Source organism: Suncus etruscus, chromosome 11 (genome assembly GCF_024139225.1).
Source record: "Suncus etruscus isolate mSunEtr1 chromosome 11, mSunEtr1.pri.cur, whole genome shotgun sequence".
Classification (NCBI taxonomy): domain Eukaryota; kingdom Metazoa; phylum Chordata; class Mammalia; order Eulipotyphla; family Soricidae; genus Suncus; species Suncus etruscus.
The window spans coordinates 88,438,583-88,510,671 of NC_064858.1; the positions used below are offsets into that span (position 1 = coordinate 88,438,583).

At 37.6% G+C, this 72,089-nt stretch overlaps 1 protein-coding gene and 1 non-coding gene across 2 annotated transcripts; one reads left to right on the forward strand and one right to left on the reverse strand.

Annotated features, from left to right (window-relative positions):
- The first annotated feature begins 5,645 nt into the window (after positions 1 to 5,645).
- On the forward strand, positions 5,646 to 5,750 carry LOC126023663 (U6 spliceosomal RNA). Its single transcript, XR_007500764.1, has one exon. It is a non-coding gene; the product is annotated as a U6 spliceosomal RNA (small nuclear RNA).
- A 340-nt stretch (positions 5,751 to 6,090) lies between these two features.
- Positions 6,091 to 52,270, reverse strand: LRIG3 (leucine rich repeats and immunoglobulin like domains 3). Its single transcript, XM_049783056.1, has 19 exons — positions 52,066 to 52,270; positions 44,923 to 44,994; positions 44,645 to 44,719; positions 25,190 to 25,321; positions 23,871 to 24,014; positions 22,716 to 22,859; positions 22,272 to 22,415; positions 21,703 to 21,846; positions 20,702 to 20,782; positions 19,879 to 19,950; positions 17,381 to 17,452; positions 16,775 to 16,938; positions 14,416 to 14,736; positions 13,075 to 13,356; positions 11,247 to 11,699; positions 9,867 to 10,025; positions 8,128 to 8,271; positions 7,703 to 7,978; positions 6,091 to 6,475 (listed from the first exon to the last, which is right to left on the reverse strand). The coding sequence occupies exons 1-19, from the start codon at positions 52,245 to 52,247 to the stop codon at positions 6,231 to 6,233; spliced, it is 3,306 nt and encodes a 1,101-aa protein (XP_049639013.1). The 5' UTR covers positions 52,248 to 52,270; the 3' UTR covers positions 6,091 to 6,230.
- Positions 52,271 to 72,089: the final 19,819 nt, after the last annotated feature.

The following is a 72,089-nucleotide window of genomic DNA, read 5'->3' on the forward strand; positions in this document are numbered from 1 at the left end:
TGATCGGTGATTGTGCCCTACCCTAGCGTGTGACCTGGCATTCTGCTCCCACCGTAGGGTGGTACCTGATTCTGCTCCCACCATTGGGTGGTACCTGATTCTGGGAGATAAAAGCAAGGGTCTGTGGAAGGCAAGGGGCTTTTTCGCTGGAACTGATGCTGAGGTTTTGGGCTTCAGTCTTGTCCACTGAATGAAGCTAATATTTTCACAAGCCTGTCTGCTAGCTGTTTACCCGCCGCTTCACCTCAGGACCACCGGCTGAACAGGGTGGCAGACGCATGCTCCAGCTGGAGGGAAAAGACCTCATCCTCCATCCCTCTATCAGTCAACCCCATCAAGGGCTGATTTGCAACAAAAGGTTTACTGAACCAAAAATTAGAAAATAAGCACAGGAAAAACAAACAATAAATTCTTACCAAATTTTACCTCTGAATTATACAGATGTGAAAATAAAGCATTAGGGGGGCTGGAGAGATAGCATGAAGGTAAGGCATTGGCCTTTCATGCAGAAGGTCACCGGTTCGAATCCCGGTGTCCCATATGGTCCCTAGTGCCTGCCAGGAGCAATTTCTGAGCATGGAGCCAGGAATAACCCCTGAGCACTGACGGGTGTGACCCATAAACCACAACAACAACAACAAAAAAAAAAAAAAAAAGAAAAGAAAAAAAAAGCATTAGGGCTGAATAGGCACTGAAATAGATACTGCATGTTGAAAAGTTGGGAGTATGAGCAAAGAAGGGAACTCAGTTAAAGGGGGAAATGAACTTCAGTGTGTGAAAGTCTTTACAATGATATAAACAGAATTACAAATTTAGTTAACAAAGGTTTTGAACTAGAAAAGTGGCCAATTGAATTTATTTTATAAAAATAATTGTTTAACTGAAATTGTGTGAAATAAAGAGGATAAAAAGAACTTCTGCAAGAGAAATGGGCAAGGGAATGAACTTGATTGTGGCCATAATAACAGAAGCGTAAGCATGGTGATACTAATGACTAAATAAAAGACTCCCAGAACTTGAATTGATTTGGGTTGTAGTTGAAGAAAACAATCATCAAGTCCCAGGACATACTGAAGAGCATGTACGTCAGGGTGGTTTTCTCAACATGAAGAGACAAAATTAGTGCCAAGTCACAGGGCTCTACTAAGTGCTAACATTAAACACACACATTGTATTTGTAACCTACTTTCTGTGCCACTGGTAATTAGGATGAGAAATGTATTTTTTATATTCTGCAAACAAAATACGCAACTACTTGGATGAGGGTGACTTGAGTATTGGAAGGAGACACATCCTTCAGTGTCCACTAACCATGTGGTACTGGGCATTGAACCTGGAGCTCCAGTTTATAAAGCTATGCTCTAGTTCTTCAAGCTATCTCTATAGTCTTGCAGATATTTTTTAATGTTTAACATCTTTCAGGTTGTTGGTACCAAATTTCAAGTTGGAGTTGTAGATATTGTTAAAAATAAAGTGATACTCCAAGATATAAGTCAAATAATCATCTTGGGAAGGCACTGAAAATCAGGTTCAAAACTAAGAAAAAAAATTATTGAAAACCAGAAATTAATCATGAAAGATTTATGAGAAAATAATCAAAGAAACACTTTATTGTTTTGCCTTTTTCTTTCAAGTATTGTCTCAGGTGGTGATGCCTTTTACTTTCTACAATGAGCATATTCAAGTGCCAATAGTGTTCTCAAAGTGATTGTTTCTAGTTTGCATAATTGTGTTATTTATATGTGAGTATACATAAAGCATAATTTTATGAAAAACTATACTCTTAAAAATGTTAAATATAGTTCTAAAAACACAACTCCTTTCATGTAGTATTTGAAAATCTACTTCCCAGGTTAGTGAACAGAAGCTCAAAACAAAAGGTACCCACGAGGTTCCCACTGAAAGGTTTGAGATAGCAAATAATTTCAGCACTCTGGTAATCTATCTCCCTAAAATAGCAATCCTGCCTTTTATTAATCAGTGCCATTACAATTGAGGCTGCTACAAATTCCTGCTCTCAGGATTGGCTAAGAAATGAATAAGTCTAAATTTACAGAGCTGAAATACACAGTTTAACGACGGTATACATCAAGTCTAGAATGATAGAACAGTGGGTAAGACACTTGCGTTGAAGGCAGCTTACTCAGTCTCCACCCTCCCGCCCTCCAGGAACAATTCTGAGTAAAGAGTCAGAGTAACTGGAACACCATCAGATGTGGATGTCTCACAAAAAAAAGAACTGTGTATATCAATATCATAAATGTTAATACTATTTTACATTATATATAATTATATATAATTATAAAATTATATATATAATTGTAATTAGTTTTGACTAATTACGCTACAATACTTAAAATTTAACAAAACTTAAAATGGAGCACAAAAATTTAAATAAAAACATGAATAGTAATTATGTTTGCTTATAATCAATATGAGAGACTATGGAGTTCAATGACACTAGAGAAGAATGGAAAAAGAACTTGATTTTTATCAATACTAAGAATCTGGGGCCGGAGAGATTGCACAGCAGCGTTTGCCTTGCAAGCAGACAATCCAAGACCTAAGGTGGTTGGTTTGAATCCCGGCGTCCCATATGGTCCCGTGCCTGTCAGGAGCTATTTCTGAGCAGATAGCCAGGAGTAACCCCTGAGCACCGCTGGGTGTGGCCCCAAAACCAAAAACCAAACAAACAAGAATCTGATAAAAATTCAATCTATAATAGACATTTTAATCTCGATAATCAATCCATTAAAATGAAAATAATAAGATGCTTCCCACTAAGATAGTATTTCTTTAAAAATATATCCAGAATATTTCAGAATTTTGGTAATTCCGAAACTCTGAAACTTATTCGGAGTGGGCAAACTCTCCTATTAAAAGAAAATGCCAACTAAAAAACCCTCTGTGTCATTTTAGGTCAAGTCTGAAACCTCTCAAGACTATTTCAATACTCTCTTATTATACATTAGATTAAGAAATGCCTCGTGGAAGAGATAAGTTCTAGTAACTGGATATTTCTTGAGTACTGAAATTATTCATGAAGAAACTGTACCCCTCTTTGAAGACTAATAGTTTTTTTGGCAGGACATTGTGTTATTCAATGTGTTAACAGAATGCTGTCTTAAAAAATAGCAAGTCTAAGTTATCCCATTACACATGTCCAGTCACTACAGATTCCAGAGAGGGGACTTGCAGAAACAGAGGAGGCATTTTGCAATCACATTTGCTTGGTTGTTATTCTCTGAAAAGGGCCAATGTAGAATACCTATTGTAATATGGATTATATGTATATTAAATCAACAAGACTAAAATGCTTAAATCACTTTCCTTTTTTTTTTTAAGTTACTAATCTTAAAATCCGTGAGTCATTTGGCTTTACTCTGAGAAATCTTTTGGTTTCTTTCTACAGGACCACTATGCTAATAAATTGTAAATTTCCTTTGCAATCTATTTTTTAATAAAATACTGCATTACCTTTTACAATTATCTTTTAAAAAGATGACTATAGGGGCTGGAGAAATAGTACAATAGGTATGGTGCTTGCCTTACCATTTGGCCAATCCTGCTACCACACATTTTACCAAGAATCTTTTGGGAGTGATCATGAGCACAGAGCCAGGATTAAACCTTCCATAGTGGTCCCCAAAAGAATGACTATAGTTACTAGCTATCTTATAAATATTAAGATAAAATTAAAGAAAACAAAACTTTCACAAACATGTAAAATACATTGTTCTTCAGTCTATCAGAACGCAATAAAAGATTAAACAGATTTTAATGCATACTTCCTCATAAATAACCCCAGAACTTTGATGTTTTCTACATTTTTCTTTAACATGTTATTTTAGAATGTCTTAATATCTACTCAATTCATTGAAATTCAATAGTCTCAAAATGATGTTTTTTGCAAATGTCAGAGAAACTGACTCCATCTTTTCCAGACATCCAAGATTATATATAATCCATGATTTTCAGCACAGAAACAGAATTAAAGGAAAATCATATTGCTGTAGAATAAATCTCATTTTTTAATTTTAGAAGTTAATGATTTAAACCTTTTTTTTATTAAGTCTAGAAAAATGAAATCCTTTAAAAGAACTTTATAATAACTGAATAGTTTCCTATCGATGTTGGCATCACATCTGGCAATAATGAAGACAAATTAACAATAAGATCTTTAAAATCTGGCAATTTGATAAAGCCAAAGCATATGAAATCACTTCTCAGCACTTAGTCACTGGTGGTCTTGGTCTAATGAAGGATCAACTTCCTGTCTTGGACTCTGGTGTCTAAATTAGAGGAGGAAAATATTACTGCAATCTGGGTTCCAGGCTTCTGGCTCACAAACAACAAAGCTTTACACTCACTAAGCAGGAAAACTTAACTTCCAAAAATACCCTCTTGGAAGAATCTGCTCTTCTATTAACTTTCAATTTAGTTCAAAGAACTGACAATGGCAAAAATTCACACCTTCAATGATTAATATATTTTAAAACTTAATGTGTCATATTAACTCCTTTTGTGCCACTTACCTTGGAGAAGGAACTTTTTTTTTTAACAAAACAGGACTTAACAAAGAAGAATCCCACTTTCACCAATTGAATTAATCTGAATATAATTAGTTCATTTAATTGCTTTAATATATGTCACCTAATTTTGTCAATGACTCTGCCTTTTGTGGGTCTAATATGCCAGGTATAGAATGACATTTTGATCTGTTTAAATACAGGGGTCTCAAATTCAATTTACCGGGGGGCCGCAGGAGGCAAAGTCGGGGTGATCCTTGAGTGCGAAGTCAGTAGTAAGCCTTGAACATTGGGGGAGTTTGACCCAAACAACTAAAACAAAACAAGATTCCTCTAGGGCAGGGCCACAAAATGTTGTACGGAGGGCAGTTTGTGGCCCGCGGGCTGTGAGTTTGAGACCCCTGTTTTAAAATAAGGATTTTAAATAGTTCTACATGTTTTACAGATTTAATACTGTTTTGAATAAAGCTTTGATGACCAAATTAGGACAATATTTTGATTTGTAAAGAATAAAGCAGAATATATAGAATATATATATATATATATATATATATATATATATATATATATATATATATATGTATGTAACTGTTCACTCAAGAGAAAATAAATACGAATAGCAAACAATTCTATTAGGATCACATTATATATAACATGAAACAGTAGATGGAAATCCACTTCTGTTATAGCCATTATGACTATAAAAATGTTCAATAAACTGTTCTCTTGTTATAATTAAAAGGATGGTGAATGTGAAACTATTTGGAAAAGCATAAGGCATTCGACCACATAAGGCATTATGGTAATTAAGGAAATATGGTTTGAACAGTGATTTTAAGCAATGGTGGTTTTACTATATCACACCAGATGACTATTACAACAAATCTTTTTTGTTTGTAGCATTAGAGTTAAATGTTTGGTACATTTAATGTATCTCAAATCTTTGTAGCTCCTTTTTCACTTACAATGAGCTTTCACATAATCAGATTTGAATCTGAATTACACTAACACTGAGAGGTAGACAAAATGGCTTTTTTTGGGGCGGTACATATTCTATTGTGTTAATAGAATTGTAATAATTCTAAGTCATAATGAAGTAATAAAATAAAGCTTGTAGTGGTCGCTTTGGCAGTACAAATATTAAAATTGGAATGATAGAGAAGATTAGCATGGCCCCTGTGCAAGGGTGTCACGCAAATTCGTGAAGTGTTCTATATTTCTAACTTGAAATAAAGTGTCAGAAGTCAAAAAAAAATAAAGCTTTTAATGGTTTGAAAAAAGATATTGTCATTGGCACATAATATCACAATGACACATTATTAATGTGCGTAATAAAATGAGAAAATATCTTTTTAGCAAAAGTAAAATACAGATTTTAAAATGCTTTAGTACCCATTTCAATGAAAAGAAATCTGACATTATAAAAATACATAAAATAGTCATGGATTTATATAATTAATTTGCATACCTCTTTTCATGAAACACACAAGTTATAAAATAGTTTTAAAGGTACTCTTATATGAAAGTTAATTCCAGTATAAAACTTTTATAACGTTTGTAATTTTAGTCCATCTATATAAATAAGGTATTTTATTACATTTGAAATTCATAACTCCATTTTAAATCATAGTATTCTTTCTCTTTTAAATAAAAGTCCACTTGAGGTAGTATGTTTAAAACTTTTCTTTGGTTCCATTCAGTCTATGTGTCCAAGTCATAAGACTGAAAATTTGGAGTCCTGTGGTTTTCTAAAGTCTGTTTATAGGCACATGTGTGATTTTCTTGCTGAAATTCTGTCCTTTCTTTCCTATCTTCCTCTGATTCTGAGTCCAAGTCTGGAGAAGAACAAGCTTTCAAGTGAAAAGCTCTAGGCTGACCATCTGCTGGCTGTCCAAAGCTTGAAAGGGCATCCATGTATGGTCTCCTCAGAGGCTTTCCAAATGTTCCTGAAAGAAAGAAACACCATGAGCACTGTACAGACAAGAAAATTAACTAAATGCATTTCAAGTGTAAAGAACACCAGAGAATTTTGAATTTTTTTCTATAAGTGTAGTTTACAGTACTCAACTGAGAATAGATATGGCATTATGATGAGTAATTTTGGAATAGAGGATCTGTGACTTAAATTGATTTATCACTTGATTAAGTCATGGATTTAATTCCCTCATTAAGTATATCCATTTTCTCACTTCTCATGACCAACAGAATAATAACCATTGAGCAATGAAGCTACAAAATACAAGTGTTCTCAAATTCAAGCTTTTAGTACCTGAGAGTCTACCAAAATTCAGTGGGAAGGGCACTAATATAATAACTACTAGTTATCAGTGGCTAAATTCACAAAATTGCACTCAATATCTTTCAAAACCATCAATTTTCAGTGGTAAATTTAAAGTAGCATATATAAAGTTGATTTTTCATGATGCATACCTCCCATCTAACCCTTTCTTCTTTAGTTTCAGAACACTCAACTGGCTCAAATTCTTGCCTCAGTCAAATGAAAGGTATTTTCTTTTGTAAAAAGGGAATAGCAGTATTTATTTTGTTATATTGTGACAATACAAAATTTATTAAAGGTCAGGAAAAACTGTTTTAAAGGTCTTATATTTTTGTAAAATGAGACCAGGTCATGGCTTTTATCTGTATGTCTCCATTTTGTCAAAAGATAAGTTCTGGCATCTCATTGTCACCAGGTACAAAATGAGTCTCAGTGCCAGTCTGTGTCTACAAACAATATGGGCCAAAGGCAGGTCAGCTAGGCTGATGAGCCAGGTAAAAGGCATCTATTCTTTGACTGCGAGTCAAAGCCACCAGACATCCCAAACCACAATCATGCAGTGCACATGACTCCACCCCAAAGGCAGCTATAGCCCAAAACCACTTTTTCCACATGGCTGACAAACTGAACTCCTCAGCCTCTCCAAATTCTTGTCTTCTCGATGATGCCACCCACAGTGTTACCCAGAAAGCTCCTGAGGCTTAGTTATGGATTAAATACATAATCAAGTAAATTCCCCCACATCTGACTTTGCTTTTAGAAATATGTATACTAATAGGTCATGATAGTTTTTTAAAATATTTTTTCAACAGTTTTGCATTTAAAGCTCTCACTGCTCTTATATATGCAACTTGGAATATAAGTCCCAAGTCAAAGTATCAAATTATTAACTTACCCATAAAAGAATTATTCGGAGTAATTGAAGTTAATTCCGGATTTGGACTAAAATCTAAAGAGGACTTATTTAGACACAAATTTTTCATTCCAGGTCCTTCATTTTGAGAGTGAGTAGAACTGATCAGCTTCCGGACATGTGAAGGCCATCCTATTTCACTAACACTCTGTTCGCAGGATTCTTCTGAAGGATGAAGGCATGGATAACACTCCTTTTTCTTTATGTAACTAGATTCGTAGTGATCCATTAAAGATGTCCTTGGGTCAGAACTGCAACCTTTAACATTTTGGGACAATATCAGAAGACAAAGTTAACATTTCTACCAGTTGTTCAAGGAATCAGAAAAGATGTTAAGAAAAGGTACTACATATTTAATATATATATATATATATATATATATATAGTTAAGAAAAGGTATTATATACCTGTATGGTAGGTGTCAAAGGGATCTGGGGTACAGACACTTCCCTTGAGATATACAGGGCCTGGGGATCCCAAAAAGGGACAAAGAAATGGATCCACAGCAGCTTCCACATCTGCTTCACTACTGTTGTCGATATGGCATGTTCCTTTAAAACAAACATCTGAGTCACTGTACTATTCAACATTCCCTGCACTTTTGGCATTCGCTACTTTATAAATGCAAATTTTAGACAGAACACATTTTTTTTTTTTTTTTTTTTTTTTTGGTTTTTGAGCCACACCCGGCAGTGCTCAGGGGTTACTCCTGGCTGTCTGCTCAGAAATAGCTCCTGGCAGGCACGGGGGACCATATGGGACACCGGGATTCGAACCAACCACCTTTGGTCCTGGATCGGCTGCTTGCAAGGCAAACGCCGCTGTGCTATCTCTCTGGGCCCAGATAGAACAACATTTAGAGAAAAGAAACATACAGAAATTTATAGAAGGGTTTTCATAAAAACTATTGAGATCTAGGAATCAGTAACTGAATAAATTATTTTAACATCTAACTAAAAGAGAAGTATTTCATTAACCATTGAATGGTACCCTTGTTGTCAGGTCCAGGTTTCACCAGTGTATCACTATTGTGGCCGAAGCAGTTATGTCCAAGTCACCTACTACCATTTGTGCTGATTGCCTCCCATCCTCCAGACCAGGAATTTATTTAAACAAGACTTCTTAATACCCAGCTTAAATATAAATTAAGCCAAAAAGGAAATTACTATCATAATGCCATTAGGTGAACAAAAACAACTCAGAAGCTAACCTATGTTTGTTGTGGACAGAGAGGTGAGGACAAGAGAAACCTTGAAGCTTAGAGATGCTTGGTGGAGCGCCTCGTACTTGGGAATCCAGATGGAGCAGAGAGAGGTAGTAGAGGCAGGTCTCAGAGATAAGAGACCTTGCAGAATGGAACTCAGTATTGCTGGAGCCTTGATAGCTACTCTAAAAGTTCATTAATCAACTCCAGGGAATTCAGTCACTAGGATACTCTAGTTCTATTGCTTTAGGCATCTCTTCAGTTATCCCAGTTAAATTTCAAAACACTTGGGCCTCTGCTTTTTTACAGCCAAGTTAGATTAACAAGAATACCCTTTTTAATGTGAAGGTATTCCTTTCTATATCACAGCCATGCCAAGTGCACTATAACTGTTTAATTTTTGTCTCACCAAGAGAATATTCTTCACTCCCAACTATGGAGTCTGGTACAAAGCAGATAGTCAATAAATGCTCTTAAACAGTTTTGAGAGTAAGGTCAACAGTTTCTTTTTTTGAGTTGCTACCATATGCCAAGCACCATGTAGTTTCTTTCTATTATTATCTTATTTAATTTTCACAACTAGCTAACAAGAAAATGTTATAATTTCCCAAGAATACGAAGTGTTAGTAGTAGGTCTTGAATCCATCCTGTGCTCTCATAGAATGTGGTCTCATTTGGCATCAAAGAACATCTATGATAGTTATGTCATCTGTGGGAATTACACTTTCCTATAACCTATTAATATTCTTTGAGTACCCAAAACAAAGATTTTCCTAGTATTTAGGAGGGCATGATCTAATTTAATTTCACAGTTTTGCTAGTGATCTTGGGTCAGGTTCTAAATATGTTTAGAGTATCCAATTCTAAGGAAAAAAAAATACCCAAGCCTTCTCTATACAAATGTCTGAAAATAACTAGGTTAATGTCATTTTAAATGCTTACCATTACTGTCGTGTTGAGATAAGAAAAATCCACCTCCTGAGGAAGTGACAAACTGATGGTGGCTTCCACTTTCTGAGGACATGTACCCGTCCTGTCTGTCAGCTAATGTCCCTTGAGATGACAAATAACTAGGGATATCTGCCGGCAAGTTGGTCTCATCTGTAATCAAACAGCAGCATTTATTAACCATGAATGATTTGTAACTGCCCCCTAAGCTGTCCTGTGGAACTCTTTGTGCTGATTTCTATACAAACCAAATAAATCTAATGCTGCAGAAACATCTTGATGGTGCAAGTAAGGCAATTAGAGTGCTGCTAACCTGGGATATTATTTCATCCTTCCTTCCTTCCTTCCTCCCTTCCTCCCTCCCTCCCTCCCTCCCTCCCTCCTTCCTTTTGTTTGGTTTTGGGTCACACTTGGCAGCACTCAGGGGTGACTCCTGGCTCTGTGCTCAGAAACTGCTACTGGCAGGCTCGGGGGACCATATGGGATGCCGGAATTCGAACCACTGTCCTTCAGCATGCAAGGCAAATGCACTACCTCCATGCTATCTCTCCGACCCTGGATATTATTTTCTTTTTTTATCTCCTATTGGATGCTCCTTCCAAATTTCCAAATTCTCAATGTTAGAGCAGTTAAAACCTTAAAGAGGTGTCAGAACAACAGTACAGTGAATAGGGCATCTCCTTGCACATGGCTAACCCAGGTTCGATCCCTGGCTTCCCACCTGAGCACTGCCAAGAATAATTTCTGAGTGCCGAGCCAGGAGTTAGTCCTGAGCATGAGCGAGAGTGGCCCCCAAATAAACAAAAACCACCACCAAAAAGACTTTTAAAGATTTTCATGGGACAGTATCTAAGTTCTTGCTTTTGGCATCATTTCTTCCATATTCCTAGCTATATACTCTGCAGAAATCATCGCTCGTACCTATTAATCAAGACATAGTCCCTCTCCCATTAGTAACTAGAATTCTCCTTTGATGTCAGGGTTGGTTGACATAGCTGACATGTTGACAAAACAATAGCAGAGTTTGAAACTCTGCATCAAAGAACCAAAGAGCTGTTCCTAGTTCTTCATCAAAACCAAAGACATCATCAGGCAGTTTTACTCTGGGATTTGGACTCTATCTCACAACGGACAAGATATTCTGAGGCCATCTTAACAAAAACAAACCAAATGAAGCCAAGCCAAAGTTAATTTTTCAACATCAGCTTTTAGGGAACAGGGTGTTATTTTTTCACTGGTCATATTTCTACAAGTTGAAACAAATGAGTCACCATGCTGACATGGGCTCAAGGAGAAACACAATCTAAAAGCTCCCCTGGGGCCTCAAACACACACAAATGCCCACCACAGCAGTGCTGACCCTCTGTTTGGCACCTGTGTTGGTGATGCTGCAGTCCTCGTTCCTTCGCCTTGTGTGGTAAATGATGACCACCCACACGAGTGATGTGCCCACCACGCAGCAAACTACTGCGATAATCACGACTCCCACGGTGGCCCAGCCATCGTCATTCAGTGAGGAAGCTGTAATCTGAGGGGAGTCGCAGGTGGGAGTGGGGATCACACTGAGTCGAACGTTGCCTCTCTCGGTGCCCAGAGTGTTGGACATTTCACACGTGTATTTCCCAGCATCTCTAACATCGGAGTCTACAATGATCAGCAGCTGATTACCAGCTGCAAAAAAGTGCCTTTCTGTGACCACCAACGGGCTGTCATCCTTGGTCCAGTTCAACCTGGGAGGAGGGCTGCCACCAGCAATGCACTGCAGGACAGCAGTTTCTCCCTTGGTGACAGTACGGTCTAACAGGGGCCGTAGAAATGATGGTGTTTCTGAGGAAACAGAAATTAAGTTTTGAGCATCGTAAGAACTGGCACATGAATTTACCCAAACTAAAATCTCAACATTTATTCTCCCACATGATGTGCATGAATTTTTAAGAGGCTAACCATGTGTACACCAGTTGGGATTTTGTTTTCTGGCTCTCAGACAAGCTAAGGATAATATTTACAGCTTTTCTTTGTTCTCCCTCACTCTTGAGGAATGAGGAATAATGGAAGAGGAATGTCTCCCAGCATAGCAAGGTATTTTAAATATGTTCTTAAAAAATAGAAAGACATTAAAAAATGCCTGAGTATGGTGTTGGATAAGAAAAAAAATCAGAACACTTAGATTTTGAAAAGGAAAATTTGTAGTTCTAATACTCAAGTCTATGTAAAATTTTGAAAATAATTGGCATTTTTATTATTTGGTGTAACCAAGATTACTTCAAATATACATATGTGATGAACAGATTTGTGTTTTTTAAACTATCTGATAAGCCATGAACTTTATCAGGCTGGAGAATGGCTCAACATTCAGGGCAGGAGTGTATGTTCTGCAGATACCTAGACTTGAAACAGAGTCCCAGTACTACATGTTCCTCTTAGCATCACTAGTCACAATCCCAGCACCACAGAACTGAAGCAGTATCATATCACTGGGCCCTAGCACTAACTGAACCACCCAGCCTAGGTGGCTGAACACCCTTAAGGCCCCTGAGCAATGCTTCGGAGGCCTCAACCTGCACCCACAACACTCCTCAATTACACACTCATGATTCCAGACTGGCACAAAAATGTAGCAGGTCTTTCCCAATTAGTTGTTATGTTTCTTTTTAACTTGGATTCTTTCTAACTTTATAAATAGTAGAAACTACACAGTGGTTGCCAAAAAAATCTTTAAGAAGGTGATGTTTGCAAAGAGCAAAGGCATCAAAGCTTAATCTTGCTATAAGAATGGGAGCAAAACATTTCCTCAAAACAGGCAACACAATCATCTTACCATCCCCAAACTTAGAAAAGTAACACAAATCCAACTTCTTTTTTTTTTTTTTTTTTTGGTTTTTGGGTCCCACCCGGCAGTGCTCAGGGGTTACTCCTGGCTGTCTGCTCAGAAATAGCTCCTGGCAGGCACAGGGGACCATATGGGACACCAGAATTCGAACCAACCACCTTTGGTCCTGGATCGGCTGCTTGCAAGGCAAACGCCGCTGTGCTATCTCTCTGGGCCCACACAAATCCAACTTCAAAACTTGGAGAGGCCCCCTGTTCTCTCAAAGAAACGGCTCTGCCCTCTGAATCACCACTTACTTCTGGCACTTAGGGCCTTTGGGAAAACTACTACCTTTCAGACTAATTTGTCTCACAAATGGAAATGCCCATTTACCTAGAACAGTCAGGGTTGCGTTTGCAGAAATGCTGCCTGCACTGTTCTGTGCTGTGCAGCTATACACTCCGATGTCCTCAATCTTCACGTCCACAATAAAAAACACGTCGTCCTCTGGCATGACATGCATGCGTCTCTCCCGGGCAGCAGGGAAGTCTGTACCTCCATCTTTCTGCCAGGCTATCTGAGGGGTTGGGTGTCCCAGGGCAGCACACTCCAAGCGAGCCATGGCCCCGGCGCGGATAGTGAGATCCATTGGCGTCTTGGTGAATGAAGGAAGCACTGGAATGGGTTTTTAAAAAATGCATGAGTGCTATTGAATTTTGGAGAGTCACTTTCATTCCTGTTTTTGTAGGCTTACAAATATCCCTGACATAAGCGAAAACATGAATTATTTCTACCTACAAGACAAGGAAACTAAAGTTCAAATGGAAAGATTAAATGACTCCCTCAAGGTTACCTCGATACAAAAAACAATGAAATGAGGATGAAACACACACAACCCAATTTTCAGACTAAAGGTCTTTCTATTTTCAGCATACTTTTTAGTTTTCTCAGTAATTACCTATCAGATATTGGGCAAATCAATAAATCTCTTTGTAGCTTGACCATTTCCTTCATCTATGTTTTTCTTTTAAAGTCTCTCCTGACTACAACAGACTATGATGTTAGACAGACGTTTTGTCCTCTAATTTAAAATTCAAAATAATTCTGTCAGGCCTTGGCAATCATTTGTTAAATGAATGCATCAATCAATTACAGTCAAATCTTCTCTCAGGAAAGATATGATTAAGCAACCATGTGACAAGAATCTTGCCTTACAACCATAAACATTCTAATAATGACATGATTTTATTAATAGCGGTTAAAATTCATTGCATATACCGAGTACTTCTGTATTCCAGACATTCTGCTAAGTCCTTTTCACAAAATAGTTTATTTAGTGATTACCCAACATTGAAAAGTTAAGTACTGAAAATTTAGGAGCTTAAGTAATTTGAAATGAGTCACAGGGCTATAAACTAGAATGGACAGACTTAAATCTAGATCTCTGAGATAAAGCACTTGTACTTTCACACACTACACTTTGTGGCTTCTTCATCAGATGAGGACACTCTGACTCCTCAAAGCAAAAATACCTGCTTTATCTCTGTGCTATCCACCATGTTAAACATAGCATCTTTGACACAACTGCTTGCTTGGGTCCAAATAAGAATCTTACTGTGTAGAGTGAGAAGCAGAGAAAGGAGGACTGTGTTTAGGAACTATGAGAGTAAACCAGGCACTGTCTGCATGTAACAATTGTTTTGAAGATGCAAAAGGAAAATTCAGATCACATACTATTTACTGTTAGCTTGGCTTTGACAGAGTAGGATGAACCGAAGTGATTAGAGATGACACACTGATATTTCCCTTCATTGGCAAATTCCACACTGCGTAGTCGAAGAATGGTGGTGTACTCCATCACCTCGCCACCTTGAGCCCGGAGGTGTGCATAATTTTCCATTTCAGCATCATGCAGTAGTTCATTGTCTTTCTTCCAGGCAAAAGTCATTGGAGAATCACTGCTGCTGGCGGCTGAGCAGATAAAGCTTAAATTGGAGCCTTTTATTGCCGACTGTGTTTCTGGCTGAACCGTGATCTGGGGTTTAGGAAAATCATCTGTTCAAAATAGAGAGGAAGAAACAAAACAATTTTAAAAGTGCGGTTTGAACACCACAAAAGTCAAAACAAACAGCGGCTCCGATATTACCCTTTGTGTATGTTACACTGATGGGACAGCAGTCCAGTGTTGAAATGATACCTTGTGAGAGTGTTTATAAAGTCACTCATTCATTTCGAACAGAGACTGAGACCTATTGATCAAAAATTATTAATGGAAAGAAGGCTATTACTTTGGAACTATAGTTTATTCCACACTCCTGGTTTTCTTTTCTAAATATATATATATATATATATATATATATATATATATATAAAAGCAGGATACTGCCAGAGGCCAGAGGGAGATAGTTCAGGGATTCAGGCGCTTTCCCTACATGCGAGTTCAAATTCCTATGTGGTTTTTCTGAGCACCACAGAGGTGGTCCTGAGCACCATCAGCAGCATAATTAAAAATAACAAAAGTCAGTAAGTTGAATTTTAAAATAAGCGTAAAACAAGACATTTCCAGGCTTAAGGTTCTTTAAAGGCCTTAACCAGAAACTGCAAGTTTCCCATTTTCTGAGTAGTAGGGGCAAATTTAAGAAATGAAACATCAAAAATGATCTCTAATACAATAATACCTCATCTACTAAAAAAAATTGTATAAAATTTTTTAACCAAAATACTGTAATAAAAGAAAAACGTATCTCCAAAACTCACTGTGGGATATTGGCTACGGCCTAGTTTTGAGTAAACAGTCAAGCAGGCTGCAGCGATATGCTGTCAGGGCCACATTTTCATTCGAGCTATTTTTAGTGCTCTGTCACGTTTTAGAAGCTACCTTTTTGAATTTTAGTTTATAATAAGCTCAAAAAATAAAAGAGGTACGTGTGTATGTGTGAATGGGGTGTGATACTCTGGTAATTTCATTGCTGTCAGTTTCCAGTACCTGCCTGCAAGTTCTAATCAACACTTTCTCCTTCTGAATCATCTAAAATTCTAAAATCTAAAACAATGCTGACATTTACCAAGAAAGGAGTAAAAAAAAAAAAAAAAAAAAAAGAAACTATGAAGATTGTACTCCCATTTTAAAGTAGTCATAGAGTTACTATCTCAGGAAGAGAAGACTGTGGCTTTTGGGACATGGGAAAGGAACAGCACAAGCCCTTAAAAACAAATGCCAGAAACTTTATTTGGATCCAAAAATGACATCAGAAGTTTTATTTCTAGAAACAGTTGGCATTGTTTAATACAACTGTCTTAAAATATCCTTTCCTTATACTTAACTAGGCATTTATAGGAAAAACAGATTTAAATAAAAATTTAAAAGCCAATGTAAAATGAGGTTATGGAATACTTTTACACACATACTACAGCTTAAGGTGACAATTTCTGACCAGTTTTAAACACACATTTATTAAAAAGGCCTCCCTAACAACTAATATTAAGCAGATAAAGACTACACAAAGGAAAACTTCAGTGTCTGATTTGGAACCACTCAATAATTTTGGGCAGTATGGATACACCAAAATTTTGGGGTGTATGACAATAGACAGAAGACATTAGTCTTTAAATAGTCCTTAAATTTATCTTTAATGAAGTCAAGTCTTCTATTACTTATAATGCTTCTTCCGCAATAGCTTAATTCTTTTTCGCAGTTTGGTAATCACTAATCACAGCTTGAAAATCACTAGTTTTATCAGTGAGTTCCTGCTGTAAATCCCTGATCTTGGGAGGAACAGAGAGGAGAGTCCTCTTTTCAGGGAAACAGACTTGGGAAACAGGTTAAGAAGGGTTATAATGCCTTGAAACTGCCAAGATCAAATGTCCTTCTAATTCCAAACTAAACACCCTAATACCAAAATAGAGAGAAAAAAATATGAGAAAACTCTTGTCTATAAAAAGTAACACTCAACTGTAGACCTATGTCTATCTACCTTGGCAAAAATAAAACCTTTATTAAGAGAACATAAATGTATTCAAAACTACTGTTAAAACATAGGTCGGCCTCAAAAAGAATGGCTAAGAGGGAAGGAAGTGTAACAGCTATACTCACCACACACAAAGCCATCTGGGCTAACAGCAAAAATACTTCTTCCTTTTAGCAGCTGAGGATGGGCACAACTGGCATTTACAAAACTCTGAAAGTTGTTTTCCGCCACCCACTGTGGGAGCCATTTTAGCTGGCAATCACACAAAAGGCTTGATGTATTTAAATGCCTGAGGAGAGTAATTACATTCAATTTGTTTTGTATGAAATGCAGATTTCTGCAAGTAAACTAAACTCAAGTAAATATTAACAAAGCACTCAATGTGGAAACCAAACACACACATCCATGTAACAGACATTCTATAGTTCCTCTTAAAGTGCAAGAAACAGTGTAGCATGATTTTTAGTTGCTCTCCTTTCTGTCTTTACTAAGATGTGCTAATACTACCAAAAACTTACGATAAGATACTATACAGTTATTAGGCCACATCAATTCAAGTTGAAAGAAAAAGAAGCTTCTCTTTTCAACAAAAAACAAATAACCAACTCCTTTTACTATCTGGTATAAATATTAATATGAAGAATAAAGAATGTGGGAAGACAATAGTTTAAACCAATAGTTTATCTGTCTATGATTTATGTAAAACTCTTATAAGAAAAAGAAAAGCTTACAATTGCCGAAGTTTCTTCATTTGTGAAAATGCATTGCCCTGTAAGGACATGATTGCGTTGTCACTCAGGTCCCTGAAAACAACAAATTAGATAGATCAGTGATTGAGTGTAATCTTCATGGGACACTTTCTGGCATAGGTCAGCCTCTTACTGGCCACCAAACATTTGATGAGATGGTCAATTTTGCAACTTACATATGGCTTAACTCAAACCTTGAACAAGACCCCCAATTTACACAAAAATGAAACTTAAGATTCTGGGGTCCATCACTGAGTTTATTTAAAGAAGAACTAAAATGAATTTCCTACTCTAATTAGGTGACAATAGCACAATCATAGGCATTTGAAACCCAGGACTATGTGCCCACTATTTAGCTAATGATCAGTGGTGAAACCCGTATTTCTAACATGAAACTTCAAACTCATGAGACATCCTCAAAACAAATAATAAAAAGTACCTCAAAGCTATACTGGAAGGCTTGTGAATCTTTCTGCTCAGTATACTATTTTAATAAACTTTCTCTTCTCTTGCTTACACATTTAGCTAGAGGTTACAGTCTTTCACCAACCCCACTCATGGCCCTCAGCATCCAGGCTTGGGAGACTCCAAACTTAATCTAGGCATAAAACTGTACCAAGAGTTACTCTGGAAGAACTTGTTAAGTACCTATCTTTGTAGGATAAGGATATTTTACGAGGAGCAGATTCTGTAACAATGAGAAAGACTACCTGTATATTATCTCATATAGGTGATTGCATCCCTAAAAGCGCAAACTATTCTTCTAAGTTACTATAGCTCATTATGCAAATTTGTAAGACTAGTAATTTTTAAACACACAAATCAAATCATGCTCTTAGAAAATCATTAATGTGTAAGTTAATTTATTGTGACAGGCATTATTATTAAGTGACTTCCACATCCTCTAGCACTTATGCCTCATAGCAATCCAAAAGATGACTTTACAGACCTTGCTCAGCATGAAAGGGCATATAAAATTTGAACCCAATTATTTTCTACTTCAAACTCATATTCGTAATCATTAGCTTACTCTGATATGCACAAGCCACTACTGTAAAGACAGTAAAATATTCAGACAAGACATACTAGCTGGGAAAAAAGTAAAAATAAAATAAACCCTATTTTAGGCAGAACGTGCATAAAATGAAAGAACATTTAGGGCTGATGTTACTTTGAAGGAATCTGAATTAAGGTATACTCCCTATGACTGCCAGTCTGTTTTCTTTACAAAACAGATTTGGAATGAGACAAGTGACAACAGAAAACAGAGTGAAATAAATGAACATGGGCAGAGACAGATAATACTGGGAGAGTCAAGGTTTAAAAATTGAAGCAGAGGTTAATACTCCATGGAGCCACTAATTCCACTTTCCCAGAACTGGATGGGATCAGATGACAAAACACTTTTGGCTAGTTTCCTCTTGAAACTAATTTGTTTCAGTAAGTCTAGTAATACTGGTCCACCCTTCCAAATTCTGTTTTGCAGAATCATACTGCTGCAACCTGAATTGCTGCCCTGCCTGCATGGTAACAAAGCAAACCTCCCTCAAAAGTCATTGGGAAGGTGTTTCATAGATCATAACTAACCAATTCCTTCTCAATGAGCAGCACAAACATGTATTTTAAATTACTCTTTGAACATGTTAACAGACAGTAAATCATGGAGCTACGGTACCAGGATTCCTTATAGTGGATCTATTCTATACTGTTTTTCTACTTCTAATGTACAATTGTAAACCATATGCCCCTTGTTAGAAGCAGCTTGCTGGGTCAGTGTTCACAAAGGCTTGGCATCCTTCAAGACTCACTAGCTTGACTTTCTAATGGCTGAGACATCTGAGCCTTCCTTGAATGTCAGAAATGATGAGGAAAGGGATCAAGATTATGAAGGTTAGAGCATGCATGATGCTGGGCACTGAGCTCAGGAACCTTAGTTTGAGTTCTGCTTCTACAAGTTGTTAACTGATAGGCTAGCGGTGAAAGAAGACAGTAAATAAAGTGAGAAAAGGGGGCAAGCATTTTATAATTAAATAACAGCCATAACAAACCAACATTTTAAAAATAGTGAAATGTACATTACTCTAAAGACTATGGAGACTCTATTTTTAACATCCGAGTCACCTTCTCAATAAAATCAATAAGTATTCAAAGCTTCCACTTAAATTTATAATAGCTATAAAGTAGTTTCCTTGAAAGGCTTAAGTTATACTCTATATTTATACACTTTTAAAAAAAAAGTAACTAAAACAAAACCCAAAATGATACATAGCAAAGTCTTCAAATGCAAAAAGACGTATGTACTTATAGACTTCCATACATGTAGAGAGACCAGTTAGTAGGTATATAGATGGTAGAGAATAGGCCAATGTCTATGTGTATTTTACGGTACTGAGAAGATACCAATAGCGATAGTATGTTTGCTCTGTCATAATACATAATCCTCTTAGACTAATTAAAATAACTAAATTTGAGGTACTCACAGGTGTTCTAAAGCATCCAAACCGGTGAAGGCTTTTTTGGTAATAGAACGAATTCGGTTACCCTGAAGTATTCTGTGTAAGGGAGAAATATTTTAAGACAGTTAACAAATGACACTTAGGATGGAATAATTATTAAATGATTAATTTTTTAAAAATTATAAGAACTCCTTTTTATTAGGCATAGCAGAATGATTCTACCATATACTATCTTATAAAAATGTATCCATGATCTTTATTATGTACCTGTATGTACTTTATTATGTACCTTAAGTAATGGAGTTCAGCATAGTTTCAAGGCATTAGTCATAGAACCCAGAAAAAACTGGCATTTAATAAGTTATTCTAAAGGTTCAAATAAAGCTGTTGTTTTGGGTTCCACTTAGGAAAAAGGCAGAAATGTTACTCTGAGTATACTGTCTCAGAAACTAATAAATAATACAGGTTTAGAGTGGAAATTTGCTCCTTCTCTTTTCCCCCATGGATACTTAGATCATACACAGGAATTCTAGGCTGACTATAACTCAATCTAAAACTGACTTACTTAAAAACAGAATTTGGCTACCTGCAAAGGTCAACTACTAACTACACAAAAGCATATTTTAATCCTGTATTGTTTCTATTATTATCAGAATATACTAAGTCTCCTAATTTAAAAAGTTCTTGAGGGATACTCTACAGCACCACTTTCTAAATAATGAATTCAGGACATATTAAAATAAGCTACACTAACAGAAATGTGAACCAAAATCACAATATCTAAGGAAGGAAAGCTGATTAATATTCATCTTGTATAAAAGCACTCATCTAATCAAACCATACTCACAGTCGTCTCAGTTTATCAAGCCCAGAGAAAGCACCATTCATGTCTTCAATGGTCCAGGAAATTTCATTATTCTTCAGATCCCTAATTGAAGATGTAAATATATTTTCATTCACATGTATGTAATGCTCTATTTATTTCAAAAACAAGAGTTGTCTTGAGAAATACTCTCACATATCATATCCAGGTAGTTTGCAATTTCTAACAAGTTCCTCATGATTTCCCAAACTGTCTCTGTGCCCTTTTCAAAATAACAGAAAATGCTTTCTCCCCAACATCATACCCTCTTCTCTTCCCTCAACAACTTTTCAAGTCTTCACTCAAAAATCAGAACAGCTGCCTTTGGTTCTATTAATTCTTCTGTCAACACAACTAAATTCAGAAAGACTTGAATAGTTTGAAAAATACATTAAACTTTAAAACCACTGTTCCAACCACACCAGCAGGAGTTTGCCAAAACATACAGCATGTCTTTCAATTATGTAATGCTTCAAATTGTGAAGAGAAAGTTTCTGACAGTGTAAAAGTCCATTGTACAACATTAAAATTAGAATTTGAGAGGGTTTTTTTTTTTTTTCACATTTAATTAATCCAGCTCTCTTTTGGCTAGGACAAATATCAAGTCCGTATATAACCAGTGTGATAAACAGACACCTTTCTTTACTTATCCTTTGTGTATCTTTTCTGCTGAGTAATTTTTAATCTGTGTTTTATAAAGAAAAATTAGTGGATTTAAAATTGTTTCCCTCTTGAGCAGTTACCAACTTCCTGGATCCTGAGAAGGCTAACTATAATCACCAAAAACAATCTGATCACTGTCCTACTTAATCCCTTTAAGAAACACATATGGATGAAATGGGCCTATTTTAATCAAACTGATCTGGGAAAGATTACTTCGAGGCCGTCTACATTTCCTTCACAACAAAGGAAATCTGCTTGTAGAAAAGTGGGCACATTTAAGAACCAATTAGGTTCATGAACAGAGAGCAAAATATGTAACTTACAAAGTCTTTAAACTGGAAAGCCCCCGGAAGGCGCAATCAGCAATGTAGTTGACTTTGTTGTTCCCAATGTGCAGTGTATTTAGTAAGCTTAGGCCCAGGAAGCTTGAGTCATCTAACCTGGATAAGTGATTGAAAGTTAGGTCCCTGTAAGAAACAAAACAAAACAAAATAAATAATAGCTTGACTTCTCAATTCAACATAATTTATTTCCTAAAAAACTGATTCTCCAGGGAACCACACCACTACTCATTTTACAACTGTGCCTTAGAAACACCCCAGGTAAACATTAGTTTTAAACCCTGTAATTTAAAAAGATAAAACAGACAAACAAATAAAACAAGACCGTTCTCTTTACTTGAAAAATTCCATTATTTAGCTCCTGTGCCACAGAACTAGAAGAGCAGAGTTGGCTTCAACTTATCACTACAAAAATATGTCTTGGTTGCATGTAAAAAAAGAACCTGTCACCTTGGAAACTTTGTTATGAAAATTTCACAGATCAGTGGTAAGAAGCTCATGCTCTAGCATGATCCCTGCTCCAAACCTGAGGAGAATAAAAGGCAACTCACAGCTCACTGAGTTTCTGGCAGAACTCCCAGGCATCAGGGCTGATCCTGTTGATGGCATTTTGGCTGAGATGGAGTTCCTGCAACATCAGCAAGCCATAAAGCCAGCCTTTGGTAATCTCTGTGAGGTTGTTATGGTCCAGCTGCCTACATTGACAAAAAGAATCAAAGCAGAATCAAAAGTTTATTATCTCATCTCTTCAAAGGGAAAATATGATTACAAACTATGCCACATTCCTATTGTTAGTAGGTGGTTAACTTCTTTTATATGAAGATATCTGCAAAAAGACTATATGCTTATAAATCCTCAATTACCTAAATTCTCAGATTATCTAAAACAATATTAAATAGCGAATTGTAAGATTGCAATTTATGCTATTTAAGGGGAATTTAAAACTACCGTAGGATTCATTTTACCAGAAAAGAACTTGTGAAAGTCACACTTACAAGACTTCCATGTTGCTCAATCCCCAAAACGCTCCATCCATGAGTTTTGTTACTCCATTTCTTTGCATTTTTAGAGACTTCAGAGCTCCAAGCCCTTGGAATGTGAGTCCATCCACATTTTTAATCTTATTGCGATTTAGTTCACTGCATTGGATAGTACAGTTAAAAATTACCTTCCATGAAATTCTGGAGGCACTTGTAAAATTAATGTTAATATATATACATATAGTTAAACCAATCAGTGTAAAATCATATAAACTGTTTTAGACTTTTCCCAAAACTATACAGTGATTTTTGATTAAGTGCAAGTATATTTCCTTCTGAAATGTGATAAAATTTTGAAGTAATAAAATATTAAAACTGGATTGCGCCTAACTGTCCAATCAGTATAGATGTCAACAGATACTGGTTTCTGGATTATTCACAATGAGAATGTTGACTAATGCTGAAACGAGGTCTACTTTAAGAGCAGGGCTGTTGATTTTATTTGTCCCTCTATGCTGCTAGAAGCTGGTACTCTCTTTCACAATTCCTTTTGTGTGGAATGGCTTTCTTTTTAAGGAAGTAGCTCTCTGCCTTGGCTGCACACTGGACTAACCCAGGGAGTTTTCAAAATTACTGAAGCCTGGATTTTGCTCTCAGAGGTTCTAATATAATTGCTCTAGGGTGTGGCCTGGATACTGGGATTTTTAACAGCTCCCCAAGTGTCCGTAACGTGCAGCCATGGTTGAAAAACACTATATTGCAGAAGTCTGTTCACAGATCCTTCTACCATTATTAATGAGACAGTTCTTTATAGCCACTTAAGCGATCAGAGCCTCCTGGAGTTGTCGAGTATTATTCTCATAAACCACAGCTGTCGAGAGTCCCCACTACTTCTGCAGGGCCACAATGACTCTTTTGTAAGGAGGCTGTTCACTGATTACACTGTTCAGGCTTCCAGTAACAATTCAACATGTCTCATCAGGAAGAAGCGAGGCACAGGGTGACTTTTAGGGCTCTTTTGTGATTCAAGAAAATCTACAAGGCAGGCTCTCAAAGGAAAGGCACCCACTTTCTTGATTTTACACTTTTGCTATATTGTGGGTTTTTGAGGGCAGATACCACACGTCAAAAGGAGATGTGAAACAGTATTTAAGAAGGCATTTTACTTACAGGTGCTGCAGCTGGGGCAGTTTAAACATTTTGGGTGGGAGAGCTGATATCCGGTTCCTGTTCAGCTTCAGCACCACAAGTGTGTTGGCCAAGCTGTCAAAATATCCAGGTTCCATCCATGTGACTCGGTTGCTATTGATATACCTGTAAAAATAAAAAAAAAATTTTTTTGGTTTGGGTCACACCCGGCAGCACTCAGGGGTTACTCCTGGCTCTATGCTCCTGACAGGCTCGGGTGACCATATGGGATGCCGGGATTCGAACCACCGTTCTTCTGCATGCAAGGCAAACACCCTACTTCCATGCTATCTCTCCAGTCCCTCCCTGTGGAAATTTTGAAGATAAGATTGTCTATCTGATTTATCTGGGAAGCCAAATTGTATGCATATTGAGTGTGCGTGATGTAAAGACTCTCCTGTTAAAAAGACCACTAAATATGCCGAGAGCACATTTCACATGTGGGAGGCTTTTCTTTGTTTAAAGCACATGATTCCCCACCAAGAACCAAAAGAAATCAAGCATTAAAAGTTGAGAACAGTTCCTGACTCTATCCAATGTCCCTATAGCCCCCAACAAAAGAATAGGCACTGAGAACCCAGTCCTCAATTGTGAAAATGGAATATTTAAAGGGAACAGGTTGGAGCTGAGCTGTAAATCAGTTGCCTTGCATATGTGTGGCCCTGGAATCAATATCTAGTACCACACTCACAAGTATTATCTTAGGTGCTTATGAACTAGTGTTGACAATAGTTCATTTACTGCTGGGGAACAAGAGATTAGAATGTGCAATATACAAACCTATAAAAATTCATCAGAGATGTTTGATAAAATTTATTAAGGAAATAGCAAGTTTCATTTATATGTACATATATAAAACACAGGGTACACCAGCGAGTGACTGTCCATGGATATGTCTTATCTTTTATAATACAAAAATGTCAGAATAAAATGAAGATTGTGATACTTAGGCTTATAGAAAATATGATTAAGAAGTTATGTTCTTAGTAATAAGTTGTAAAATAGGCAGAATGTATATATTAAAAGTTTGGGGGTGGCTTCATAATTATAACTTCATGACAGCTGTAAGTTTTGTGTGGGTTTTTTTTTTTTTTTGGGGGGGGGAGAATTTGACCTTCCCCCATTGGCGCTTGGGGTTTATTCCTGGCTCTGCACTCAGAAATCACTTTTGGCAGGTTCTGGGGACCAATGGGATACCAGGGATCAAACCAGGGTCAGCCATGTGCAAGCTAACGCCCTATCCACTATGCTATTGCTTTGGCCTCAGCTGCAAGTTTGTGTCAAAAGAAAAATTGACTTACAGATATTTGAGATGTAGGGGTGGAAATGAAGTTTTCAATTCTGAAATATTATTGTTGCTCAGGTCCAAAGTTTCCAGGGATTGAAACTGCTTCAATTGTTCAGGTAGTATTTCAATAATCTTGTTTCCAGCTCTAAAAATCAAAAAATGCACACAATAAAATTAGAGTAGCTTGTCCTTCCTATGTAAGGAAAGTCACTCTAAGTTCATGTTTAACATTTAATCACCAAGTAAATATCATAAAGCAAAAAAAGTCATATGCTACATCCCAGGACCACTTTAAATGCACCAAGTAATAAATCGTAACAATGAAATATATGAAAACATTTTGTAAATTAGTCACTGAGGTTATCAAAATGCTTTGCACTTAAAAACTACTAAGAGCTGATCTACAGAATCGAGTTCACCTGAGAGTGGGGGTAAAAGAGGGAGGATTTCTTGGGATACTGGTGGAGGGAAGCTGATGCTCTGGTAAAGAGTGTGGTATAGGAATGTTGTATGTGTGAAATTCTATTAGCAGTATCATAAATTATGGTACTTCCATTAAAATGGGAGGAAAAAAGGCAAACCTATTTCATATCTGGATTTTCCTCATCAGTACTTTATTCCTTTGGTGCTTTGTATTTTGTAAGTTCGTTCTCATTATTATAACTCACAGAATTCAGAATCCCAAGAATGCTCCTAAATCAGTGTACCTCATGAATTTTCATGAACTCTGATGCTGCACTTTGCCTGCATTTGCCTAGTTGGCCCTCTCTGCCGTACTGTACCTTCAAAGCAGGAATAGAATGCCACTCATTCTGCCTTAGAATGTATACAGAATGTAATCATTTAAAGCACATATTAGCTCTGCCAAGCCTAAAGCTAATTAAGCATTTTTTAAATATATTATACCATGCAATCATAACAGTATTTCTCTGGTCTACATAATTTTAAAATTGGGAAACCAGAACTTTTAGCTTAATGAATTCAAGCACTCCCAAACTACTTCACATAGTAAGTCTGAATTTTGCTCAAAGCAATCCCCAAAGGCTTGTTTCATGGGGCATGCTTCACTGATATTTTAGCAATTGGGTTCTTCTGTGATGAGGCACCTCTAGAATGCCTACTCTATCCTGTCCCTCCAAGGGTGCTGTACTTCAGATTTCAAACATACTCCAGTTTAGTGCTCCAAAACTAAGAGGGCTCTGGGAACATGATCTGTAATCAGACTTTCACCTAAGGCAGATAACAGGGTTCTCCATGGTTGTGGAGGGTGTGGTTTATATCTCCCAAGGCAGAAGCGAAATTTCCAAGATATATGCAAATGTCAGGTGCAGCTCTCACAAAAAGGAAGAACAATAAGGTCAGGACACTGGTTCTAGGTTTTGATATAAACCAACAAACCTCAAAATAATAAAATTCCCCAAATGTTACTTTTAATGATGAGAATGGATGGGGGATAATTTGTTTTGATCTCAATCAAGAATATATCCCATTTAGTGAATAAGTAGTTTTGAGCCACGCCTAGTGATGCCCACAAGATATCCTTATTCTGTGCTCAGAGGCCACTTTTGGCAATGCAAAAGGGGACCATATGAAGTGCCTGTAATCAAAACAGAATCAGCCGCATGCGAGACAAGTATCTTATCCCTGTACTATCTTTCTGGCCCAACTATCCAATTTTTTTAAAGTAATAAGAATAAGCAATGTTTCCTAACATGTTTATTTTAGATGCCAATACCACAGTTTTGTTTGTGTAACAGTTACGTTTTTAAAGTATGTATTAGAAGTCCTACACACAAGTCACAAATAGCAAGCTCTTCAGACTGCCATAAAATCTTACAAACACTGTTTAGAGTCAAGTCAGCCATGTCCTCTGATTTTGACCATTTCCCACATCTGTATGAATCAATGTATAAAACTCCTTGATCTAGCTGTGAGGTATAGGGCAATTCAAGTCAGACAATTAGTCAAATTCCAGGTCCGGAGATGGAGTCAGTCTAAGAGACAAGCCACAGGACTTTAGGGTCAGGGTGTGTGGGTTAAATAAAATCAGGCTTCAGGGGACAAAATTTTTTCTCTTAAATACATAATCCAGATGTTTGCATTACCAGGATGTCCTCCCACAAACTTTGGAGTAACCCTGAAGTATCCAATAGCATCTCTTCCCTCTTTCTTCCCTGTCCCTGGCGAATAATTCTAAACTCTGCATCTGGTTTTGGCTGTCTGAGGCCAGCCTAGCTACACTTATATTTAATAAAAACAAGAAAGAAAACTCTCAGTTATGGGTTTTTGCCATAAAGAGAGTGAGTTGTATTTTTGTGTGTGTGTGTGAGAGTGATAAGGAGACCCACAGGTGTCTATCACGCTGGTCAAACAAGGATTACAAGTTAGATAACAGGCCATACAATCGTTGGTTTATATATTTGCTTGTTTATAAGGTAATTATGAACAAGGTATTAAAACTGCCAATTACTTGAGTGACGAATAAAATTTTCCTTGCAGTTAAGTATGCTCCAGCCAAAGCCAGCAATTTCCTGAGCTGCACGCCTCCTAAATTGCAGTGTGAAAGTGCTCAAGTTATAGACGGAGTGTGCACAGGGCTGTCTTTGTCAGCACTGCTTCTCAGCACAAAAATCCCTTACAACTGCCAGGATAATAGTCCCTGTATCACAAAATTTTAACTCTGTCCTAATGAAACTGAATTAAATCCAAATACCCATTTCATATTAGCTCTCAGACTAACTGGCAAATAATCACCTGATAGGTACCAGCTTAACAAAAACAAAACAAACTCGCTTTATATTATAAAAGAAGGGTTCACAACAACAACCAAAAAAACAAAACTCTTTTTAATCACCTAAGACCCTCAAAATGAACATTTAATGACAGAGCATGTCACAAATAACTGCTTCTGAGAAAACAAATGTTCCATTCAACTCCAATTTTTTTTTATCAAATATGGATTAATAACAAAATTGAAGAATACCTTAAAAATCACGGTCGTTTAACCTTTTTAGTGGAAAATATGCAATGCTTTAATTTAAAAAAACTATGAACACCTTTTTCATTAAGTTAATGCTGAAATGCTAACTTCATTGTTCAGAACATAATATGGTACCTTGTGTGGGAAGGAAAGTCTAACTTGTGAAAACCCATTTAAGAACTATTACAGTTTCTGTCATCTTTGTTGATAGTACAAGGTGTTCCATGGTCAAATCATTGCTGAGCTCAAGTATAATTTGTTCCTGTGGACAAAATCAGATCTGGAAGCTTGGTCAGTTAGAACACAGATGGTTTCCTTAGACTTTTAAGAGGTCACCAGTAAAACAAGAGTCCCCAATATTTTCCAACTTGGCTGCTCAAACCCAACAATAATGGTTTTACTTTGTGGCCAATTTTGTCTTTCAGTCAACTTTGCAAAATACCTTTAAAATACAGAGACAGAAATGTCTTGCTGTTTTGGATGTCCTGCTGAAACACTAAACAAAGAACTGATGAACTTGGCCCCTGACCTTATGGAGCTTAAATGCTAGTGGGAAGAACAAACAGGGAAATGAAGGTGGCCACTAGAGTATAAGCTCTATGACAAGAAAGGCCAGACCCCTGGAAAGCAGTGGGAACCCTGTCAGTAGTCAGCAAAATTTTCCACAAAAAGGTGGAGGCCAAGAGGAAGCAAGTGTGACAAAGCAAGGCTTCTTCTTCCTATTGAGCAAATAAAAGGAAAATTTGAAGGCCAAGTACAGAGTTTGTGTTCATGAAAGCTGAAAACTGATGGTGAAGCAGTTGGAAGGAGATGACTGTAGGTCAAGGCAATGGGATTATAAACCCTATTAGGGATTTGTCCTTTACCTCAAAATTAATTGGGGAAGAACAAATTGGAGGTTATTTCAAAAGGTAGAGAGACCATATTGTATATGTATTTTAACAAAGGCTGCTTAGGACATAGTACATAGAAAGACTGAGTAGAGAACAGGAAAGATCAGGAACCACCCAGTTCTACAGAGTCTGTCAAGCACTGGAGTGTCTGTACTAACTCTGGGAATGAGATACCACTCTTCCTCGGGCATCTCAGGAGTGGATCTTTTGTGTCCACTGACATGGATGCTCATGGTTCCAACTTTGAAAATCCTCTGTTGACGTGGGTCCAATTCAGCACTAGTATCGTTCCATTCCTTCTGTTAATAAGTATTAGTACTCCTAATATGGGAGGTCTTGTAATCTTGGGGCACAGATGAGAGGCTCTATTTACCTGGGTGTGAGATTCTGCAGACTACAATAGGCCAGAGTGTCTTTTTGTTTGTTTTATTTTGAGGGCACAGCAAGTGGTGCTCAGGATTTATTCCTGGTGGCTCCGGACAAAATAGGGTGCTGGGCATTGAATCTCAAATTGGCCATTTACAAGACAAGAATCTTATCCTCCCTCACTTGACATTTTAATGTGTCTGTGATCAAGTGAAGGAATGTGTCATCTAATAGGTAACATATATTTGTTGGTTTTGATACTCTGAACACCTGCACTGAATGTAAACCTGGATTAAGTTATTGGCAGTAAAATTATGTTAGTGGCATGACCACTCCCTGTAATAATGACTAGTTCAACTTTTTGACTCACCGGGATTTCTATAAGCAAAAAGAGCCTTAAAAGAACTGCAAGCACTCACTAGTGGATACAAATGATGTTAGTTTATTTTTAGAGTCTGAAAGGCAAGTCACAGAGTGGAACTCTTCTTTGTGAGGAATCAGAACATTGAGTTTTTTCACACTGGACTTCCTCAACCAATGAAACATCTAAGCTTCTTGATGAATAAGTAATATCTGTCTGTAATTTGAACTGTCTCCTACCTATTGCACAAGGTAACTGGCAGTTTAACGCTTTACAGTCTTATGTGTAAAATATGCAACTTTGGCTAAACAGAAAAGACATGTGCATGTAGCATTTTTATTTTAGAGATGGTGTGTGCACCAAAACTTAATTTGAAATTACTTATGATGTTGAGATTCCTTCCCTATAATGTATTATTCTAACAATACCCTTAAATTGAATTCAGTGCTTGCAGTTAACAAATTACTGAATCCTTGGTCATTCCATGACTACTGAGTAAGCATATTAACTGTATGGACTGAGATGGGTAGTCTGGTCCCAAGGAAAGAATTACAGGCTGTTAAATAAAACACTGCATTTTAAAGTACATTAATGGTTACAGTCATATATTTCCAACAATAGCCCCATTTCCCACCTCCCATCCCCAAAACTTCCTTGAAAACTACCTTAGCTATTTAAAAAAAAAACTCACACCCCCATAATATCAATCTTTTTTCAACAGAGACTTGGCATACAAAGAACCTCTCCCATTGCAGATAAAAATAAACTGCCTCTACTATTTTTTTCTAAAAAGATAATTATTAAGTTTCATTAAAAGCATACATGTTTAGACTGGTGGTACTATGGAATCAAGAGAATAAAGCCAACTAAGAAATATTTTGCAAGAAGATCCGTGATTAAGAATTAATGATAATAAGAAACAACTGAGCTATTGTAGGAGTAGAGTCCGTCCTTTCAGCTAAAAGCATGGTCAATATAAAATATAATTGTCTTTTAGATCATGAGCATGATAAAAGACAAGAATGGTGTTACAATAGAGACTCCCTACAATAAACAGGCACTGCATACATAGCAATTATAATACATGTAAAAAAATCTATTCACACCACACACACAACAAACCTTTTCCATTCCCAAGTATAAATTGAATTTAATCCTTTATGCAAATAGATATGTAAAAGCAAGTACTGGAACATGACAGGATACTAAAAAAGATACTAACAGAGCAATTCATTTTAATCTGAAATAATCTAATTATATTGAAGAAATATTTTGATTTTTAAAAACTTTAAAAAGTCCTGCCCTACTTATTTTAGCAACTGTGTAAATCAAAGTCTTAAAGCCAGAGTCTCGCAGAGGCAAGGCACATGTAAGGCAGGTATATTGTCACTGAGCCATAGTCTAGTCCCTGCCTCTTTTATGAGACTCTTCACAGCTATTTTCACAAGTCAGGTTACTGTTATGGTTCAGTTCTACATCTAATCTCCCCACCAGCCAGTGAGTAAATTGGGAAGACCGCTAATTCATCTTGGATCCCTCAAATTCAAGATCAAATAAATGGGTTAAAATAGATTTGATTGGTCTAGAAAAGTGATGGCTAACCCTTTTTGAGCCCGAGTGGCCAAACTGCTGCACAAAACCAAAGTATTTCCTCAAAGTGCCAGTACGTCAATCAAATCTTAATAACAAGATTTTAGTATCTAAAAACTATAAATTTTATAAATTTATTGTGGACCTTCCCACATGCCAGCTGCAAGGCTTCGTGTGCCACAGCTGGCACGCGTGCCATAGGTTCGCCATCGTGGGTCTAGAAACTCTAAATCAAACTTTGTATTGGTCTAGAGATTTAAGATGCAAACATACATTAGGAAACTGTTCATGGGGCCAGAGAGATAGCATGGAGGGTAAGGAGTTTGGCTTTCATGCAGAAGGTCATCGGTTTGAATCCCGGCGTCCCATATGGTCCCCCGAGCCTGCCAGGAGCGATTTCTGAGCACAGAGCCAGGAGTAACCCCTGAGCAGTGCTGGGTGTGACCCAAAAATAAAAAAAAATAAAAAAAAACTGTTCGTTATCATATTTTCCAGATAGAAAAAAATGTAGAACTGACCCAATGAATTAATCAATTGGCTCAAAGAAGCTTTTCTCTAAAGCAGCCAACTCAAATCCCTTTTCCCCATCATTTCTTTTTTAATTCTGTTTCTTTTTCTGTATCTTTATCTAAAATGTACTCTGTGAACATTGACTTCCTCACCTGTCAGTGGGAGAAAATGGAATGATCTCTTCCAGCTATAAGAAGTTGTGGTTCTGGGGCCGGAGAGATAGCATGGAGGTAAGGCGTTTGCCTTTCATGCAGGAGGTCATCGGTTCGAATCCCGGCGCCCCATATGGTCCCCCGTGCCTGCCAGGAGCAATTTCTGAGCCTGGAGCCAGAAATAACCCCTGAGCACTGCCGGGTGTGACCCAAAAACCACACACACACACAAAAAAAAAGTTGTGGTTCTAGATTCATGTAATAAGAACTACAAATAACGAGATCTGCTACAGAAACTTCATACATGAAAGTCGATGGAAAAGTGGCAACCTTTTTATAAAACCGGGCCTCCATTGAGAATATTTCTTTCACTTCTTTCCTCTGTTGGGAATTCCACAGCCTGGCTTCCAGTCTTCTTCCCTGGTTTACTCCCTCACTTTCCTGAAGCATGGGCATATCGCTTATTAGCTTTCCAAAGAATATACAGAATAAGCTTGTTTTCCTCTCTTGTGTTTGAGATGTCTGTAGGATTCAAAGTTGAGTTATGTACTGAGTTTAGATTATAAATCATTTTTCTTTAGGATTACTATATTCTGGGATGAAATATCGTGGAATCAGAGGCACTCTGATGGTCTAGGACAGTGTTTCTCAATCTTAAATCCTGGAAGTGGGGAGCAGAGGCTTCCACAAGTAAAGTGCTGAGCCCCACCCTCACTCTTCTTATTTCAGTAGGTTAGATCAGATCTGAGAATCTGCAGTTCTGCCAAATTCTGAACATTCTCTAATAGTTTTCCCGGGTGCCATTGCTAGTGCTAAGAGTACACACCTGAAAAACCAACCAACCTTACTGGAGCCCTGCCCTGCCTGTTTCAACTTTTTAGACTGGCTGTTTTCCTCCTCTGAGCTTATTGGTTGCCACTCAGTAGAATCTTTCAACTCAGAAGAAAATGTGTATCTTTGTTATCTTCTACTCAATTTTCACAGTTCCTTTTTTGTTTTCTTGGTTTTGGGTCATGCCTGACAGTACTAAGCGCATATTCCTGGGATCACTCCTGGTGGATTTTGGCGACCACATGCCAGGGATCCAACCTGCTGTGGTACCGAGCAAGGTCTCTGCCCTACGTATCACTCTGGTCCTTACAGTTGTTTCTTTCAACTTGGAATTTCGTTAGTCAGGTATTATGCCTAACAGATGTCTTACTTGATCTTCTGATTTCCCCACTTCTGGACACTTTAGTTTTTTTTTTTCTTTCATGTCTAGATTCCTCCAGTAAAATAATTCTATTACATTTTAAGTGTCTACTGCTATATATATTTTTTTTTTTTTTTGTGGTTTTTGGGTCACACCCGGCAGTGCTCAAGGGTTACTCCTGGCTCCACGCTCAGAAATTGCTCCTGGCAGGCACGGGGGACCATATGGGATGCCGGGATTCGAACTGATGACCTCCTGCATGAAAGGCAAACGCCTTACCTCCATGCTATCTCTCCGGCCCCCTACTGCTATATTTTTAACTCATTTTCTAAATAGTACTATTTTTACCTCCTTTTCTTCAAAGGGGAAGCCAAAAGAAATGCTTTCCTTTGTAGATATACTTGCCTGCTTTCTACCCAGGGCTTCTCAGTTGTTTTGCATTCCTTTCTCCCTCCCATTGTCTCAGGTTCCACTTACTTCTGACTCTAATTTTGGTATTAGAAACTTCTATAAAATCTGGTGATTAGCAGTTAGCCATGAACATTTATTAAAAAAAAAAAATGGGAGGGCCAGTTCCAAATAGTTTACTTGACTATCCATCCATGGACTGGAATTGGTGATTGCCTTACCACAGGAGCTGGAAAGAACCTATTTCATAACACAATCTCATGGCTCCAGTCCTAGTGAGGACAAGGAATACTGCAAGTACCTGGGAAGGCTAACTAGCATAAAAGTAGCTGAGGACAGGCAGTACCAGCTCAGTAAAGTTCAGACTTTATTTGCCTTGTTGTAGAAGATGCTGTCTTCAGTCCCCACCCGTTTCTCATCTGGGCCTGTGCCCCAAATTCCAGAGGCCTTTTTTCTGTTTCAACTCTGAGAACAAGCTTTTTGTCCTCTAAGACTGTGACTGGGGGGAGGGGTAGTCACTGGGCTTTGAGTTACAGAGGAAAAGTCTGGCGATCTGCCTCCTTCTTATGAAAGATGTTTAACCAATACCCCATTTTAAGTCCTACCCTAACCCCCCACCTTTAAAGGCTTTGAATTCCAGAACTATTCTGAGGTTCTGCAACAACCGCAAAAACAGAAAAAATGTTTTTGCTTCTTTGGGGAGCCACTCTACTTTTTTCTCTTAAGTCAGTTACAATTTGCTGGTTTGCCTGCAAAATGTTTATGGCATCTTTCATCTGGACTGTCTCCTAGCTTGTCTTTGTTCATGTGACTACTTTTAAAACTGTAATTCTTGACTTTCATTTATAAAGGGGGTTTAGGAAGAAGCAGAGTGAAATAAATGTACTCATTCCACCTCATTTAATAGCAAGCCTTCAATAGAAATTTCATCAACGAATAAAACCAGTTTTTCTTCTAAAAAATAAAGTAAAAAACCTTCCATTTTTGTTTTTGTTTTTCTTTCTTCTTTACTGAAAACAATCATTAGTTATGCAGAGGACTGATTCTATTCTACAGGAACAGGAACATATCAGGTTAAGTTACTGTCATTTTATTTTCTGATATAGTTCACAGGCCAACAGTTACAGAATGCCCTGATTTCCCCCAAGTAATTTAGGAGTACAATCTAGCAAATGTGAGGATGATAGAAGCAAATCATTTTGAATTCCTTGTCTATGTAGACTGGACTGAACTTAAAAGGAAAACTGCTCCCTGGTGCTTTTTTGGGTCTACTCATGACCTTATGTCATCAACACTTCCATAAACATGATTAGATACAGAATCAAGTGCAAATGACACAAAGCTATTTTGTTAGTAGGATCAAGGTCTCAAATTCTCAATATAATCAAATGATGGTCTAGATGAAAGTAGAGAAATTAAGTTGTGGCAAAACAGTATTTTGAAATTTTAATCATATTTTAAAAGTCCTATTTAAAGGCAATTTTTAGGAAAAGAACAATATTTGGGGATATCCTATAAAAAAGTCAATAAAAACCAGTAATACAATATGCTCTTCAAGTTAGCCTTCTATTTCTTTTTTTTTTTTTTTTTTTTTTGGTTTTTGGGTCACACCCGGCATTGCTCAGGGGTTACTCCTGGCTGTCTGCTCGGGTTACTCCTGGCTGTCTGCTCAGAAATAGCTCCTGGCAGGCACAGGGGACCATATGGGACACTGGGATTCGAACCAACCACCTTTGGTCCTGGATCGGCTGCTTGAAAGGCAAACACTGCTGTGCTATCTCTCCAGGCCCTAGGCTTCTATTTCTGTAATGCAAAAACATAAATGAAAGCACATTTCTCTAGACCAGAACAACATGCAGACACTATAGAAGGGCAGAGTTCAGCTTAACACATCAGCATTGTAACAATCAGAACTACTCAAAATAAAATGATTCCATACCAAAAGAAGAGCTTTTAGCTCTGGAAATATTTTAGGGGAGGTCAGATACCAATTTTCTATTGATTTCACATAGGGGAAATGTCTCTTGGTTACTAAAACAGGCAGCCACTCAAAATGAGCAAAAAAAGGTTCTATGATACCGTAAATTGTCTTTAACTCCCCACCACATTCTCCATGTAAATCTAAAACTTACATGGAGACATGATGGTGGTGATAAAGAGGTAATTGACCACTTTTCACATTCTGCAAGCCCCCACTCATCTTTCATTTTTAAATAGTGCCCTCTGCAACTAGACCAGTTTTGTTGTGTCAGATTATGATCACTAAGGTACAGTTCTAATTCTGCTCTTTTATTATAAATAGATTTAAAGTTGTTCATGCAAATTAAAATTAACACCCCCCCCAAATATTCGCATATACTCTGTGTTGTATGGTTATCTTCAGCATAAAAATTACCTTACTATTTCATTTTGCTTCCATCTCACTCTGGGATGGTTCTAGTAATTGCTGAAGCATTAGGGAGAACGTGACAGCTAGCTAAGGTAGGTGATTTTAATTGTTAGTAAGGAGGTGCTTAAATTTATAAATACTTTTTCTTTCGTGTGTGGAATTTGGTACTTCAGTAACTTTCAGCCCCAAACGAAAGGGTGGTACTGATTAAACTCCTGTTTCATGGGGGGAGTGAGTGAGAGTGAGTGAGCAAGCCAGGAAGTGCCAAGTAAGAGTCTTGAACCTATGGTATACGGAGAGAGCAAAGATACTATAATAAAAAGAGAAAAAGGAACTAGGCCAAGACATGCACACTTGTTGAGTCTTGCCACCCTAATCATGAAAAGCAACTGGCTGTAACTTTGTTTTGTCTATCTTGGCAGCCCTAGTCTCATTCAGCACAGGAAAGTATTTGGCAGAAGCTGTACTCAGTACTTCAAAGCAACAATCTAAAAGGCCAGAAAGAAGTTTAAGCGAAGGGATGAGAAAATAATATAGGTTCAGGCTAAACTTGGCAATCCCAGAATTCTGAGAGAAGTTATATTAGAAGGTCAAGTTCAAGGGACTGAGATCAATTTTAAAGGTTCTGTGAACAACCACTGAAGACAGTGGCTCAAATCTAATGAAATGTTTTCTTTAAAAGGCCAATTTTATAATAAACAAATAGAAAAATAAAACAATTTTAGTGTGCATGCAGAGATAGGAACAGAAATGTGCTTTCTACAATACAATTAGCAACTATAAATACACACACACACACACACACACACACACACACACATATATATATATATATATATAAATTTGGACAAGATTATCTAGTTCATTTATTCAATATTTACTATCTATTATATATTTCAGGCTTTGTGCTAAAGCCAGAGCTATAATGGAGATAAAAACAGACATAACCTTAGCTAAGACAATATATAATATTCAGTCTAAAATTGAAAAATATGGCTGTCTATATTATATTAAAGTAAACAGAATTCATCATGAAGCTATGAGGAGAAACCTTACTTAGCAATTTGGGTGGGGAGGGGGAGTGTTTCGAACAAAGGAAAATATCTAAGTAAAAAACTGAGGCAAGAAACATAGGAAGAATAGGAACAAACTCTTCTTATCATTCAGAGCATTTTGTCTTAAGATTTTACTCTTCGGGCCTGGAGAGATAACACAGCGGCGTTTGCCTTGCAAGCAGCCAATCCAGGACCAAAGGTGGTTAGTTCAAATCCCGGTGTCCCACATGGTCCTCCCATGCCTGCCAGGAGCTATTTCTGAGCAGACAGCCAGGAGTAACCCCTGAGCACTGCTGGGTGTGGCCCCCCCAAAAAAAAAACCCAAAACCAAAAAAAAAAAAAAGATTTTACTCTTGATCTAACAGCATTATAATATTCCTGACAGGTTTAAAGAGCCAGGATATGGACACACATTTTTATGGTTCAAATATGGTCTTTCTATACTGAAAATTCAAAATTGTAGAGCAAATGAGAATTCTCGGAATTAGTTTATAATTTAATGTGAAGATAAACTTAGAGAATGACAAATACCGTTTTGTACATAATAAACTCATGTGCAAATCAAATATTTTTTAAAAATCAAACAAAAGAATCTAACAATCATATTAATATTGTCATATGTTAAATAAAGACCTAAACTTCTTAGGCTTATTTTTATTAAGTAAAATAATATCTGGCTTTTTGAACTGGTGATGGTTTTAATCCTCCAAAATCACAGTTTTATTACACATGAAGACAGTATTAGTATATTCATTCACAAACAAAAGCATACACTTGGAGTGAATTTTTCAATCAAGGTGGTCAAACTCCAGAAGTTCATTTATGCCTAACAAGTGGGTAAAGATGGCTTACATCCACTAAATTTGAACCAAGTTCTCAAGCTCTTACAGAAAGGGTTTAAGTTTTAATTAGGGCTAAAATGCTCCCCAACTTCTGTAGCCAATATGACAAACTGGTAACCTCTTTTCAAATATGTACTTAGTACAGGTTTGGGCTTTAAAATTTTTTTCTAACACGTGTTTGAGCTTTACCACAAAGTTATAAAATTACCCAGCTATACAATCCATCCTTTGTGTGGGATTCCTGCCTACGCTATAAGCAACTCTATCTCTGAGCAGTGAACTATTAAAATACCAGCATGTTTTATAAGTTACAAATGGAATTTGATGAACTTAAAAAAAATGCGTAGAGGGTCAAGGTCAGGGAGTTGGCTTAAAAGCTAGAGCACAGGGGCCGGAGAGATAGCATGGAGGTAAGGCGTTTGCCTTTCATGCAGGAGGTCATCAGTTCGAATCCCGGAGTCCCATATGGTCCCCTGTGCCTGCCAGGAGCAATTTCTGAGCGTGAAGCCAGGAATAACCCCTGAGCACTGCCGGGTGTGACCCAAAAACCAAAAAAAAAAAAAAAAAGCTAGAGCACAGAAGTTGCCTATGAAAGACCAGTTCTGAGCCCTTGCACCATATGGTAACCAAACAATGCTCAGGATTGATCTATGAGCACTGAACCAAAAGTAGGCCTGAACACCAAACCAGGAGTAACCCCTGAGCAAGCCTAACTGTATCATGTCACTAAGCAATGGTCTCTTAAGCATGCTTTCAAACTCCCAATTTTAAATTTAAATTTAATTTTAAATTGTAAAATCCAAGATTTAAATTTTCCAATGTCATTAATTATGGGTAAAATTCCCACTTCATATGTTCAGTAAAAATAACAGAACACTACAGACCTGATTTTTTTTTTTTAATTTGGATTTTGGGTCACACCCAGCAGTGCTCAGAGGTCACTCATGGCTCCACGCCCAGAAATCGCTCCTGGCAGGCTTAGGGGACCATATAGGATGCCAGGGTTCAAATCACTGTCCTTCTGCATGCAAGGCAAATGCTCTGCCTCCATGCTATCTCTCCGGCCCCCACAGACCTGATTTCTAAGTACAATTTCAATTCAACCCTTTGCACCTTCCAGAAGATAATGCTCAATTAACTCTCTTGAGATGCGTTCCTAAAACATGGCACAATTTCCAGCACAGAGCAGTTGTAAGGTGGAAGGATACCTTATTAATCATTTAGCAAGTCATAGTTATCAGTTGTACTGGGGTGGAGGGCTTTAGGCAACTGATTTTAAGGTTTTTTTTTGTTTTTTGTTTTTTGTTTTTTTTGTTTTTTGGGCCATACCCGGTGACACTCAGGGGTTACTCCTGGCTATGCATTCAGAAATCACTCCTGGCTTGGGGGACCATATGGTTTGACTGGAGGATCAAACCTAGATCCTTGGCAAGGCTAGTTGCTTGCAAGGCAAATGCCCTACAGCTGTGCTATCACTCCGGCCCCAGATTTTTCATCTTTTAATGGCTATTTGAAAAGGGGAGCATATTTTCTGATTAACTAAAATGTAGTCATTTCATTTCTATTTTTAAAAAATATATAGGGGCCGGAGAGTGGCGCTAGAGGTAAGGTGTCTGCCTTGCAATCGCTAGCCAAGGCAAGACCGAGGTTCAATCCCCTGGCGTCCCATATGGTCCCCCCAAGCCAGGGGCAATTTCTGAGCGCTTAGCCAGAAGTAACCCCTGAGCATCAAATGGGTGTGGCCCAAAAAACCAAATATATATATAAATTCCACCAAACTGCAAAAGAACTGAACTAATCCCCACTAGCTCACCCAAATTTTCTTCCTTCTCTAGACCTCACTCACTCTCATACTCTAACATTGGAACTACAGTTCTCTGCAAAGGGGCTGTCTCAGGTACATTTCAACTGTGTTCTTATCATCCTACTTAGTGAATGTTTTTGATTGACTATCTTTGTCATATTACTGAAAGCCGCTTGAAAGCAGAGTCCAAATCCTAATTGTCTTCATTTCCTGGCATATAACACAGAATAGTCTTAAGTCACTGGCCAATTTGAACAGATCAAAATCTGATTTATGGACAAATCCAACAGAAATGTTGCATAATTATCAATATTACACTACTATTTGGGGAACCATTCTGAAAGAGAAGAAGTTTTCCGGAAGATATACTCCAAATGACTATTCCTCCTTCCCTCCACCTCCATCCCAATTTATTGCTGCCTGGACAGTGACCTTTCTAAATCCAGCTCTTCTCTTGTGACCCTCCTTTTCAAGAATCCACTTCGGCCCTCTCTCAGGTTGGCTCCTCTGCCAACTCCCCTGCCACTGTACCAGAGCAGCTGCTACTGCTCACACTTTTGAGAGCCCTTTCATGTACATTATGCCATTTGATCCTTTACCGGAACCACACATGATAGATGAGCAGACACCTTACACTGTTGTTGCAGATAAACAAAGAAGAGCTAATTAACTCTGCCTGAGGTCAGAAAGGTCATTGATGTGAGACTAGACAAAAACCCATCTGCCTCTCGACCTTCTCACATCTCTCCCATTCATTCAGATATCCTCAGAACACATCCTCTGAGCCATACTTTAAAATAAAGGCACATGACAGAAAGCCAAGGAGATGGCTCAAAGAGCTGGGGCATACCAGGAGGCCCAGAATCATCCCTATCAACATCATGGTCTCCTTATGAGCAACCGACCCATGAGCAATCCCCAGCATCACTGGGTATAGTACTCCCCCAAAAAAGAAGTGAAAAATGCAATTGGGTAATTATCATACTACAGTGGGAGGTTCAAAACTGAATACAGAAAAATAACCACCCTGCTCAGAATTTTACAATAACTTATTATTCATGCCACAGAAACTGCCAATATTCCCTCCTTTGCTGGTATGTCAACTACAGCCATTTAAATCTCAGTAGACTGCATATTCCTCAAAAGCATGTAATGGGACAGAATCAGAACTCAGGTAACATTAGGTTCAAAAGCAAGTGGATGGGGAAAGCCATCTACAGTCATATAACCTTGAACATTCCTGAAACACTAGTCAAATATTTTATGTAGACATTCCCCACCCCACCCCACTCCATTAATTGGAAGCCATGTCACCTCATCTTTGTTTTTTTTTTTTAATTTGTATTTGAGGACCACACCTGGCAGTATTTAGAGCTTAATCCTGGCTCTGCTCTGAGGAACTACTCCTGGTGGGGCTTGAGATCAAACTTGGGTGGGCCCTGTGCAAGGCAAGTGGCATGCTGCTGTACTATTGCTTCAGCCATGAACTTTGATTTTAATCACAGTTCTAGGGACATGGTCACAGGTTGCATTGTAAAACAGGCCATTATCACTCCTGTTCTAGTGCAGTGCTTTGCTCATTATCCCCACCCCCACCCCCCAACCACCCTTCTGCTACTTCTGGGCCATTCTCCACAACAAAGCCAGAATGACACTTCCAAATAGCAAATGTGATCACCTCTGCTTTAAACCCATTCAATGTGTTTCTATTGTTACAATACATATTTGAGGGTCAGAACAAAGCTGATCAGTATATACAGCAATCCTCTCAAAAGCTGACAATGCCACCTCTTGTAGGGGAAAAAAATGGCAAATTTAAAAAAAATAATGGATTTGGAAGAAAAGTTCTATCTTTGAAATAAAAATTTTTCTTCTTAAAAGAGGTTTATTGGCTACAATATACTGAGCACTATCAGTAATTCCAGACATATTTATAAAATAGATGATTCAGAAATGACAAGGAAGGTGTGTTAAAATGAATATTCCTGGGCCCCCAACTCAAGCTAATTAATGGACTGTCTAGTAATGAAGTTAGGAAATATGTAATTTTCACAAGTACTTCCCATACCTATGAATCTTAAACCACAATGGAAATACTGCTTTTTAGGAAATATATAAACTTTCAGTGTCAAGTCTAAGATGCAAATAAGTTGCATTTATTAAGCAATAAGGTTGAACTCCTGTTTAACAATAATGGTTATTACACACATTCAAACCTGTTCTTACCAGGTTTCCAAAACATTCAACAGCTGTGCAGCATCTCAAGATGTCAGAAACATCACTTGCAGTAAAATCAACCCATGGTAGGTCTAGTCAGATTAAAATCAATGATTATTCCATTTCTTGTCCTAAATATTCCATCTGGCACACCACATCTTACAAAATGTGAGAGAATATAAAATATAAACTATGCCTTGCCCCAGTTGATTTCTCAGATTTACTCAATCCTGTGCATTCTGAAAGAGCCTTAAAAGCTTAAGAGATGAGGAGAAAGCACCAATAGCTCATCCAACCAGCAACTCAAGATCCTAGCATTATACCAGGTTTTCCTCACATCATCAAAACTGGTCCTAAGTGACTCTGGCCCAGATACCATATGACCTAATGTTAGCATTTGGTTCCTGGTTTCTCATCTGGATATAAGAGGCCCACCAGCTGAAGTCTTCTTATAGTCCAGTCATTCAGTTTGAAGGGGCTCCAACAACAAACCAATGACTCCCAATTGATACTAAAATGAAAGGTAACAAAAAAAAATATTTTTATAGAATAAAATTCCTGAAAGTTATTTTGAAGTATACAGGATATTCAGATGTGAAGATACCACAAGTTTCTCATTTGAGTCATCTTATGTGGTTTAACAAATTCATTTTTGAAATTTCTGCAGTGTATTTCAGTACTGATTCTTATTACTTTCAAGTGTTCCCATATAAAATATTTAATCCTATAACGGAAGACAAATAACTATTTCAAAAACAGAGATGATGTACTACAACATCAAAGAAATGTACAGGAGAAAAATAAAGCAGGTAATGGCGAAGAAGCAGAAGTGAAATTTTCAAGATGTTTATTTCATAGGCATCAAAACAATTTTTCACCATTCTTAAAAACTGATGGATCCATCAGGTAAATTTTTCCGTAGAATCAAAGCACTTCAGGTGCTAAGTGGGAAGTATAATTACTTGATATGAACAAAACAATCACTGATTATACAGACTGCAATAAGAGGGAAGTGAGACTATTCAGTACTTGCTAACCAAAATATGAAGGTAAGTTCACTTTGGGAAGTTTCTAACTTTCCAATCTTCTTTGTTTTAGAAATTCAAATTATAGGGCCCGGAGAGATAGCACAGCAGCATTTGCCTTGCAAGCAGCCGATCCAGGATCTAAGGTGGTTGGTTCGAATCCCTGTGTCCCATATGGTCCCCCGTGCCTGGCAGGAGCTATTTCTGAGCAGACAGCCAGAAGTAACTCCTGATCATTGCCGGGTGTGGCCCAAAAACCAAACAAAGAAAAAGAAATTCAAATTATAGTTTTTATTTCATAAAATCAGGATATTTCTGATAGGCCTTTTTTACTTTATGTGCTCTTGTATTTTCGGCTCTACATGATGTAAAAAAGAAAACTGCTTTCCCTATCCTACCCAAATTCTGGTACTCAAGGGCAAATATTCTCAGTCATGAAGTATATACAATATCTCTCAAGCTCTCTTAAACATGCTGGCAAAATCTGCCAATACACTGGACAGGACAGCAAAGTGGTGTTCCCTGAGATTTAAATGGCCCCACAGGTTAAAAAAGAACTGAAGATGTTTAAGACAGCAAAGAACAGTACTCTATCTAAACTCTGAAATTTTAAGCAATTGGGAAAATACAAAGAAAACAGGTACTGATGCTGAGAAAAGATTTTTAAATTTAGTGTTTATTTGTCAAATACCAACTGCCTTTTCTTTCATTTTTTTCTGGTTCTGATCTTTGGAAAAACCACATCAGTATCAAATGTCACTTAGTTCTTATTCAAACAGAGGAAAGCAGACACAGCGGCTACACCCGTGACTTAGCTGACCTGGACCCTCAGTAAAAACAAACCCCTATAAATCACCAGATGCAAGCAATTGGGTAGTGATCACTTTAATTAATTGAACAGCTTTCCTGAAATTTACTATATAATTTCAACCCTTCAAACACCTTTCCCGAAAACAACTAGCAACGATGGAGTTTTTTCCTTATGTTATTTCAAGGAAATGTTTTTAATTTTAGTGGTCTAAATATATATTTTTAAATTAATCGAGATTAAAGTGTTCAACTGCTTAATTTTATTAAAGAAACCACACACATTCTAAATGCTACCTATAAATGCCAAAAGTGAAAATGATTACAGAACATCTGCCCAACGAATAAAGAAAATGTCAACACATTTTATTTGAAAATTCCTATTTACAAAACAACAAGCAATGGCATGCACCTTCAGTCACATATTTAATTTAACTACAGAAGGTGTGAGATTTGATCTGATATATCAGAACCTCAATTTCCACTGTAGGCCCCATGTAAGAGAGGATGCTTTCAGTGCCATATTTTCAATTTCTCCTTTAACCATCTGCAACCAGCAACCATGCAATACCTAAGCTATAATATAAAGGCCCATTGCTACCCACTGAGAATGCAGGAGTTACGAATTCCAGTTTCAAAATCTATAATCTGATACAGATCTCTGGAGTGTATATTGCTTCTCTGAATCATGAGACCAGTTCAGCAATTGCCAACAGAATGTAACAAGTGTGCTGTTACAGCAATATTTAAAACCGTATGGGGGAAGGGGAAGTTTACCAATGTAAAGACAATTCTTATTCACACTGAAGGAAATACTCATATTTTACTTGTAAATCATAAGCCCATGAGCCCCCGGTCCCTGAAAATGTTCACTTACAAAGAAAGAAGTGTAATATTTGCCGAGACTTGTCCCAGATTTGGAATGGCCTCTAATTCATTGTTGTTGAGTTTCCTATAAATGCCAAAGAAAAAAGAGTGAATCAAAAGGTCATTAGGTAATCTGCAATTCACAAAAGGCTGAACCTTTGCAAATTACTGAAAAATACATTTCAAATGATAAGTTTTAAATAATTACAGTCTAAATATTCTTTACAATTAGGTAGTAAAAGCGACAGGTTATTTTATTCAAATCGCAAAGAGAAATGTAAGACTTACACTTCTTGAAGGTTTTGAAGGTGGCTCATCGAATTTGCCTTGATAAACGTCAATTTGTTGTGACTTAAGTCCCTAGGATAAAAAATGAAATTGTAAGTTGTTTGAGAAAAACAGTAATACAGCTTAGTGAGGTGCAAGACAATGACCTTAGGAACTCTGTCTATGAGCTATTTATGAACTAGCAAAACTGGTGACAACAGAAGAAACAATTGCCCTGCCTTGTCCGCAAATCGAATGCCAAATTCATACATTCAAACTCAGGATAAAATTAGTTTAGGAGGCCGTTAGAGTCAAAAGTCTTGAAACCCACAAATGTTTTTAGGAGATGTTTTTTTGGCAAAGAGTGAACAGATCTTTTGTGAACTGGCTGTTTTGCTTCACCCAACCCATCCCTACCTTCTCCTCAATTCCAACTTGATATGATTAAGTCACAGTTTATGAAAAGTGGCTAATTAGGCAGGTTGCTGAAACGAAAACCTCTAAAGAACCTTTTATTATCGTAAAATTAGCATCAGTGTCCTATTACAGTCAAACAAAACAGAAATTGCTTCTCACTCATATTTTTTTCTTTGGGCTCAGGCACCAAACAATTTAAAGTATCATCGTGTGTATGTGTGTTGAAGGCAGAAACAATCTGCATCCTTTGCTTCCCTGATCTCTCCCCCACCCCCCAAATCACAACATCTGGTAAGGTAATGTGTAATTTAAACCAGATCATCTAACGAAGTTAAGAAGACTGTATAGAAAGCTGTGATCAGATTTCTCTCCAATTATTAAAATAAACCTGCTTTCTTACTCAAAGACTTAGGAACAATTTCCATTATTATAATTAGTTTTAAAGACAGCAAAACCAAACCTCCATGTAGGTAATACTCAAACTATGAAGCAAAACCTGGCAACTATTTGGTTTTTGCCCCTCTGTGAACTGAGATACTAAAAAGTGGGCCTTCAAGATGGAGTGGCAAAATGGAAGCAGTGAAAGAGCTGCTGAAAACCAGCTTAACCAACTGTAAAGCTGTAAGTCCTCCCACTGAAACAAGTTAACCCGCTAAGTTAATTCCTTTAGTGTTTAAAACTAAATCATTTTAAGTAACCAATGTTTTAGATAACCACATGTGGCGGAAAGTATGAACCTTCCTATAACCTACCTATGTGCAAAAGACGGGGGGAAAGGAGAGAAAACACAGAGAAGTAGTGTTAGCACGTATCGGCCAGTTACTGAACAATTAGAAAGCAGAGATCCTTTGCAGCTTTAAATTTGTTTTGAGAACCAACCTGGATTTCACTATTTCACCTTTAAAAAAAAAAAAATCTGCGAGGGTTTTATTTGAAACATGTTTGCCTAAAAGACCTACCAGACAGTAACAGACATGAGTAGATTTGTTCTGGTAGAGTTATAACATGAAAAAAAAAAAAAAATCTGGCACAGTCTTTAAACTATAAAAATCCTGCAATTACAACCACTGCTGTGCATGCTCACCAGGCTGGATGGAGCCAGACACTTTCCCTCACAGCCCAGCTCAGGTCCATCTGGAGTTCATCAAGGAAACCGTGAGCCCAACAACTCACGTTAGAATTCAAACAAAACCTGTATGCTTTTAGCACCACAGACAGTCACAGAGTTCCCACAGGGTTTCCAAAACAACCAAAGAAAAGAGGCCTTCACCTGCCTGGGAGGTAGCAGGAAGGAACAGCAAAGAATCCTTTGCCCCACTTAACTGAAGAGCCTCTAACAAGCATAAAAGGGCATTCCCTATTGTTTCAAGTTTTCAAGGGAAAAGGGAGCCAATCAAACGTTTTCATTTGAAACAGGTGATTTTCTTTTTAATTAAACGAAAAATACACACTCTTCACGTCATCTTTTCAGGACTATTTCACAGAACAATCTTGAGAAAGTATTGGTCTCCCTCTTTTCAGTGCTCCCCTCCCAGCCAGAATGGGATGAGGTCACCAACAGAAGACCCCTACACTGAACAACTACTTTCCTTAGAACATGCACGTTCTGGGGACCACTCATGGTTGATCCAGAAGAGGAAGCTGGCAACTTGAAATATTTCAATTGCAACACACTTCCATTCCTGTACATTTACATTTAACGCCATTCCTCAGTTTGTACACTCTTAAAACACATAATATATAGAAGAAAAAAATCCCCCAGAGTGACTTTTACTGCCAAATACCATAAAACTTTTAGAAGCTATGGAACTTTTAATGCACTTAAATTTAGATTTAATATAGTTCGTTTCAGAAATAATTAATTTCCAATTAAAGGATGCTACATTTTCCTAAATCTTCCTTAGAATGTACTTAAGGCTAGAACATTAAAAACAAATGTCCATATTTTCTTAAATCCATAAGAACATTCGAGAAGAAAAGCAGACTCGTTTTTTGGAGCGCCATTAATGAACATCTTCCCCTGGAAACCTTTCCAAAAACCTTTTTTGTAGTGAAGTTAAGTGGCAGAAGTAGTGAGGCAGGGAGGTGCTAAGTATTTACCCAGAACTCAGCTGGCCAAATACTTGAAATCAAACTCTACCTGGTAGTTTTGCTTCCTGAATTATTTAAGCAAGTGAACATAGCTGAAAAATAATAAATTTACAACATTTCGTTTCAGCTATTAATTTTCGTCTTCTTAGCATTTAGAGATCTGACTTCCAAGTCAAATTTCAAAATGCAAATCTAACACAGTTTCTTAATCAATCCCAGTGGGGCCTGCAGAGCTGCTAATTCAGCAGAAATCTGGAAAGCTGAAAAACAAAAAGCCAAGCTGAAGCTGGTTTAAGACACTGATCCAAAGTGACTCATAAATCAGCCTGCTCTGTTCAAGCTTTAGTCTGGAAAATATAGAAAAGCAGCTGTGAAACCATAAGGACTATTATCCCGACCCCAGACCTAATTCTAGTTCCCAGCAAAGAAAGTCATAGGGAGAATCTTGGAAGTTCCATCAGTAGAAAGTGCCTTTCAGACTTCCTCCTGAACCCAACTAGCTCAAACGTCTGGTGATAAGATAAATAATTTTAAAATGCTGGTGAGATTTTAATAACACCAGCGGTTCTCCAGAGCAGTCAAGTTTTCTGACTAAGCAGCAAAGTCTATCTCTCTCGTTAGTTCAGGGCCCTGTAAGAACAAATTCTTTATGTAAAGTCTGTCTTTAAATACAGTTGTAAGTGGGGCCGGGTAGGTGGCGCTGGAGGTAAGGTGTCTGCCTTGCAAGCGCTAGCCAAGGAAGGACCGCGGTTCGATCCCCCGGCGTCCCATATGGTCCCCCTAAGCCAGGAGCGATTTCTGAGCACATAGCCAGGAGTAACCCCTGAGCGTCAAACGGGTGTGGCCCAAAAACCAAAAAAAAAAAAAAAAAAAAAAATACAGTTGTAAGCAATTATTTACTTGCCATTTTGAAGAGCTATTTTCACTAAGAAGTTACTTTCTGAAAAGAACCAGAGAACAAAAGAACAACTTTCTGGAAGACTACATTATTTCACAACTCAAACTATTCACCTTGTCATGCATGGCACTTTCCTGCCTATAAATGACAACATAATCAAATGGAAAAATATATACACGTATATACCACGGAGAGTTTTTTCTTTGTTTGAAAATTCAATAAAAGACAGATGTTAAGACGTTTTGCTGGAGAGTACTCTAGCCAACTAGTCCTCAAATTTTACTATCTTCACTCTAACAAGGGAAGTTAAGATAGGAACAGGAATAATGTGCATTTTTCTCCTTATTTCTGAAGGCTCTGAGACAACCCACCAGAAAGCTTAGTCAATTATGTAAAAAATCTAAGAAAAAGCTCTCATGACTCCCACTCTAAACACCAAATAAGAGAGAAGTTTATTAAAGCTCAATTCTCTGTGTTTTTTTTTCTCCTTTCAAAGGTGGAGAGAGGGGACCTCTGGAGCTTTAAGTACAAACAAAAGAAACATTTACAATAAAGGATTCGGACCACATGGCTTGGTGACAAATACAAAGTTGGTTAAAAGTCACACAAGTACAAAAATGACAGAGCTGTCCAATGAGTGATCACAGTGGGGCTTCTGGAAACAGAAGTAGTGCTTATTTACACAAGTGTAACTTATTTTCACATACATTTAAGGAATGTGGACTTGTATTGAGACAATTTACTGCTGGCGGAAATGTAATTAAAGATTGTGCTAACCAAATAAACTGTAATTTGTTTTTAGTGTGCCACCAAATTGTCTGCAAAACAAAATGTTAATTAGGTCAGCTACTTTTAAGACGTTTAAGTAGGTATCTAACGCTTTTTGGTTGAACTCAACATCTAATCCAGAGCAATACAGTTAATCATTTAAGAGACGCCCAAATTTACACACACACAAAATCTATTGCCCAATGGCATGACACAATAGGCCACCTGATGCTATAGAAAGGACAGAATCTAAGTTGGAACAGGGAATGATGACAGTATTTCTAAAAGTGTCCGGGGACCACGATATTCAATTGCTTGTTCTTATCCTTCTTATCACTTATAGGTGTTTACCTCAAGTCATTCAAATGTTCAGTTCCATATGTTGTCAATCAGCCATTCACATTTCATGAATAAGACAGCATGACCTCCACTAGAGGCAATTGAACAGAATTAGCCACAACTAATTGAAAGTCTTCCTGCTTTGGGTTAAAGACCTTATCTCCTTTTTCAATATGTAATAAAAACTACTAAATAAAAGACATCCCCTGATAAGAGATTAAACATTAACCGAAAACTCTGTAATTCTACTTTATCAAACATGCACACAGAAAACGCTTTTGACTGCCAGCTCTACCATTCCCAAATAAAAACTGTAACGAACACAATTTCTTAAGCAACTGAACAAAGTTTCTACCTTTATTACTAGGACCCTTTGGGAGCCTACTCAAATCGTTTAAAGAAGTTAGCATTCCCGCGGTGTTTAAATAAAGGCATAAAAACTAAAATTTTTATGGAGTGGCATTTCCATTGGAATTCGGCTAGGCTAAAATCTAGAAATTAACACATGGACTACACGTTGATTTTACATGGGATAAACATGTGTAAGGCACAAGGTATGTCTTTCTCGTTTGTTTACATTTGACAAAGATCCTCTTTTAACAGAATCCGGGCTGAAAAAAAAAATAACGAAATTTTAAAGGGTATCAGAAATCACCCCTTCCAATTTAACTCTTTTCTTCCTCGCAGTTGGCAGTGATTTCAAGTTTGCAGCCTTCACTACTAGCATCCACTTGCACAACAGTGCCCGGCACTCTTTGAAAGCGTCAGTGTACTAAGAATCAAAAACATAAAATAAAAAAGAAAAGAGAAAAGAAAAAAAAAAACACCAACTTTGCTCTTAGTTCTGAACTTTTTTTTCTCCTCCCTTTCCATGTCCCATGCTGGATCCTGCCAAGTTCTTACGGGTCCACGGGCACGTTGCAACTCGGCTAAGGTGTTAGGTAGGAGCTTAGGGACTTCCAAAATGGGAGTTAATTAAGCACGGGAAAGAAAAAAGGATATCTGCCATACATAGCAAAGACAGGGACGGAGCACAGAAAAGGGGGCTTTTCCCAAAGAAAAGATTAGTTGGGGCCCGATTAGTTGGGAATAGGCAAAGCTTTTCAAAAAGAAAAGGAAAAAAGTCAAAGGCTTTTTTTTTTTGCCTCTTGAACCAGTCAGAAAAAGTCTCCTGGAAGCCACAAAATCCTGCTTGCAGAGGGAGAAGCGCTGAATCTGCAAATCCACAGGTGGTCGTGGCACCCCATGGGCGAGCTCAAATCGCAGGACTCTGCCCCCTGCAGTTGGCAGAGGCCAAACCGGGGTGAGCCCAGAGGGCCCACCTGCGCCGCCCGCGAGGATGAACCGGGATCCCCCAATCATTCCATGTTTCTATTATTTTTTTGACCAACCTAGAAAGAACTGCTGGAAAGTTGACTGAGGAGTGCAATGCCCAGGCCCCTCTGCCCTCAGAAAGTATGGGTCCCCATTTGCTCTTTTTTTGTTGTTTTTACTTTATGTTTTACCAACCTAGAAAGAACTGCTTGAAAGTTGTGGGGTGCAAGGCTCAGGCCCCCCGCTCTCAGAAAGCATGGGTCCCGATTGCTCCTTTTTATTTTATTTATTTTTTCACTTTATTTTTGATCAACCTAGCTAGAAAGAACTGCTGGAAAGAAAGTTGAGTGAGGGGTGCAACACCCAGGAACCCTCCGCCCTCAGAAAACATGGATCCCCATTGCTCCTATTTATTTATTACTTTATTTTTGACCAAACTAGCAAGAACGAACTGCTGGAAAGATATTTTTGTGGGGTGTAAAGCCTAGGACCCCTCCGCCCTCAGAAAGCATGGATCCCTACTGCTCCTTTTTATTTATTTTTTACTTCATTATTTTTTACCAACCTAGCAAGAAAGAACTACTGAAAAAAAAAAGTTGAGGGGTGAAACGCCCAGGCCCCCTCAACCCTCAGAAAGCATGGGTCCCCATTGCTCCTTTTTATTTTATTTATTTATTTTTTCACTTTATTTTTGATCAACCTAGGAAGAAAAAAACTGCTAGAAGGAAAATTGTGGGGTGCAAAGCACAGCCCCCCTCAGCTCTCAGAAAGCATGGATCCCCATTGCTCCTTTTTATTCACTTATTTATTTTTGACTATTTTGGACCAACCTAGAAAAAAAGAAAAAAAGAACTGCTGGAAAGAAACTACTGGGGTGCAAAACCCAGCCCCCTCAGCCCTCAGATAAAGCATGCGTCCCCATTGCTCTGCTCCTATTTACTTATTATTTATTTATTTATTTTACTTCATTTTGGACCAACCTAACAAGAAAGAACTGCTGGAAAAAAAAAGTTGAGGGGTGCAAAGCCCAGTCCCCTTCAACCCTCCAGAAAGCACGGGTCCCCACTGCTCCTATTTATTTCTTTACATATCTATTACTTTATTTTGGACCAACCTAGCAAGAAAAAAAAAAAAAAAAAACTTCTGGAAAGAAAATCGTGGGGTGCAACGCCCAGACCCCCTCCACTCTCAGAAAGCATGGGTCCCCGTTGCTCCTTTTTATCTATTTCTCTTTGCACTTTACTTTGGAGCAACCAACTGCTGCAAAGCAAGTTGAGCGAGGGGCGCAAGAAGGCCCGGGCCCCTGGCCCGCCCCTAGAAATCCACACGGTACTTACAGCCGAGCGACCCAACGGGGCAGCGGCTCGGGCATGCGCACTAGCCCCCGGCGGCTGCAGTCCAGCAGGTCCCCGAGGCAGCGGCACGGCGCGGGGCACGAGCTCTCGGCGGCGGCGCAGCCCAACGCGCCGCACAGCAGCAGGAGCTCCCAGGCGGGAGCGCGAAGCCTCGACGCGCCCATCGCGCTCGGGGGCTTCGGCCCGACACCCCTAGACAGTCAGACTCGGGCTTCTTTCCTTCTTCTTGCCCAGGGAGACTTCCAAGAGGAGCGCCCGAAGCAGCGTCGTCCGCGGCGCTTCCCGGAGCTTTTCGGGCCGCAGAGAAACTTTTGCTCCTCAGGGCCGCGCGCGCCGCGACTGCCCGACTGAGACGCTTCTCTCTCTCCCCCCCACCCCCGCCCTCGGGAAGCTGTCCGGAGGCGGGGCTTAGCGAGATTCCAGCGCGCTCATTGGCTACTTGCGCCTCCCCGCGGTCACGTGACCACAACAACCTGGCTGCTTTTTCCTAGCGAGCAGAAGAGGAGAAAGTGGGAGCTGAGGGAAATGGGGAGTTGGGACTTTGCTTTCCAGCCTCTCCGACATCCAGTGCCATCGAGGGCAAAAGAAAGGGAGGGAGCGAGCAAATAAGGCCAACTCTCTGGGAGGGTTTGAAGGGAATTGAACAGGAGGAAAGTTCTCTCCGTGCACTCAGGAAACTTTTGCATTTCGTTTTTTAAAAAATGCATCCATTGGGGGGTAAAGGAAGGGGATATGGGAGGCCTGCTAGGAACAGGGGAAACTTTTGCACTTCGTTTTTTAAAAAAAATGCATACATTGGGGGGTAAAAGGGATATGGGGGGCCTGCTAGGAACAGGGAAAACTTTTGCACTTAGTTTTTTTTTAAAAAATGCATACATTGGGGGGTAAAGGAAGGGGATATGGGAGGCCTGCTAGGAACAGGGGTGGAGGGAGGACAACACTGGTTGGTGGGAATGGCCCTGATTTATTTATTGTCACTCTGGACCTGAAATATTACTGTGAAAGATTCCTATTTCACTTTGGTCATAATAAAAATCATTTACAAAATAAAACCTACACTGACAACTGTCATAACAATGTGAATGAATGAGGGAAGTAGAAAGCCTGTCTCAAATACAGGCTGGGGGTATGGAGGAGGGAGATTTGGGGCATTAGTGATGGGAATGTTGCATTGGTGAAGAGGGCTGTTCTTTACATGACTGAAACCCAACTACAATCATGTTTGTAATCAAGGTGTTTAAATAAAAAATATTTTTAAAAATGCATAGGTTATCCTACCGTTGGTAGAGGCGGCAATAGTTTCAATGAAAAGTACATTTTTTTAATGTTCCTAGTGGAAGACTTTTTTTTTTCTCCCCCAGTATGTCAGCTCCCAAAAGAGAATGATAATAAAATGGAATGATATATTGAGTTACAAATAGCCATCTTTAATGCCCCTAATAAAGCTGGGGGAAATCATGAAATTGGACCTTTTAGAGGCAGACGTATCAGTCAGTGCAACAGCTAGGAATAATATATTTTGTCTGAGTAATGTAATGCACACTGGAGACTTTATATATATTAAGGATAGGAATTCTAATTGGGTATCCAGTTTACATGACTAACTAGTGAAGTTTCTGCCTTATTCTTGCAGGTGATGAGGCCCAAAGGGATCATCAAATGCTTCTCTGGTTAAGAAAGTCCACCCAGGAAAGTTTTAACATGTGGTTAAGGAAGTCCATCCAGGAAAGTTGTAACATGCCTGTCTGTGTCAAAAATAAACAAAACCAGAAACATTATCTCATGTTTACATGTCTGCACTCAGTTTTTTTTTCATACCTGTGGCCTGCTAAACTTGTCCTTGAGTCTGTATTCCTGAGGGGAAGAGATTGGAGATTACTTTGCAGAGCTGAGTTTAAGCAAAAAACAATAAAATAATTGATAAGACACACACAATGGAGGGCTCAAAGATCATCCAGATCACACCTGGCAATGCTCTCAGCATTAAAGGAATACTAAGTCAGGGGACATACAGTGTCAGGAAGAAGATTCAGGACTGGCACATGCTGGGCATCTGTTCTACCAGTTGAATTGCATTTCCCAACCCATTTTAACTCCAACTTTAATTAATATATTGATTTCTCTATAGCAAATCGCCTATGTAAGACCTCTCATTCATGGTCTAACAACAAAGACTGAAGTTGAAAGCACACAATTTTAGATATATCCCATCCTTATATTTCTCTGTTGCTGTTCACATCAACTGGACCATCTCTTTCAGTCTTCCTGTGTATATATGTATATGTATAGCTATGTATATGTATAGATGTGGTACAGGCATTAGAGGAATCTAACTGGGCTCCTACCACTACCCATGCCTATTTGATAAGGGCAACTAAATTATATGTGTAATGATGGAGCTTGGTTTTCCAGTTATTATTTTTCCTGCTTGTCTTATCTAAAAGACATACCACTATCCTACTATGAATTTTCTGACTAGGACTCCCTTGAGTTAACTCTGACATAAAAAGAAAATCTTGGAGTTTTTAAAAAGGAGAAAGATGTCATAATACGCATTATTTTATATATAAGCAATGTGTCATAAGTCTCCCACAGAAGATAGAGTGTAAGTTTGGTTCCTATCGGGTAGGATTAGTTCATTGTCTTTCCCCATTCTTTTCTCTCCTTGTGCTATTTTATCTCTTGTGAATTTAAATCAATTTAGAATTCATTGTGTGTAAGAGTTCTAGCCCTATCTTCCTCCTCAAACTGTGATGTAAATATTGAATATTTAAATGTAACATCTAGAATTAAACTTCTCCACCCTAAAACTTAGTCTTTTCTTCATGAATTCACTCTCTCTAAACACATCCTTCCATTAGCTGCTCAGACACTCGAATTCCAGAAGCCTAATTCATTCTTGTTTTCATTCTCATTAGCAGCTCTGCATTCAAGCAATTAGCAACTTCCAGATGAAGCCAGCAAGAAATGCCTCTCCTAACACTTGATTCAAACTGAGACCATGTACTTTTGTTTGAATTACTGCTACATCTTCTAACCTAGCTGGCATTCCAAGCCTTTCTTCAAGTTATTTCTTGAAAGCTCAGATTTATACTCATGATATTGAACTGCCTGTCTCCTTTTGCAGGGTTCCCAAATATCTTAAGAGTGAACTTTCATTGTGTGTGTGTGTGTGCTTGAGTACATTTTATCTCACATTGTCCCCTCCCTTATTTTTCTATCAACTGCTTGCTATCTATTCCTAGGTTGTGTTTATTTGGGGCTCTCCTCATATGCTGGTTCCTTTGGCCAGAAAACTCTACCCATCTTCTGTCCGGTGGATTTGGACTTAGATCAAACACACCTTGTTTAGATGAGACATCCTTATGTCCCGCTGTATCCTTTTGAGCACATCTGGTGTTCATTGGAATTGAATTTATTTTTCTCCTACTTCTTAATTTTACCATAAAAATATTCTGTATATCATTTCAGAGTTAAAAAAAAAACACCTAACAACCTGATATATACTGTCTACTTAATTAAAATTTACTACCTCAATTTCTTTCCTAAGCTAGAGAAATTACCCACTGTTGCCTTATTTGATTTTCATTTTATCAGTTCTCTGGGTTAACTGCCATTCTCTGTTCCCTGTGTAAAATTAATTGACTAACACCTATAACTAGTAGAAGTCTAGAGGCTGCCAGCCCCTCCCTAGTCCACCCTTTTGTGTTTGCTCTTACCACTTAGATGCTGATTCTCAGTAGCTCAATTGTTTACATCTATAATTGCACGATTAAGCCTCGTGTTGAGAAAGCCAAATAAAAACAAGTGCAACCTGAAAGGAACTTCAGTTCTATGATAATGAATTAATTAGAAGCTGAAGAAAGATTTTTAATGACAATCCCTAAAACACAAAGCTATCATATTAATTCAATATGGACAAAACAATTGCCAAAACTGGGGAGAAATTCTTCGTTTAGGAGATTCCTTCACACAGATGACTCTATGAGGAAAGATCTTTGTCTGCTTTAACATAATCATCAACTAGAATCAGAAGTGGAGAGATATTTTTTAGGTATTACTTTTGTTTACCTAGAACTTATGTTTACCTGGGCATTCAAAAAGCAAACCCACAGAATGTAACTCTGTCATCCTGATCATCCTCCATCTAATATGCTGTCCCATACTGTCAAATAATTGAGGAACAGATCCGACCTGGCAACTTTCAAGCTATGAAATATTTTCACAGACTTCTCAAACACACATGCATCACAGCACAGATCTTCCTCCTTGCTATCTGGACAGGTGAGAACTGAACACCCTTTGAAGTCCTCTCAGTTTTCTTGGCTCAGCATAGCTTTCTTGGCACTCTGAAGGAAACAAGAATGAAGGTAAAGTGCTAGGGAAAAAAAAAAACAACTAATGGAGAGGAAAGGGGAACATAACATTCTATTCAACTTTCTAAATTTGTTTCAGAAAGAAAAAAAGTGTTTTAGTGCTAATCACTGTGATTAATGCAGACTGAGAAATAGATTCCTCTTCTTTTGTTGTTTTTCTATATCCCCTCAAAAACATAATAGCAACAAACATTTTTATATTAGGTTCATAAGACGTGTCTCAGAAGCAAGAATTGTCATCAGAATCATTTTGATTAGAGTGAATTAAATTAAAATTACGTGAATTAAAATGAGTAAAATTGATGTCTTTCACCACTTCTTCAGAGGCTTACACTGGTTAACTGAACTGGGTGGTTGAGAATTGACTTTCCATCGCAAATGACCTAAATCACACTGAATAGTTTGTCATTTATAACTTTGTCCCAGTGAATGGCAAGTCCCATCCATTTTTCAAACAGCTTCCTACTGCTCATTCAGTGTTTAGTATCACCCGGCCTTGGTGCCCTTTTCAAAGTTCCTGTTTTTCTCTCCCTCTGGCAAGTGTGAGACTTTCTTATCTTCAGTGCTAGCAAGGGCAATGACTCACAGATAAAAAGTAATAGAGGTGCTAAGCTGTCAGTTTTAACATCCAAGGACAAGAATGAGAGTTAAACACTCAGTACTTCCTTTATCATTACAATGAATAGCACAGTTTGTGTAAGTGTGAACTGTGAAAAGGAAAAAGAGATAAGGCAAAAACACAAAAATCCCCCACATAATGAGGCCAAAAGCAAATGTTGCTGTACTCTGTAACCTAACCATATCGTTTCCCATTCATTAAGGCATTTTAGAAGCAATAGATAACCTCTTTTCTTTACAAATTAAAAAAAAAAAATAAAGGAATGTTAAGAAGGAAAAGAAGCAAAAGCGGCAACGTTTCCATTAGAAAACAGGAGGGGAACACTTTACAAAAAGCCCAGCTCTCCATACAAGACTTAACTCTTTAGAAAATATTTACGGAAATAAAGATAACCCCCCTCCTTCTTCCTCTCTCAAGTTGGCCAATGTACACTATTACTAGAATAAAAAAACAAATGACTTTATCTGAACTTTCTCTTAAGCAAAATGTATGCATATGCTCCATAGATATTGTGTGGTCCCAACAAGACTCATTTTGTGGACAAAACTGGCTATGCTGGGAACTACCTGGATGTAACCTAGAGCTGCTAGGAGCTGAAGGGGAGGAAGAGGTGAAGCTCTGAACAGCTGTGGCACTTGATTCTTCATGCTGAGTGTCCTTTGTGAACTACAGAGCCATTCAAGGATGTCTAGTTTCTCCACTCTTGTAGGAACCTCAGTCATTTTGAAGATCTTTTTTTTTTTTTTCCCAATCCGTGCACTTTTATTTTTCATGTTTTCCTGTAGCCCATAGCAATACACAGGCAAAAAAAGATACTAACCCATCTTATAAAAATTGCAGAAGTTGAAATTTCTGAGAATTTTGTTCTATAGGAAGCAAGGTGGCCTGACAGTGAGAATCTATGTTACAACTTTGATTTATTAAAAAAAAAAAAACTCTGTACCTCATTTTCTTACCTGTAAAATAAAGTGGAAAAAAAAATAGATTGCTGCATAGTAGTGTTTAATCTCGATGTCCTTCATCAAGATTCTAATCCTATTACTGAACTCCCAATTGCTGTTTACTTTTCATTATTCAGGGGTATAAAATGTGAACTATATAAACATACTGATGCTGGGATTATTAACCAAGGTAATGGAATGTTGGGATTAAGAAACTCCTTAATGGGCCAGAGAGATAGCACAGAGGTAGAGCACTTGCTTTGCATGCTGCTGACCCAGGATGGACCTGGGTTCCATTCCCAGCATACCATATGGTTCCCTGAGCCTGCCAGGTGTGATTTCTAAGGGCAGAATCAGGAGTAACTCCTGAGAGCCACTAGGTATGGCCGAAGCCCACCTCCCCCAAAAAAATTCCTCAACAATTAGGCCAGTATAAAATTAAGAAGTAAAAATAATTTTAAACAAAAAAAAAGTATACCTTATAAGAACCATAATCCTTGTTCTACAGTAGTACACTCTATCTTGAGTTCCTGAAATTTGTTTGACAAGCAATGCCCAGTGGGATTCTGGAACTACCCCTGTCTCTGTATTTGCAAGTTCTTCCTGGCTATGTTTAGGAGACCATAAAGTGTAGGAGGGATCAAACCTGGGTCCCTCCTACTTGAAAAGCATGGTTATTATCCCTTTGCCTATCTCTATAGCAGAATGCCCTGAGATTTATATAAAAATTATATTACACCATGTACCTTTAATATTACTGTGAGAGATTTGTAATTCACTTTGGTCACAATAAAAATGATAAAAAATTTATATTACACCATTTCAAAAGTTACTGTAAAACCCTATTCATTATGATTTATGCCATAAAGAAAAAATGAATTGCTTGGCATATTTTTTAAAAAGATATTCATAAAGAGTTATTCTATACCAACTAAAATGTACCTGGAGTTTTCAAACTGAGAGATCCCTCATATAAATAAGTTTTTTGCTATTTTGGAATGCTCTTTCCACTATCTTAAGCATTTAAAGTGACATTGTCATGAATCTCAAAGCCCACCTCCCTGCATTAAAAATCAATTATAGGGCCCGGAGAGATAGCACAGCGGCATTTGCCTTGCAAGCAGCCGATCCAGGACCAAAGGTGGTTGGTTTGAATCCCAGTGTCCCATATGATCCCCCGTGCCTGCCAGGAGCTATTTCTGAGCAGACAGCCAAGAGTAACCCTGAGCACCGCCAGGTGTGGCCCAAAACCAAACAAAAAAAATCAATTTTATTTCTAAATAAAGTTATCAATTATTAATAATAATAATAATAGTCTGCATATGTATTTTCAAGTGCAAAGATAATTCTGTTAGGATCAGAGCGATAGCTCACAAGGCCAGTGCACATATTTTGCATGTAAAAGGCCCAGGTTCATTTCCAGGCACTTCATGTTCTCCCATTTCCCCATTATTTGGGAATAATGCCAAAGCAGTAAACTAGGAGCAGCTTCAAAGCACCACCAGATGTGTCTGCAAAACAACAAGATTAATTTTATTTTTGTTTTTTTTGGGGTCAGTTTTAGTATGACATTGTAAACCTGTCATAAAAGTACAGTTAAAATACTCTCTGCTTGAGAGAGAGAGAAGTAAAACGCCTGCCCCAGAGACAGGCAAGAGAGGGCAGGTGGGAGGAAAGAGGAGCTCAGGGAGGGTGAGAGATGAGAAAGAAACTGTTGACATTTGTGGCAGGATATGTACATTGGTGAAGGTTGTCATACATTGTATGACTGTAACTCAATTATGAACAACTTTATCTGTTGGGGGAAAAAACACATTGTGAACAACCTTGTAACATTGGTGTTTAAATAAAAAATATTTTAAAATTAATCAAATAAAGAGCTAAAAAATACTCTGCTTAAACCTCCACTGTGGGCCCTAAAGTTGAACAAACTTCTATTATATTTATATATTCAGACACGATCTCCACAGAAATACCAGTATAACATATGAAGAAGCTTTAAAGAATACCTTTCTCAACCTTCCACTTGCCCCAGGCACAACTGTGTGTGTGCAGCAGGCAACCTCTTGCTCTCTCAAGGCAGTTACTTTAGACTTGAACAACTTTGTCAGCCAGAGCATTATTTTTATGGCCCACATAAATAAAGCACTGGAGCTCTCTTGCTGCCATTTAAGCTCTTCTGCCTTTTTTTTATTTTAGCGCAAAAAAAGCAGCCATTGCCAGAAATATTCTTTAGTTTGACTCTGACAAATTAAATAATTGTAAATATTTTGGATAGTTTTCCTAAGGCGTTCGTTTTCTTTATCTACCACCCTCATGAGAATTAGGAAAGTTTCTCTGGGGCCAGAGTTGTGGCACAGGTGGTAGGGTGTTTGCCTTGAATGAGCTAACCTAGGATGGACCACAGTTCGATTCCCCTTTGTCCCATATGGTCCCACAAGCCAGGGGCAATTTCTGAGAGCATGGCCAGGAATAACCCCTGAGCATCACTTGGTATGGCCCAAAAACCAAAAAAAAAAAAAAAAAAAGGAATGTTTTATTAATTTGCCTTATATACATGAGAATGATATAGTGAATTTAAGAGATTCTTGTTTCATAAATGATATTTAGTTTTGTCTACAACTCTAAATATTTGACACTTATGAGCTCATGCAACATTCTCTCCCTATTAGTAGATAAGGAAACTGGAGGATGGATATGTTAAAGAATTTCCGTGGGATGGAGCTGAGGTTCAAATTCAGTCAATCTGACTCCTTTATTTCAATCATGATACCACATTAATTTCCATTAGAACTTAGAATTAGCAAGAATTTCCCAAGTCATCCTTAATGCATTACTGCTCAAGGGAAGGGGTTCCACTCAGCAAAAATTGTGTAGTAATAATCAACCTTCTTTTTGATTCATATATATATATATTATATATACAGATGCTATATATCCATATATATGAATTTACTTTTATCATACCGCAACCTAGTTTTCATTTTGTGTACTTCATCAGCTATTGAACAATCCTTATGAATTTAAATCACAGCAGCACCTTCATGCGTCTTCTTTTGGATCTAATACCTTCCTTTACAAAGCTTCCATGATGAATAATGATTCCATGATGATTAATGAGTTCCTCCCCGCAAAATGAATTTATAGTTATCTCAAAAAAGATTTTAATCATTCCCTCTCCCTTCCCTGCTTCTTTTTTATTTACTCAAGTTTATAAAAAAGATTCAAATTATGTAGATGTATGAACTAATCACTTTGATTTGTGAATTTTGAAGGTTGATATCTCTTCTTAGTCAGCAAAGCACCGTTTGAATAAAATCATAAGATATTAATTGTATGCACTTAGATATGACTGTCTCCTGAAAGTTCTGTTCCACGTGGTTAATACACTGCTACTTCTTTTTTTTTTTTTTTTTTTTTGGTTTTTGGGCCACACCCGGCGGTGCTCAGGGGTTACTCCTGGCTGTTTGCTCAGAAATAGCTCCTGGCAGGCACGGGGGACCATATGGGACACCGGGATTCGAACCAACCACCTTTGGTCCTGGATCGGCTGCTTGCAAGGCAAACGCCGCTGAGCTATCGCTCCAGGCCCTACACTGCTACTTCTAAGTGTGTTGCATAGAGTGTCTTTGGCATTTGAAATCTGTATTCTTTAAAACCACATATGGCTTGCAAGAGGATTTAGGCGGTTGGCGATCAGAAAAGAAAATGATACAGAAAGAAAAACAAGCTCTGCATGTTTTACAATTTTGTCTAGGGCTGTATCTGATTAGGAGAGTCATGAATGGGGTGCATTTGATCCAAGAAGCTCAGAGAAATGAAATATTAATACTATAGATTATATTTCACCTATTGAAATACTTCACACATGGTAGTAGAGTTTAATTTTTGCTTTTAGGAGATTCTAATTTAGCAAATTCTAATTTTAGTGCTTTTTTTTTTCTATCTCTTGTGAAGTATAAGAACTTTTGTTAAATGTCCCAAATTGACTAATTTTAAATACTAGGTTTCCGATTGTTTTCGTTATTATTATTATTATTATTATTATTATTATTATTATTATTATTATTTAAGTTACCTTTAAAGTCCATTTCCCAGGAACATCTCAGAACAATTTCTTCTTGGAACTCTAACTTACTCATTTCGTCAGTGCTTGAGATCTAACTCAGGTTACATGTAGAATAGTTACTTTCATTATCTTAATTTATACTTATTAAGTAATTTATCACCATGACAAACAATTTTATGATGACTCTTATAATAGACATAATTAAAATGAACTTATTGGAATTCTGATGAAAATCTATATTTTCTTAAAGTTATGGGAGGTGCTGCTAGAGAGATACAAGTTTCCTGATGTTAAAAGTTACTAATTCATTTGGACTTTTATTATCATCTAATATTCAGAGTTCTTATCTATGATTTTATGAATCTATGCATAAAATAATTCACATGAATGCATATGTGGCTCAAAGGGATACCTCAAAGGGATACCTTAAAGGGCTAAGTTTGTGCTTTGCAAACATGATGCCTCTTTTCAAAACCCCCCAAGCACTGTTGGGTGTAACCCATATTCACAAAGGTGGAAGTAACCCCTAAACATTGCCAGCTGTGACCCAAAACAACAAAGAGTGTATTGATTTTTTTTTGTGTGTGGCTGTTTTTAAATACATGATTTAAAAGAAAATTCAACAGTTTTCAAAGTACACCAATTTGCTCCATTTAGGGATAGCATCTTTAAAAGTCAAATATCCCTTATAAACAGAGATTTGAAGCCAAGGGACCTATTAAAAGAACTAATGTTCTTGCTTTTCATCCAGGAGTTCTATATCATTGCTGGAGACACCTTGAGCACTCCCCCCTCAAGCCAGGAATAAAACTTCCCAAAACTACAGTATATGATCCACAAACAAATGGAGAAAAAAAAAAAAAAACCCAGAAATTTGGACAAGGCCTTATTTCACCTAATGAGAATTTACCATAAAAAGTTCACAGAGAGTGAAGAAAATAACTCAAAAGGCAGGAGACATAATTTGTATTTAGGAACCCTGAGTTCAGTTCCAGCACCACATGGTTCCTTGAACATCACCTGGGAGAGACCACCCCTCACACTTACCATCTCATCTGGAGTAGCCCCTGAGCACCACAAAGTATGGCCCCCAAATGAAATAATGCTCCCTGGATGCATGAATAATTATGTTAAATTATTTCCCAAAAGGTTTTTGTGGCATTTGAAGTTGATGAACATTTTCCTGAAGTTTGTGTTTATTCATTGAAATAAATATTCTTATGAAGGGGACAATTAAATATACTCTTTTTTTTTCTTATAACTTTGGATATTTTCCTATGGTGTTAATGAGAGTGCATTCTAAAAGTCTCAAGGTGAAGGTAAAATTCTCCATCTTGTTAGTAATTAAACTTGACTCCTTGTGATCCAAGAGGAGAACATTGGAAACAAGTTATGTGTAATTTGAACAAACTGATTGCAGTCACAAAGGCTCTTTCTAAAAGTTTCGCCCCGAGCAAAAAGAAAATTCAATCAGCTTTTATAAAATCACTTAAATGTAGCATGTTTGTCTCCATTAAAAATAACTAAAATATCCTAAGGCAATCTATATTTGATATTAATTACTTCTTGAAAATGTATTTTATATGTAACTAAATCTGAAATTAAGAACAATTAGCTTTAGAAAACCTTGGTATTTAAAAGAAGTAAAAATATTTAAAAAAAGTATTCAGTCCAAAAACTTATAATGAATATGGTTCCTATTCTATTTATAAGTTACAAGGTAAAATGAAACAACTTACAAGTGATGGTATTTATTCAAAGTTGATTAAGATAATTCTAGCATCTGGCTTGGGAAAGTTTTTAATAAACACTATTTGGCCCCTTTCAAGCTAACTAAGTAAGAAATTCTACAAATGGGATCTGGAAATCTATTTTAAAAGACCCTCCAAAGACTCAGAATCTACAAATTGCTACTCTGGAGTTGCTGGAGATTCATTCTCTTATTGCCAGGAAACTTTTCTTACGGATTAATTCTCTGGGTGATGAAACCCAGAGTGAGTGCATGGAATACTCTCTTTTCCACTGTGCTTTGCCATATACATGAATCTTAAGAAGAAAAGGGAAATACATTTACAATCATATCTTCAATAATCAAGGTTGCTTGGAACCAGTGCACAATTCAGAAAAAGAGAAACTTTCCTCTACAGGATCAATAGACAAGGAGAAAACATTCTGTGATGCCAACCAGTAGAAATATAACTATAAAAAAAGAACGTGTAAAATCAACCTACACTGAAGTACCAGGCTCTCAACCAGTTGTGCTTAGTCGCATATGCTGCTGGTAAAGGGGGTTGTTCTTTACGTGACTGAAACCCAACCACAATCATGTCTGTAATCAAGGTGTTTAAATAAATATATTAAAAAATAAAGAAGAGGGCCCGGAGAGATAGCACAGCGGCGTTTGCCTTGCAAGCAGCCAATCCAGGACCAAAGGTGGTTGGTTCGACTCTCTGCATCCCATATGGTCCCCCGTGCCTGCCAGGAGCTAATTCTGAGCAGACAGCCAGGAGTAACCCCTGAGCATCGTCGGGTGTGGCCCAAAAACCAAAAATAAATAAATAAATAAATAAATAAATAAATAAAATAAAAAATAAAGAAGAAAAAATGCTTGAAGTAAGTGACAGAAAATTCAGAAATCAGGAACATTCTTGGGTATATTTTTATTATGCTTGTCATGTATACATGTGAAACTGTACCTTCACGTGTGCTAATACATGTGCAGGCTTCTATACATCTGTGTGTGTGCCCATGTAAATGTTCCTCCCCATTATGTGACTTCTGTGAATCTTTAAAACCAGCGTCTGATTGCACTAATGATGTGAGTGACTTGCCCCAACTCCTAGAATTTATCTTCTTTCTTTCCCTCTCAGGGAAAGAAGAATAGCTCTATTAAAAAAGAAAAATATGGGCCCGGAGAGATAGCACAGCGGCGTTTGCCTTGCAAGCAGCCGATCTAGGACCAAAGGTGGTTGGTTTGAATCCCGGTGTCCCATATGGTCCCCCGAGCCTGCCAGGAGCTATTTCTGAGCAGACAGACAGGAGTAACCCCTGAGCACCGCCAGGTGTGACCCAAAAACCAAAAACCAAAAAAAAAAAAAAAAAAAAAGAAAAAAAAGAAAAATGTGCTGATTCTTACTTGCCTCAACACCTATGCTTTCACTGAATGCTACTGCCATCCACTAACCTGGATTAATAAACTCAGTTTCTGATATCATTCATGGATTCCTATCATCAGTTCTTTACAAACAGTCCAAATCCTCTTTTTAAACAAAAATTTAAGATTTTTAAAATAGAATTCTCTATAGTTTTTCTCACTCCACCTTTTGCCTTGACTTTAGATACCCAACAAGATCTGCTTATTTCTGTCCATATCTCTCTCCTGACATTGCTCATACCTTTGACCGGCTTCCCTCTGGAATCACCATAATAATTTCTCTTTCTTTTATTTAGTTTTGGTTTGGAGAAATCACAGCTAAATGTGCTCAGGGACTATTCCTGAGATTTTGCAAGTTAAAGTTGCATACACTACTTCTATGTTCTCAGTGACTGACTTAATGGTGCTCAGGAGATGATGTGCAGTGTTAGGAATTCAACCTAGTTTGACTACATGTAAGGCAAAAACCCTAATCCCTGTATCATCTCTCTAGCTCTTGCCTTCCTTTTAATTCCAGACCAGAAGAAAGATATCCTAACCTGCTCATGCATTCAATTACTATTCATTTGGCCTGGAACATACTTCTCTGATCTTCCACTAGCTCGTTCACACTTCATTAGGGTCTATGCTCAAATTTCACCTCCTAAAGAAACTCCTCTTTCCACAGCTTCTAGTCACCTCTTCTCTCTACCTCCAGGCCAATTTCAGTCATACCCTACTTATTTTCCATTTTTGTATTACCTGAAATTATATTACATATGTATTACATATTACATACTGATGTGTGTATATTCATATATGTATGCAGACATTTTTACATATTGTTTACATCTTCACCAGAAGATAAAGCTCCTGGCATAGGGGATATTTATTTGTATTTGCACTGAGGTTCCATAAGTTCAATGTCTTGCATAGTAATTTGCGAAACTTCACTGAATGTCTGTATCCCCAGAGTTGTTGCTAATCAGAGGTTTATAAACACTGCAAAATGTCTAATTACATAACTATTAAAAGCTTTGTATTTCTAGTTGCAAATAATCCTCTTGGGCAGTGTGAGCCCCAGGCAGATGAGGGCTTTTTCCTGGTTCTCCTTGATCATTATTCTCTCATGGAAACATTTATTTTCTCCTGTTTGGATGGAAAAAGTCAAGGAAAAGGCTACTCTCATTAATTATAAAAAATAAGTTTGAGACTTAATTCATCTCGTAAAATAACCAGACAAAATAATTTTGCCCAATGCTAGAATATAAGGTGACATTAAAGATATCAGAGAACAAATTGATATCAGAGATAAGATGACAAGTTAATAATGAGTCTTTCCACTTGCTTCTCTCTTTTGTTCTATCTCTTTTGTACAACTGAGAAGTTAAATAACCTGTAGCAACTTGTTTGGGATTTCTTCCCATTATAATTCCAAATTCTTAGAGAAACAATTGAGATTTTTATGCTTAACCCTTCACGGACACATTTATTAACATAAAATCTTTATGAAACAAATGAAAAAGGCACAAAACATGTATTACTGGAAAGCCAAGAAATCTGACTGTACTATGGTTTTATGAAAAGTTGTGTTTCTGGGGCCTGCGAGGTGGTGCTAGAGGTAAGGTGTCTGCCTTGCAAGCGCTAGTCAAGGAAGGACCAACGCTCCCCCAGCATCCCATATAGTCTCCCAAGCCAGGGGCAATTTCTGAGCCCTTAGCCAGGAGTAACCCCTGAGCATCAAACGGGTGTGGCTCGAAAAACCAAAAAAAAAATCGTGTTTCTATTAATAACAATAAGAAATCTTAAAGAATATCTGGCAAATATCATCTTCAGTTATCAAAGGAGTTATATGGTTTCTGGTCAACATTTCCAGAGTGTTTGGAAAATGCACAAAAATAAAATTACAAAAGTATATCCAAACCCCTTCTCCTTCCTAAAAAATAGTTTGGGGTTTTTTTTTTCACATTGCTAGACAACTGCTTCCCACATGTGAAATATAGTTAAATTACCAATGATGTCAGTGACATGGAATAAGAAAGGACTGTGATGTTTAGTGATAGATATTTCAGTACAGCTGTGAGCAATGTGTTCCATAAAGCCTGCTATAATTCTCCCAGGAGTCATGTTAAAGCTCTTGCTATACTTGAGCTCAATAATAATGCTTAGAAATGGATGCAAAGGACATTTACTGGCAAGGCCAGTGTTTTATATATTTCCTAGTTAATAAGTTAAACAAAAGTTCTGATATTATTATATACACATTAGACTAAAGCACAGCACATGCTTGATTATTAAACAAATATGGGAATTAAAATAAGATGCTCAAAAGCAATAAAGTTGATTTTCTGGTTGGAAATAAAAGTACAAGTATACAATGCCTTTGAACTTTAAATATCTGAAGAAAAATAGCCTGGTCAAAGGTAGAATACTATTTTTTTTCCCTTTAAAAGCTTTTGAATTGCCTACCCATATTTTGGTTGGATTACCATAACCTGGGGCAGAGCCAGCCTGAAGGGTGTGTGCATGGGGTGGATGGCTGGGTGCCTGGGAGACACACTCTTCGGGAGAACTGCCATGGTGGCCTTTCACAGGTGCTCTTCATGGAGTGTAGCTTTCTTCTTGTGGGGTCTCCACATTCACTGTCTAATTTTCATTGTAGAAAGAGAGTCCCTAAATAGAAACGTGAAAACAAAACCCAGCAGCTAAAATTAAAGAGCTGCTTTTAGTCAGATACAGTAAAATCATCCCATGATATAGGAGTCCTTCACCTATATATCCTGGTTCTGACGTGATGTGACTGAGAAGATTACAATCTCTGATCAGGATTCTATCTGGCTACATAGAATAGAAAAATTTTTGAGTTCTGTAAACATAAAGCCGCCTGGGTTAAAACTGTATGCAAGAGAATGATTAACTGAAATGACTGAAGGCTTGAGAAAGAATCTGATGATGTCTTTGCTATCTGGTTACGATTTATTTCTGAGCTTCTTTTTCTTTCTTTCTTTTTTTTTTTTTATTTCTGAGTTTCTTATCACTGTGTCCTCTGAACTTAACCAAGTGGTTTTAGCACATTTTAAGTGCTCAAAAGAATTGTGTGTGAGTATAAAAATGGTACTGACTAGTAAGTCTAAAAGGTTTCTTAGAGAACTACAGTTTTTCAGAAAACTACAAAGGTTTCTGGACTTCCAAATCTTGGTTATTGCATTCTGTAAACAGCAGTGTGGCTGGTTCTTTCGGACTCTCTTTGACAGTGAGCTCTGCAAGAATATTAGAATATAAGAATATAATAGAATGTTAGAATATATGCCTTCCTAGAAAGCTCCCCACTGTTTAAAAACCCAATAAGCCCCCAAATTTGCAGAGACTGTTCTAGGGGCAACACCCCCACATCCACCAACTACTCTTGAAGTCCTCTCCTGCCATGGACACATTTTCTTCTGATGTCTTTAGTCATGCTCAGTAACATCTGCCTTACTGCCCATTGCACTGAAACATCTCTTAAGCTTTCCTCATTAGAGTAAACATATCTCTTCAAAATTAAGTTTATTGAATTAACATTGGTTTATTACAATATATAGATTTTGATAACATCACAGTTTGGCATGTATACCTGTTATGTTGTCACCTAAATTATGTCTGTTTCTTCCATCCATACACAACCCTTAAGAGGTTTGTAACACACAAAATGATTCCTAGAGACACTTAATTTGTAATCAGGAAGTAACTCAGACATCAAACTATTCTGGCTTAATTAAGAAAATAGATTTTTGACAGCTACAAGTGGAAAATCCTTGGGATGGGACAACCTTTAATAGCCCAGACTTGGCAAACTTTAGAAGAAATGTTGCCAGTTCTTAATTTTAAAACTAAGGCTATATTTATGCAACATTTAAACAACTGGCTAATTCAGTAAACTATCACCCCAATTTAATTTGATGACATGTGGATGAGCAGACCTCTAGTAACTCATTTACTCTCCAATCACTTGTCAAGATGTTGCAAGAGTACACTGATTTCTATTTCACACGACTGAGATTTGTATCATTGAATAGCTAAGTTTTGATTACTTTAACTATGCTTGAATTATGACTTAAAATGTCTGGCATTAAAATATATAATGGGCATATGAAGATTTCCTTTTAAACTTGATGTGATTTTGGACTTTATTTTAGTGGAATTCCTCAAGAACATATTCCTCAAGAACAAGTACATATTAAGTGCTCAGCTGTACTTTAACCAGGCTCTTATCTTACACTCAGAAAATTTTATTTTTATTTCACACTTCATAATACTAATCTCATTACTCCAATATATCTCATATTGTTATGTAAATTTCTTTAGACACCCTCTGTAAATATACTTTTTTTTTCCCCTCAACACCGGCCCAGAGTGATAGTACAGTGGGGAAGGTCCTTGCATTGCACATCACCAGCCCAATTTTGATCCCACCACCCTATAAGACTGCTCAAGCCTTCCAGGAGTAATCCGAGTACAAAGCCAGGAGTAAACCCTGAGCATTGCTGGGTGTTGTTCTCCCGCCCCCCAAAAAAAAAAACCCAAACCAAAACAAAAACCAAAAATACCTTAGCACTATATATGGGCATAAATCTCATTATACTCATTTGAATTGAATATATATGTAAAATATAAAAATGTGGACAGGTAAACATCCAGGCTTATAGAAGTTTTAGTCACATTAAAAACATTCTTGTGGGCCTGGAGAGATAGCACAGTGGCGTTTGCCTTACAAGCAGCTGATCCAGGACCAAAGGTGGTTGGTTCGAATCCCGGTGTCCCATATGGTCCCCCGTGCCTGCCAGGAGCTGTTTCTGAGCAGACAGCCAGGAGTAACCCCTGAGCAATGCCTGGTGTGACCCAAAAACAAAAAACAAAACAAAAAATAAAATTCTTGTACCTTCACTGTTTTTCTTTTATTACTTTTGTTTATGGGCCTCACCCTGTAGTGCTCAAAGGTTACTCCTGACTCTGCACTCAGGAATTATTACTCCTAATGGGCTTGAGGAACCATATGGAATGCTGGGGATTAATCCCAGTCTGCTGTATGCACAGCAAATATGTTACCTGCTGTACTGTCACTCCAGTTCTTTTTCTGTGTTTTCCTTTTCCTTTTTTTTTTTTTTACATATCATGTCTATTTTGGCTTCATTTATAATTTTATATTTTTAGAAACTCCAATTTTCTTGATTAAAAAAGAAAGAAAGACGGATCTGAGCGATAACACAGCGGCAGGGTGTTTGTCTTGCACACAGCCAATCCCGACACACCTCAGTTCAATTCCCGGCATCCCATTTGGTCCCCCAAGCTCCGACATCCCACATGGTCCCCAAGCCTGTCAGGAGCGATTCCTGAGCACAGAGCCAGTAGTAACCCCTGAGCGCCGCCAGGCGTGACCCCAAAACCAAAAAGAAAAATAAAGAAAGGTAAAATAAAGGGTTCAGGAGATAGCTAAAAAAGGAGATAGCTAAAAAGGACTAGAGCACACATTTTATGTATGAAAGCCCTGGTCTCTATTTCTGGCACCGAATAGTCCTCTAGTCACTGAAGTGGGAGTCATTTCTCCACCCCAATACTGCCAGGTGTGTCTTAAAGGCAAAACAAACAAAAGAAAAAGAGCCAAAAACAAATGTTAAAATAATTCAAATATAATAGCCATCACAAATGTGTCATCTTCAAAAATGTCAGTTTGAGTTAAAAGTTAAACACAAAATTCAACTATGTTCTGTTGTTAAATCTTTTAGGTTATGGGCAGGTTTGCTGGCTCAATGGGCTGAGCACATGCTTTGCATGCTGGAGGCTGGGTTTCAATCCCCAGCATCACATATTCTGAGTACCACCACGTGGACCTCCAAATATGATCTGGGAGTATTCCTAGTACCATGGGAGTAAATTAAAAAATCAATGAACAAAACAAATAAACAAGCAAAAAAAAAAAAAAAACCCCACACAATAGCAACCTTTACATAAGCATTTAAAGTCAAAGTGCCGGTCTCTTTATTTTATAAAATAGTAAAAAAAAAAAAAAAAAGTTTAGTTATTTTATTACCAGAAAAAGTAAGCTTTGAGTCAAAATGTATTTATGTAGGTAAAAAATTCAAGCCACCCCTAAGATAGTTTGAGAGAGAGAGAGAGAGAGAGAGAGAGAGAGAGAGAGAGAGAGAGAGAGAGAGAGAGAGAGAGAGAGAGAGAGAGAGAGAGAGAGAGAGAGAGAGAGAGTGTGTGTGTGTGTTAGAATTACATCCGGTGGTTCCCAAGAGTTTCTCTTGACTCTGTGTTCAGAAATTACTCCTGGCAGTCTTAGGGGAGCATATGGAATGCCAGAGATTGGACACGGATTGGCCTTGTGCAAGGCAAACACCCTACCTGCTCCAGCAGGTATTATTTTAGATAATAATTTATTTAATATAATTTATTTATTTAATATATTATTTAATATGATCCTAATTGTAGTAGGTCAAACATATAATTCTACAAAAGGGGATTGAGCAGCACAACCAGCAAATTTAATCTCTACCATTTAGAAAACGCTATACTTCTCAATGGGAAAATAAATATTCTTTCTAAAATTAGGTAGAATATAGTATAAATATATAACCTAGTATAAAGTGACTATTCTAGAATATAGTTTAATCATTGTAGAAAATACAACTAATTTTTAACACAGAAACTGATAAAAATGTGAATTTAGTATAACAAAAGCATAGTAAAAATACCTAACACATTTTCAAAGGACTCATATGAAAATGTAATAAAAATGTAAATATTTGTAATCAAATGGTAAACTGTATTATCAAACTTTAGTTGTATACACTGTAATTGAGTGGAATAATTAGGCTTGCATTTTAGT

Bases quoted from the DNA above. Each gene is read 5' to 3' on its own strand.
- LRIG3 (XM_049783056.1), bottom strand. From the start codon at position 52,247: ATGGGCGCGTCGAGGCTTCGCGCTCCCGCCTGGGAGCTCCTGCTGCTG. The intron at 8,272-9,866 runs GTAAGCATTTAA...TTTGTTTTAAAG, and splicing joins ATCTCAACACGACAGTAATG to GAACATGCCATATCGACAAC. The intron at 7,979-8,127 runs GTATATAATACC...AAAATGTTAAAG, and splicing joins CTTTGACACCTACCATACAG to GTTGCAGTTCTGACCCAAGG.